This window comes from Ambystoma mexicanum, chromosome 2q, assembly GCF_040938575.1.
Source record: "Ambystoma mexicanum isolate Mex_15411 chromosome 2q, UKY_AmexF1_1, whole genome shotgun sequence".
In the NCBI taxonomy this organism is placed as follows: Eukaryota; Metazoa; Chordata; class Amphibia; order Caudata; family Ambystomatidae; genus Ambystoma; species Ambystoma mexicanum.
The window spans coordinates 612,726,754-612,798,842 of NC_090924.1; positions in this window are offsets into that span (position 1 = coordinate 612,726,754).

The window sequence follows — 72,089 nt, forward strand, 5'->3', positions numbered from 1 at the left end:
TTGTGCGGTTAATTAGAAAGGATTGGATTCAGTCAGTAGCCTCTTGAGAGAAATGGGCTGCTTTTTGAAGGTGATCACATAAGATCTCGTGGTCGACCAGGTCGAAGGCAGCTGAGAGATCAAGAAGTAGCAATAGTGCAGTCATGCCCCGATCTCTCAGCTCATCTATCTGTGCCTTAAGGTCTATGAGTGCAGTTTCGGTACCATGTGGAGGCCTGAAGCCCGATTGTCTGACTCCTAAGAGCTGGAAGTGCTCGAGGTGGTGTTGGATTTGTTGGTATGCTACTTTGTCGATGATTTTAAGAAGGAACGGTACTATGGTGATAGGGCGGTAATTAGTGGGAGTGGAAGGGACTAGATTCGGTTTTTTGAGCAAGGGGAGGACCCATGATTGTTTGAGATTGTTAGGTACGGTGCCTGATGTGAATGACACATCTATTAGTTTGGTAATAAATGGTGCTAGATCACGAGCCGCATCCTTAATCAATTGTGCAGGACATAGGTCCCCATGGCAATTCCATGGTTTGAGAGTGAGAATGACCTTTTCTACCTCTTTGGTAGATACTCTGTGGAAGTTAAATTGGGGATTGTGCACATGGGGGTGCGTCTGAGTAGGGTGAGTCTTTTTAGGGGTGAGACTACTGGGCTTAGTAGAAGAGAGGAGGGAATCTTTTTTGGTGTTTATCTTTGTCTTGAGAGAGGCGATTTTGTTGGCTAAGGCATTTTGTATACCTGTGCACCAGTTTTTGTCCTTGAGGCACGAGTCAGGCGCTTGGACAGGAGATTCAACCTCTTTTAGTATAGTAAAGAGCTCTCTGGTGTTAGATTTGGCTTGTAGGATTCGGGTGCTGTAGGACGTTTGTTTGGCCAGGATAATATCTTTTTTGTATTGGGAGGCTAGTATACTTAGGTTATTCTTATTTTTTTCCGAGGGATGTGATCTACAGATTTTTTCACAGCGTCGCTTTTCCTGTCTGAGGGCTTTAAGATGGGGAGAAATCCAGGAGTTGATGTGTTTTCTAGGTTTGCTCTTTTTCAGTTGCAGTGGGGCTATGACATCAAGAGATGAGAGCATGACTTTGTTGTATATGTCTACCATCATAACGGGATCCGTGTGATCCGGGATGGCGTTCAAGGTCGGTGCGATCAATGGGATCAGATTTTCAGGGCTAATGTTCTTTTTATTTCTAGTCTGGACAGCTGGAGCTATACTGTCAATTTGCGCTGGTGTCACCTCTAGGGTAAACGAGATCAAGTAGTGATCTGTCCAAGGCTGTGGAAGTATAGAGGAGATCAGGACTGGGCAATTGTGCACAGCTAGCCAGTCCAGAGTTCTACCTTTGGTATGAGTAGGCTCCGCGATCTTCTAGGTAAAGCCCAGTTGCTCTAAGGTATTATTAATTGTTATGGCATTAGCATCTGCGGGGTCACTAAAGCCCAGGTTAAAGTCTCCTAATAAAATGCTTTGTGAGGAGTTCTTGAGATTATTGGATAGGATATTATAAGGTCTTCTTCAAATGACCCTAGGGGGCCAGGTGGTCGGTAAATAAGGTTAATGGAGATGGATTGTGTGTTGGATATGGTTAGTTTAGCAGTTAAGGATTCGCAAGATCCTGCATTGGGAGGTGTCTCAATAGTCAGGGGGAATTTAGTTTTAGTTATAATGGCAAGACCTCTGTCTCGAGAGGTGGTACGATCAAGTCTTAGTAGAGTATAGTCATCTGGAATGGCTAGCATAATTGCAGGGCCTGCTGTTGGGTGTAGCCAGGATTCAGTAACAGCTAAGAAGTCCAGGTCTTCATTGTAGAGTAGGTCGGCAATGTCTGTTGCGTGGGCCACCAAGGAGCGGGCATTTATCAGTGCTCCCTTGGTCCCAGGTTGTGCTGGTTTTGACAGTGGTACCGAGGATTTATGCATACTTTTATGGGCGCGAATAGACTCGCAATAGAGTCTACTGTTTAGTTGAAGAGGGTGCTGGGAGGGGCTGTGGGGGCTGGTAGTAGCCTTGCTGTGAGCTACTTTGGTTAGAGGGTCATAAAGCCTTGGGAGCCTTGCACGTAATTTGAGGTTCCTTTGGAGGACAGTGCAGGGTGTGGTGATCATGTCAGTAGGTTTGTGCAAATTAGGTGGGGACTCGTGTACATGTAAGTTAAGTGATGTGGTCGGGTAATGGAAATTCATGGTATAGAGAAGTAATCTTAGTATCACAGTATAGAGCGTATGGAGATACATTGTATGTGTGGGTAGGATAGGATTAATGCAGGGTAATTGTTGGTGGTTGGCATGCAGTCGTATACCACCTAGGTCTGAGGAGGCAGCAGTTCGAATGCAGGGCAGTAGCACACCTAAATACAGTTATATCACTAAAGTCAAATAAACAGCAGTTCAATACATGGGCATTAACACCTCTAGATTTGATTTATCACTAGAGTCTGACAAGCAGCAAATCAGTACATGGGCATTGGCACACCTAGATTCAATGTTACCACTAAAGTCTGACAGGCAGCAATTCAATACATGGGCATTAGCACACCTAGATTCGATTTTACCGCTAAGGTCTGACCGGCAGCAATTCAATACATGGGCATTAGCACACCTAGATTCGATTTTACCGCTAAGGTCTGACCGGCAGCAATTCAATACATGGGCATTAGCACACCTAGATTCGAATTTACCACTAGAGTCTGACAGGCAGCAATTCAATACATGGGCATTAGCACACCTAGATTCAAATTTACCACTAGAGTCTGACAGGCAGCAATTCAATACATGGGCATTAGCACACCTAGATTCGATTTTACCACTAGGGTCTGACAGGCAGCAATTCAATATAAGGGCGTTGGCATATCTAAACTAGGCAAATTTATCACTAAGGTCTAGTAGGCAACAGTTCAGTGCAGAGGTAGTAGCCCATCTAGATTCGGTTTCGCAGTGGGGCTAGAGCAGCAGTAGCTCAAATACCAGGGCAGTAACACATCAGGGTCCAAATTCTAGCATTAAGGGCTAAAACGCAGCAATTCACATGCATAACCTGAAATTCACCCAGGTAAGCTTATCATGCGGTTACAGTTGTATTTATAGTAGCGTGGGTCATCCAGGACAGTGTAACACACAATGCTGACATAGCTGAGTCTGCCGTAGGTGGGTCGCAATTTAGGATTAATTCAGGATGGATGTAGAGGATCAGGCGTAAGAATAGTTCAATGCAGTGAGGCGAATATGGTATTAAATTAAATTGCTGCAGTGTGCAAGATGGTAGGACATCAGAACAGAGTATAAAGAAGAGCTGGAAAGTGTTGCCGGAAGGTTGTTGCCAGGGAAACGTTCGGAGTGGGGTTGCAACAGGCAGATCAAGGGATCATCCTGAGCGCATATGAGCGTTATGGAGTTCTAATCAGGTGGCACGGTGTCATGCTTGGCTGGACGCCATGTAAGCACTTACCCTGGTAGGTTCGAACAGTCAGCTATGGTAGGACAGCGTTTGTTGCTCCTGGCTCCTTTAGCTCCTGACAGGCTCCGGACAGGAAGCCTTGTGGGTGGCCTTAGGGGTGGGCCGGCGTTCGCCTGCCGGCGACGGGGTTGGATAAAAGAAAACGGTGGGCCAATACGATCAGGCCTGCATCAATGGCAGTGAGCTGAGGCACCGCTCGATTTTGCTGTCGGCCATCTTGGACTCCACGGAGTCTCCTCGAGGCTAATGGCGGCGGTCACGATTCGTGAATATATTTAAGCAGCTACTGCACGGATTTGCAGTTAGGATACACGGGGAAGCTTCGTGACAAATGTGGACCACGATGCAGATTTCAAAACTGCTCGTGGCGGCGCGAAGCAAAGTTGGGCGCGGTGGTCAATGAAACAGGGGGGCTCATCCTTTTTCTGTACTGTACTGTTTTTAGTCCTATGTTCAGCGCTTTGGTTTAAGGCGCTATATAGATCTAAATAAAATGCAAAAAATGCAAATGCAAAAACAATCAAAAAGATGCCATGTTACCAATATTGTGAGCATTTTCCAAATAATTTTCAGGATGTAGGTGCGCACAATATATGCCAGCATTTTCACTGTCAGAGAGCATTTGGGTTGACTTTGCCTATTTATGCATGAAACATCTCCACGATGGTTTTGTCATTTTATCCCCCACATACAAACACACTCATATTGGCTTTGCCCATGATGCAGTAATAACACAAATGTGACAAAATATATCCATGCTGGCTGTGCCAGTATATACCAGTATCCCTGTGTCAGAACCTGCTTATATTAGATTTGCCCATAATGCACTAATGCCTGTACAAATAGCACGTTCGAATATGCATTCCATCACTACCAAACTAAAAGAGGCTATACAACAGGCTGAAAATTGCAGGACCTGAAGACCATGATGTAGGAAAGCGGTTCACTCACTGCCTAGTAGTGCTGCTTACATGTTTACCAATAACAATTACAAAAACCTGCTACTCACACACAAGGCACTTTTACTCATAATTACTAGTTAAATGGGTGGTCATGCATAATATTATTTTGTCAGAAACGTTCATGTGCTTACTGAACCTCTGTGGACACCCCAGGGAGGTTACAATGAGAGAAAGATTTTAAAGGCAAAATGTGTACACAATCATACTGATTATGGCATAAACATCAACATGGCAACGTTCAAAACATGTACACTGTAAAAGTTAAAAGAGGAGTACATAGAAAACAACGTTCAGAGTATATCTAGTAAAAGAACATAAAAATGTTCCAGTTCAAAGTGCACCTTTATTGTAGAGTTAAGCTACGCAGGGGATGCAATGAGCAGTGCGTCACATCTATGTAAAGGTGTGAACATTATTTGTTTTGCTATATGTGTACTGACACAAATAGTCATTTATACACATGCAGCCACACATAAGCCTGAACTGTCCTCCTTGGTTGCTCGTTTGCCAGCACTGCTCGAGGTGAAAACACAGTGAGTCTGTCTGAGAGCCCCATCCCACCCAGGCAGGGTGCGGTTCCACGTGTGTCTCTCCAGAATTAAGTAAGCCACTTTCTAGATAGGGACCCCCTGCTTTATGCTTTGCTAACCCTTGCGAAGTTCCATGTTTCCCAAAGGAAGTTACAGTAATTTTCACTTGCAGGTGCCTGATAGCTTGTTCTGATTTTATAGCTCTGCAAATGCACCTCATTCTTGAAATGAATCAATACCGCTTTGCCAGTGTGAATCATCAGCCAATCATCATGGACTGCCATGCAAAATCCGCTATCTAATGTATTCCTAAAAGTATAATGTCCTTGGGAGATTAATAATGAACCCAAACAGCGTGCAAACATTGCCCTGCTTGCATTGGGCTGACACGTTTTCCGCCTCAACCACTAACAATCTCAACCACTAACCATCTTAACTGTGTTAATGGGCTACTAGTTTAGCAACTACTCAAAAGCTGTTGTGATTTCGCCAATGCACCAGAGTGCTTCTATGCTTGAAATCACCTTACAGTGCTTAACTCAGAACATGTCTCCTACTGAACTTCTTAAACTTCTTGTTTTATGTTAGGGAGCCCAAACATATACATTACATTTATTGTATTAAATTTCAGCGACCTCATGCCAAAGCCTAGTTTCTCAGGCTATATGAGAAGGGGATTGACGATGAGCTTTGAAAGAACAAGAGAGTTAATTGCAACGTGTCTAAGCATATGTCCTTGCATCAAACGGGCTGGGTGGATTAGATGCCACACCAGAACTGCAACTCATTTCCTTACTTAATTGTATACTCGGGAAGGAAATGGCTTTCACTTTACAGCCCGAATGAAAGCCACACTACACCAATGAATAACACCTTCCAGGCTCTGCTACAGTGACAACATGGGCTATGCAGTCCTGCCGGCAGGATGCTAAAGAAAGTTAAACCTCAAAGACTCATAAGAGACCCATGCCTCTATAAGATTGTTTGGGACTGAGCAGTTTTTGAAAGATGAGTTAATCAAGGAGGTGATGAACGGCGCTAGTTCCTTAGCTCTTTCCTTGATAATTGAGGCTGGGTAAGAGTCTCTCTGGCATCTCAAGGGTTTAAGACTAACAATGATATCTTCTACTTCTTCAGTGGTTACCGGGAAGAAGTAAAAAGGGTGACACAGTGGGGGCTGAAAGTCAGGGAATTTGCTTAAATTGGTGGTCATAGAAAGGCTTCTCTTTTTTGTCTCTATTTTCAATTGTAGCAAGGCTATTTTGTCTGATAAGTCATTTTGGATATTCGCACACCAAGCAGCATCTTTAATGCAGGCTTCCGTGGTGGTGTTGGTGTCTCCAGCTCCCTCAGTATAGTAAAGAGCTCTTTAGTTCCTGATTTAGCGTTTTGAATTCTGACGTTGTAGGTAGCTCTTTTGATATTGAGAATAGCTGCTTTGTAATTGGTTGCAGCAGTGGTGAACTTCTCATTGTTAAGGGTAGAAGGTGTTTTACTCCAGGTGGCTTAGGTAGTTCTTTTGGATTTCCAGAGGGTTTTTTAATTTGTGGTGAACCATTTGTTTAGGTGGGCGGTTGTACAGGTCTACAAGGCTAGATGGGTCCTTGTCGAAGTTTGTTGATGGGTTAGTAATGGGCTGTAGCAGGGGTATTAGGTTGTCTAGGGTAATGTTGTGATTGTTTCTGGATAAGATCTGGAGGGCGATGGAGGAGTTGTCGTTGAGGCAGGCGCTATCCTGTAATGTAAAGGTAATGCAATGGTGGTTTGACCAGGCACACGGCACATTGTTGAGGATTGTGGTGGTACAATTTAAGTGGCAGCCAATCCAAAGTTCTACCTTTGTTGTGCGTGGGGTCGTGGATTTGATGTTTAAAGCCAAGTTGTGAGATAGAATTCTCAATGGTTGTGGCATTAGTGTCGTTCGGGTCGTGAAGGCCTGAGTTGAGATCTCCCATGAGTAGAATTTGAGAGCCTGGTTTGGTGTTTCGAGTTAGGAGGAGGGTGATGTCTTCCTCGAAAGAGGAGATTGGGCCAGGTGGTCAGAAATTAGATGTAGTAGGAGGGTACAGGCCACTGACAGAGGGAGTTTAACCGACAGGAATCCACCTGAAGGGAAACATTCTTTTGAGAATTCTCTGAGGCTCTGTCTGCTCTGATGATGGTATAGTTAGCTGGAAGAGCTGGGAGGTGTCAGAATATATCATATAGTTTCTGTCAGAAAACCCAGCAACATCAAATAGGTATTAAGAAAACAATTGAATCGCCATCCTTAATAGAGGATATTGATACTATATGGTTGGATAGCCTCACCCAGAGCACAAACCTCTTCTCATTTACTAAAGTATCTGAACAGGAAGTACTGGAGGTCATAGAAAAGCTCAAGCCAATGTCCTGTAAAGGCGATATCTTCCTCACCACTCACTCTAAGGAATTTGCAGGCACACTAACTCCATGGATTGCAGAGCTTGTTAATCGCTCTTTATCAGAGGCACAGGTCCTGGTTGCTATCAAAGAAGCATGGATTACACCACTGTTAAAAAAGGATAACCTAGACCCCTTGATACCAGAAAATGACCCCACAAGTACAAATGTGCAGTTCATATAAAAAATTCTCAAAAAAATTGCCTACTCACAATTTCAAGCATTTGTTGGCGAACAAACAATCTGGCTTTCGAACAAACCATGGGACCGAAACCGCTCTGTTGGATACGGAAATTAATGTAACAGAGATCATCGAAGAAGAACGTTCTGCATTACTACTCTTGCTGGACTTGTCTTCAGCTTTCCACTTGGTCGACCATGACCTGCTGGCAGATAGACTACAAAAAGTAGGTCTATGCTCCCCAGAAGCAGTAGCCTGGTTAAAATACTTTCATGGTCCTAGAACAGCATGTGTTGCTAAGGGAACATCACAGTCTCAGAAAGTACCTGTAACATGTTGCGTCCCCCAGGGGTCATTTCTATCCCTGTTGCTATTTAATATATATATTAAATGCCTGTGTGACCTCCTTAAATCTCTTGGCGTAAAGTTCACCAACTATGCCGACGACACCCAGATAGTTTTAAAACTATCTGGGATCTATGAGGAGGATCTATCTAATATCAATAAGATATTTGGAGCAATGCAGAAAAGGAAACTCCTTAGCTCTCAATAATAAAAAGACAGAGGGGGTAATTCATAGAATTCAGCGCACAAGTGGCACACGCGGCTGGCGCACAGTGTGCGCGTGCGAATCCCTGCGCCATCCGCGTGCGCCAAAATACATTTCCGCGCAAAGCGTATTCATGGATTCCAGCCACCAAAACCAGCCGTGGCGCACAGTGGTGCATCGACCCTGCAGCAGCGCCAGTTACGCCCCCAAAAACGCCCCTTGCGCAGGGAAAAGCCATCAAAATCCCCAATCCAGCGCAAAGGGCTGCGCTAACCCTGTACTAGCACGGCAAACGGGCTACGTGTATCACTGGGGTGTGCTGGAAGTACCTCACGTCATTTCAGCTGGGTACGTGTATTTCAGGGGTGCGCTGGAAGTTCCACACGCGATTCCATCAGGGTACGTGTACATCAGGGGTGCGCGGGAAGTTTCACACGTGAATTCAGCACGGTACGTGTATATCAGGGGTGCGCGGGAAGTTCCACACGCGAATGTCCTGGGTACGTGTATCTTGGGGTGCGCAGGAGGTTTCACACGCGATATCAGCAGGGTACGTGTATTTCAGGGGTGCGCTGGAAGTTCCACACTCGAATGTCCTGGGTACGTGTATCTTGGGGTGCGCGGGAAGTTTCACACGCGATATCAGCAGGGTACATGTATTTCAGGGGTGCGCTGGAAGTTCCACACGCGAATGTCCTGGGTACGTGTATCTTGAGGTGCGCGGGAAGTTTCACATGCAATATCAGCAGGGTACGTGTATTTCAGGGGTGTGCTGGAAGTTCCACACACAAATGTCCTGGGTACGTGTATCTTGGGGTGCGCGGGAAGTTTCACACGCGATATCAGCAGGGTCCGTGTATTTCAGGGGTTCCGTGGAGTACTACACGTGAATTGGCCATGTGGGTCCTCCCAGGTGTTCGCTCCACAACCTCCACGGCCCCTGCAGGCAGCCCACACCACGGGGGACTAGCCTGCACCCCCACTCATGTTCCCCTGCACCCCCACCCCCCAGCACTGTGGTGCACCCTCCACCAGGCTCCCACTCATGTCTCCCATCACCCCCACGCCCCAGCACTGTGGTGCACCCTCCACCAGGCCCCCACTCATGTCTCCATCACCCCCACCCCCCAGCACTGTGGGGCACCCTCCACCAGGCCCCAACTCATGTCCAACTCATGTTCCCCTGCACCCCACCCCCCAGCACTGTGGTGCACCCTCCACCAGGCCCCAATTCATGTCCAACTCATGTTCCCCTGCACCCCCACCGCCCAGCACTGTGGTGCACCCTCCACCAGGCCCCCACTCATGTCTCCCATCACCCCCACCCCCCAGCACTGCGGTGCACCCTCCACCAGGCCCCAACTCATGTTCCCCTGCACTCCCACCCCCCAGCACTGTGGGGCACCTGCCAGCAGGCCCCCACTCATGTCCAACTCATGTTCCCCTGCACCCCCACCCCCCAGCACTGTCGTGCACCCTCCACCAGGCCCCAACTCATGTTCCACTGCACCCCCACCCCCCAGCACTGTGGGGCACCTGCCAGCAGGCCCCCACTCATGTCCAACTCATGTTCCCCTGCACCCCCACCCCCCAGCACTGTGGTGCACCATCCACCAGGCCCCACTCATGTCTCCCATCACCCCCACCCCCCAGCACTGTGGGGCACCTGCCAGCAGGCCCCCACTCATGTCCAACTCATGTTCCCCTGAACCCCCACCCCCCAGCACTGTGGTGCTCCCTCCACCAGGCCCCCACTCATGTCCAACTCATGTTCCCCTGCACCCCCACCCCGCAGCACTGTGGTGCACCCTCCACCAGGCCCCTACTCATGTCTCCCATTACCCCCACCCCCCAGCACTGTGGTGCACCCTCCACCAGGCCCCAACTCATGTTCCCCTGCACCGCCACCCCCCAGCACTGTGGTGCACCCTCCACCAGGCCCCCACTCATGTCTCCCATCACCCCCACCCCCCAGCACTGTGGTGCACCCTCCACCAGGCCCCAACTCATGTTCCCCTGCACCCCCACCCCCCAGCACTGTGGGGCACCTGCCAGCAGTCCCCCACTCATGTCCAACTCATGTTCCCCTGCACCCCCACCCCCCAGCACTGTGGTGCACCCTCCACCAGGCCCCCACTCATGTCCAACTCATGTTCCACAGCACCCCCACCCCCAGCACTGTGTGGCACCTGCCAGCAGGCCCCCACTCATGTCCAACTCATGTTCCCCTGCACCCCCACCCCCAGCACTGTGTGGCACCTGCCAGCAGGCCCCCACTCATGTCCAACTCATGTCCCCCTGCGCCCCCACCCCCCAGCACTGTGGTGCACCCTCCACCAGGCCCCCACTCATGTCTCCCATCACCCCCACCCCCCAGCACTGTGGTGCACCCTCCACCAGGCCCCAACTCATGTTCCCCTGCACCCCCACCCCCCAGCACTGTGGGGCACCTGCCAGCAGGCCCAGACTCGTGTTCCCCTGCACCCCCACCCCCCAGCACTGTGGGGCACCTGCCAGCAGGCCCCCACTCATGTTCCCCTGCACCCCCACCCCCCAGCAATGTGGTGCACCCTCCACCAGGCCCCCACTCATGTCTCCCATCACCCCCATCTGCCAGCACTGTGGGGCACCCTCCACCAGGCCCCCACTCATGTCTACCATCACCCCCACCCCCCAGCACTGTGGTGCACCCTCCACCAGGCCCCCACCATGTCTCCCATCACCCCCACCCTCCAGCACTGTGGGGCACCCTCCACCAGGCCCCAACTCATGTTCCCCTGCACCCCCACCCCCCAGCACTGTGGGGCACCTGCCAGCAGGCCCCCACTCATGTCCAACTCATGTTCCCCTGCACCCCCACACCCCAGCACTGTGGTGCACCCGACACCAGGCACCCACTCATGTCTCCCATCACCCCCACCCCCCAGCACTGTGGTGCACCCTCCACCAGACCCCAACCCATGTTCCCCTGCACCCCCACCCCCCAGCACTGTGGGGCACCTGCCAGCAGGCCCCCACTCATGTTCCCCTGCACACCCACCCCCTAGCACTGTGGTGCACCCTCCACCAGGCCCCCACTCATGTCTCCCATCACCCCCACCCCCCAGCACTGTGGTGCACCCTCCACCAGGCCCCAACTCATGTTCCCCTGCACCCCCACCCCCAGCACTGTGGTGCACCCTCCACCAGGCCCCCACTCATGTCTCCCATCACCCCCACCCCCCAGCACTGTGGGGCACCCTCCACCAGGCCCCAACTCATGTCCAACTCATGTTCCCCTGCACCCCCACCCCCCAACACTGTGGTGCACACTCCACCAGGCCCCCACTCATGTCTCCCATCACCCCCACCCCCCAGCACTGTGGCGCACCCTCCACCAGGCCCCAACTCATGTTCCCCTGCACCCCCACCCCCCAGCACTGTGGTGCACCCTCCACCAGGCCCCCACTCATGTCTCCCATCACCCCCACACCCCAGCACTGTGGGGCACCCTCCACCAGGCCCCAACTCATGTCCAACCCATCTTCCCCTGCACCCCCACCCCCCAGCACTGTGGTGCACCCTCCACCAGGCCCCCACTCATGTCTTCCATCACCCCCACCCCCCAGCACTGTGGTGCACCCTCCACCAGGCCCCAACTCATGTTCCCATGCACCCCCACCCCCCAGCACTGTGGGGCACCTGCCAGCAGGCCCCCACTCATGTCCAACTCATGTTCCCCTGCACCCCCACCCCCCAGCACTGTGTGGCACCTGCCAGCAGGCCCCCACTCATGTCCAACTCATGTTCCCCTGCACCCCCACCCCCCAGCACTGTGTGGCTCCTGCCAGCAGGCCCCCACTCATGTCCAACTCATGTCCCCCTGCACCCCCACCCCCCAGCACTGTGGTGCACCCTCCACCAGGCCCCCACTCATGTCTTCCATCACCCCCACCCCCCAGCACTGTGGTGCACCCTCCACCAGGCCCCAACTCATGTTCCCCAGCCAACATGTCGTCACAATCTAGATCCCTGGTCCCTATGGTCAGCCTCCAAATGCAAAACACCCACCCGAGTATTGCATCCACCCACTTAGAAATGGCAATAACATGATAGAACCCCAATTGCAAGTTTGGAAACGAACACATGTCCCTCACATACACCGAATGGGTGTCAGTGAATCTCAAAACCCATATCATGATATGCATGAAACCAATGAGATGATACTACACATTGAAGTTTGAACAAAAAATATGTATTAAAGGAAACATAAATTGAATCAAAAATAAACAAACAGAAATGGGAATGTAAAAAAATAAAAAGAAGCATGTCCGTGAAAAAATGCGAAACCAAAAATCATAATCCAAAGGAATGGTGTCCAAAGTCACAGTCCACAAAAGAAAATCCAATGGAAAATTATAATTGAAAGCCATTGCTCCATGGGTAAATTGTAAAAAAAAAAGAAAATCCAACAGTCAACTATGTACAGATGAACAAGCCAGGGTCCATGATCCCAACAGAAGAAATGAAACCTATCTAATAACACTACCTAATAAAAAAAAACTATATACAAAAATGTGGCCCATTGTCCAAAAGGTCCAAAAAAAATGCAAAACCAAAGGAAACCTAACACTAACTACAGAACTATGTACAAGGGCAGCGGGCTAGTCCGACGGCTCACTTTTGGATGTCCCGGGCCAGGGCATCATCGAACTCCTGCTCAATGTCCCGGAGGCGGTCCTCCTCCATGGCCCTGAGGGTCCGCAGGGCCGTCGACGTGTCCACCTCCAACCCCCTGCGGATTGCCTCGAGGTACTCGGCCCGCCTCAGGGCCCTCCGCATGGAGTTCTCTGCCCTGACCATCGTGAGCTGTGCCTCTTCCGCCCGCTGCCCCTCCGCATCTATGGCGTGGCCCAACCTCTGCCACACGGAAGACACTTTCTGTCCTGGGTCCTCCTGCCCTCCAGCCGATGCCTGCCCCTCCGATGTCGAAGGCCCCGAGCCTTCATGCCTCCCACCACGTTGCTGCTGCTGCTGTGCCTCTGCCCGTGCACTGCCTCCTGCTGCCTGCACATCCTCCACTGGCTGGGGTGCAGTCGTTGATGTGGCCACCCCTGCTGGACGTCCGACTCCCGACTGTGGCAGGGATGCCTCCTCCACCAGCCTGGCCGCACCGTCAGAGGCAGCTGCACAGGGCACCCAGGTGACTGATGGGTGGGAAGATGGCACGGAGGACGACTGGCGCATAGGGGGTTCAGTTGAGGATGGGGTCGCAGCAAGCCCCATCAAACGGAGGAATCCGGCCTGGGTGACCTGTCACAGTAGGCCGACGCGGTCAACGAGCCATTCGAGATGACGTGCAGTCTCCTCATGAAAAGACTGCAGGTCACCTCGCATGGCCCGTTGACGCAACGCCACACCAGTCAGGACAGGCTCAACCCGGACCCGGATAGCCACGTCCGCAGGCAAAGGAAGGCCAGTTGTCGTGAGCTCATCCCCTGCCTGAAAACAGGTCTGGACGTAGGCATCCCTGCTGGTGCAAGATGATGCAGGGACAGGATCAGGGACAGGATTGCACACAGGCACCTCCGCGGTGGCCTGTGCTGCCTCCTGTCCCTGGTCCTGCACTGCACCACTAGCACCAGTGGAATCCCCACCTCCAGACCCCGTCTCTGTTGCTTGCATGGCCTCCTACTCCACCAAACCCCCCACCAACCTGGATATCTCCGTGCCAACTTCCCCCATTGGGCCCTGTGGGTTCCCAGCTGCCCCTTCTGCTGCCGAGGAGTCCAACTCCAACCTCCGCCTCTTGGACCTCCCCCCGGCAGCTGCGGGCTGGGACGCGGCACCGGACTCCTCACTCCCCGACGAGATCACAACCTGGGATGGGAGCCGGGCCTTGCGTCTCCGGCTGGCGGTGGGATCCCCGCCGCTGTGCTCCACAGCACCTTCTCCGCCCTCTTCATCAGTTGACACTGCAAACAGGGAGAAATAGGCATCAGGGCACTGTACAATGGACACATACACACATGACAGTTGTACATGAGTGGCATTGGCAAACCTCAGACATGCCATCACAATCCCCAACACACATGTCATTTCAACTCGCACACATGAGCCATACCACAGCCATATCGCAACTGCCAGCACCATCCATACACATACAACAGCATGAGCAGGCAAAGCTGAGCCAGACATCATATTCAACACAGGAAGTGCACTACACATGTACACACACCACCACACTTGCATGCATGTGTACACCTCTGCCAAGTGTCGCAGTGTTCAGATGGGCATCCATGTCACATCTGCCAATCAGGCTTCCACATCCCGCTGTCACATGCATCCATGTTGCATCACTGTTGCACCCAAATACACACAAATGCACATGTACACAGTGCTGATACATGCAGCTGAAAACAACATACATGCGTGACATCACGAACATGTCTACTTACATACACATTCATCCAAACATGTGTGCCCACACAACTGCATTTGGCATGCAAGCCTACACACACAAGCACCATCCATGTCTCACACATTACAGCCCTTGCATGTGTAAGCCTCACGGCCCTGTACACCCCCACCCATACTCGACCCCATACAAACAGATGTGCAACCTGCACACTACTGAAACATCACCACACGCACAGCTCACAATCAGGATGCATGTACACTTACCGCTCGACTCCAGACGGGTCTGCCTCTCAAGGACCTGGACGTGGAGCGCTGGGGATATGCGTTCCAGGACCCTCATCTGATCCTCCGACAAGTGGCCCCGGCGCCCCTTAGCATCCGCTGCCTTCAAGAGGCACCAGGCCTTGTTCAGGGTCCTGGACCTGAAGTCCTCCCAGCGCTTCTTGACATGTTGGAAGTCGCGGACTGCCACCCCCTCCGCGTTGATGGCAGTCACGATGTCCGTCCAGATCCGAGTCTGTGTCCTTCCTTGTCGGCGCGGGAACTTCCGAAGAGGGCATCATACTGCCCCAGGACTTGCTCCACCAGGACACCAACTTCCCTGGCACTGAAGCTGGTGCCCCTTTGCCTCTCCGGCCCGGGGTTGTCAGTGGTGCCAGATGTTGCAGTGCCCGACATGACAACCCCAGACTGGGTGGGCAACTGGGTCCTGGGGCTGGGCTGTGGAGCGATGGAATCCCAGTCGGGAGTCTTCGGTTCCAGCAGGGGTGGTCACAGCAACAGCACCGCTGGCTGATGTGCAGGCAGCAAATGGCAGGGCACGTGGGCAGCAGGCAGTCAGGCAGCAGCAGATGGCAGGTGGGAGCGCGCTCGGGGCTCTGGGGGGCAGTAATTCGGCCTTCTGGGCAGGAGCGTGGTCTTCCGTGTGCTTACGCGTGGCCAGCTTGATACGGAGTGATTTGGCACGTGAAAATTCTGCACGTCAGCGTGTAAATCGAGGAAAGGCCCTTAGCGCGTAAGGGCGTCTGCACGCATACGCAATTTCATTGGACAGAAGGCCCCTCAAGCGCAAGCACCCCTGTGACGTGACGTGCATGGGCATTTCAGTGCGTGTGAAAAACTGCACGTCCGCGTGTAATCTGAGGAAAGGGCCCATGCGCGTAAGTGACGTGACGCGCACAGGCGTTTCCCTCAGCACGGGTTAAAGGTGAGCGGGCCCAGCAGTTCGCTGTACGTGCCTTTCTTGGAGACCGACGTGTGTTGCTGCTTCCTGTTGTTTCGCGCGCCATCACAACTTCACAGCTATCAAGGACGTATCTCTTCTTTTGGCGGGGGTATTGGCTACGCGTGTTTTTCTGCATCGCGCTAGTCAGACGGTGAGTCGCACACGCTCTTTTTCCCACTGCGGGTGCCCCTGTGTATCGCACCCATTTTCGATGTCATAGTAGCCTGCGTGTCCCACGCGTACGCGTTATTCGTGTTACTGGGTGCCACCGCGTACTGCGGGAGGTTGAATCCACGCACGTAGGCTGCAGGGTTGCGTGCATGGTTTTACTGCAGTTTTGGGGTGCCTGAGCGTTGTGTGACCCGTCACTACATCACCGGGGTCACATACAGCCTTGCAGGTGCAGGGGGGCTGTTAACATCTTGCTTCCCAACCCCTTCACCCCAATTGCCCAAGTCAATTGTGGTGTACACCTCCCATTGGCACCACTCCATCTGTGCCGGCACTACTACATCTGTGCCATGGTTGGGAGGCCACCAAAGGTGAGGGGCGCCTGAGCTGGGCGTACTCCTCGTGGCGGGCGTGGTCGGGGACATGGCCATGGTGACCAGGGAGTAGGGGGACTCCAGGGTGTCCAGGGCGGCCACAGAGGGGGAAGAGGCAGGGGTGCACCACTTGAGCACAATGTTGTGCCATGTGTCGGTGCAGTCATGCCACCACCCCCTGTGGTTCCGGGGGATGCAGCTTCTGCATCTGGCACTGGCGCCCGTGTGACCCGGCAGTCTGTTCCATCGACTGCCACGGGCCCAAGGGTAGTGGTAACTGCAGGTGCAGCTGTGGACACCGACACCCAGGCTCAGGGTCTGCCAGCGCAGGCTGCGTTGGCACTTGAGGAGCCCTTGGTAGATCTCCAACAGGCCAGGAGGGAAACCATAGGGGCAGGCCGGGCTGCTCAGACCAAGACACGTGTCCCTGGGGCAGTCATGTCATCTGCTGCCCCGAACAGCCGGGTGTTGGCAAGTGCAGGGGCAGATGCACCCAACGACACCCCGGTTGTGAGTCTGCCAACCAGGACTGTTGCGGTCAATGACCCTGCCACAGCTGATGTTGCTGCGCAGGGTCCATTAGAGGGCACCCAGCTGCCACTGACACAAGTCAGGCCTTTGGTCGTCCCTCCACCTGCCACTCCCTTGGCTCAATCCACCGAACCCACTGGCCATACTGGTCAGGGCGGCATTAGCCAGCCAGGGTCTGCGCCACAGTCCAAGAAGAGGAAGGTTGCACCTGCAGCACAGGCTGGGACCCCACACACAGCCACGACCTCCTGCACGTCAAGGAAGAAGCCTTTCTGCAAGCAGGAACTGGACTTCCTCGTGGACTACGTGCGGGGCCACAGCCGTGACATGCTAGTGGGTGCCAATAGTCAGACTACGGCTGCCCAACGTGACACCCACTCGGAGCATGTTGCGGAACAAGTCAGTTCATTCGGCCATGAGGTGCGCACGGCGCAAGAGTGCAAAAAGCGTTGGAATGACATCAAACGCAGCACTAAGGCTAAGCGTGCCTCTAATTACAACTTGACTCTGGTGACTGGCGGTGGGCCTGCACCAGAGGAGGAAGTGCTCACTCCGCATGAGGCACTCATTGCGGAGTTCATACCACCTGAATTGGTCGAAGGAGTGGGAGAGATGCTGGACTTTGATGCCCAGTCCAGTGAGTGTTGATGCGTGTTTGTTGAGGACGTGTGTGTTTCACTTGTGGGATGTGTTGTGCATGATTGCCACTACATGTGACGTGTACATGGTTCTGATGTGTAAGTAATGCAATGCTTCCGTGATGCATGTCTCCTCTGCCTGCATGCGGGGACTCCATGTAGGCATGCTCCCTTGCCCCTCCTCCGCCACTCTGCACCCCAGTTCCACCTTTGCACTGGTCTGCTTCAATCTTGCCAATGTGTACTTTCTTGTTCATGCGTCCTGTGTAGATGCTAACTTCCAGCATAGAATCTGCCAGACATATGCCGTGTGGTACAGCCTTAGTACTTGATGCAGGGTATCTCACTTGTACTGTGCATAGGTCAGATGTCCCGAAGGGACATGAGTGCCCATTCATGCTCCATGTGCATTGCACGCATGCCCCTATGTGTCCTTGACTGGATGATCACTGTAATACAAGTCCTTGGTTACATACATTGCCTGGCATCTCATCAGCCTTCCCATGTCAACTGTGGCTCAGTCCTGCGTTGCACACATGTTTAGGGTCTGACAATCTGTGTGGCTCACAGGCCTCAGCCTGTTCAATGGCCAATGACTCTGTCCAACTGTTGTTGTGTCTTCTTCACACATGGCCGGCATCCAGAGTTTTCATCATGTGTCCTGCTTACTGTCCCAGCATCATTTGCAGTGTTGTCACTTGAATCACATTAAGCTGTTGATGCCAGTCAACACTGCCTGTCAATACACAGGTGTATGGTCAGCCTTTTGATACCATGCTAGGCATTCCTGCTTTGGTACTGGGGTGAAGGGGTGCTTGGCTTCTAGATATGGTACACATTGAATGCACAATGCACGTGATGTCTGAATTTGACATTGCACTGCCTTCACATTTCCTGGCACACACCATGGAGTCCTTGTACATGTAGGTAGTGAGTGGCGTACACATTTTCTGCACTGCATAGACCCACTTCCATGGAAACTGCCACCTTTCAACAGGTCTGATCACAGAAGCAATTCAAAGTTGACCCAGCATGCATGCCAGGTTATATGTTGTGTGTCACATGTCTGCCTGATGCGTTTGCTGTCGGTGTGTGTGTGTGTTGTGTGCTTCTGACATGTGTAGTGACCTTTTTTCTCTCTATTTTTCAGGTGATGACGCAATGGAGGCAGAGGATGGTGTTGTCATGCCAGACACAGGGTTGTTACCACTACATCAACCCGGCACTAGTGGGGGTCGTGGGGTGGTAGGCCACGAAAACCCCCAAGTGCTACAGTCCATCTTGCCTCTGGCTGCCTATGAGTCCAGCCTTGATGACGACTCTGACATCCATGTTGAGTTGGATGAGCATCAAATCCATGTGTCAGGGGTGAGTGATTCTGATGTGGACACTCCTCTGTCCGCGACACCTGCACTGAGGGATCAGACAGTCTTGGTTCCTCCGCCCGTGGTGGATCGGGACGCAGGGTCACCCTCCACACCAGTCACTGATGTGCCTGGGACATCATGTCGACGGGGGCATGTAGTCGTGCAGCCGCGGGCGGTGCCAACACAGCGAGGACCCCTGGTCCTTGGGTCCCATAGGTGTCAAGCCCGGCAACGCGGTCGCCGCGCGCAACTGCAGTATACTGAGTGGGAGCAAGACATGACTGCCAATTCCGAACAGCAGGGGGCAGCAATGGAGAACATCGCTGAGAGCATGGAGCGTGTGGCCCGATCTGTGCTCCCCCCCTGCTAGGCAGGTGCTTCTCCAGCAGCAGGCGGCACGGTCCACGGCCCACTCGCTCAGGCTGGGCATGGCGGCCTCAGACAGGGCACGCCAGGCTGAAATGTCGTCTCTGCGTCAAGCAATTGCTGCTCACGCAGAGGCGCACATGGATGCCCTGAGGGAGGAGTATGCTTCCCTCAAATCCACTCTGGGTGTCCTTATGATGTCCCAGAGGCAGCGGGCAGAGGAGAGGTTTGCACAGCTTGAGCGTACCATCTCGGCTGAGCTACAGGCTTGCCGGGAGGTGCAGCGGTTGTCCAGCCAGGCCTTGCAGGAGGAACTCCGTGTTACACGTGCTACCTTGCAAGAGGAAGCACGTGTATCACGTGAGGTTCTGCATGCAGACCTACGTCACATCGCCACACAGAACCAGGCTCACCCGTCCGGCAGACTTGCTGCCGACGAGGGGAAAGCTGCGGCTATGCGTGGCCAGGCTACTGTGCCGTGTCCTCCTTTACAGGATGAGCCAGACTCGGACGACCATCTATCTCCCACATAGGTCGGGCTGTGCAGGCGTTGAGCCTATGGAGGTTTTTTTTTTTGGCTCAGCATCATCGCATGTGGATGTTGAGCAGCACCCTGTACCTCCCCCCTCCTGGGTGCCTCCCCTCCCCCCCGGGTCGTATGTGGCGATTTTTGATTTTTCTTTTAGTTTAGTTAGTTAAGTTTCTGTTTGATAGTTAGTTTAATTAGGTAATGTAGGTTTTCCATAGTTAGTGTAATTAGTTAATATAGTTTAAAATTGCTTGTCTATTGTGCTTTCATGTGACGGTGCAGTGCTTTGTGGCTTTTGAAGGCATCCACTGTCTGTTCCAGCTGGGCCCTTCAGGCTTGTCTTGTGTATGTGTTTGCTGCTTGGGGTCCTTGACTCACATATGCCACTCCTGCCTCCCTTATCCATGGGCTCACAAGGATGGTTCGGTGTCACAACCTTTTACACAAGGGCTTTGGACTGTCATATCTGTGGCATGCCTGGTGCTGTGTGACTTGTGTTTACACCACTAGTGGGGATGATTTTGGTGTTATTGTCCACTGTTCAGCTTTTGCTAGATGGGGTGTTTCATGATTAATGTGTACATTCATTGCTATGCATTGTGTAGTATGTTTCTTATCTTTACTGTACACATGCTTGTTGCAATTCATGCCGTAGATAGTGTTCCACACTTTAGATGTGAAAGACGGACTGATGGTGTGATTTCTGATGTGACTCTCTGACATGGTCAAGTAATGAGATGCCTGAAGAGACACACAGATGACTTTGAAGCATTAATCATGTGTTTCATGCCCTTTCTGCAGGGGGATGAGCCTCCAGAGCACCTTTGCCAGCAGACATGGCCCATTGGACGTCGGAATTCTGGACACGTTTGTTGGTTCCCACATGCACATGTGTGCACAAGCAGAGGCACAGGGATTGCAGACCTACATCCTAGAACTGCTGGCGTGTTCCAAGGAACGCCAGGCAAGGTGAGCAGCACAGGGGGGCCACAACACAGCAAAGCTTGCACCAGGCGAGTTGCACATGCAGGCTTAGTCACAGCACTGAGGGTGAGCTTGGACGAATATTGGTGTTGAAGCACACAATGCAGCTCAGATGTGTTGGTGGACTGATGGCTGTTGATTGTAAGGTTGTCTGGGACACCTGCAGGGGTAGTGGCACATACCCTCCGGTACACCAAGGTCCATTGAGGCACTTGCATCAACCATGTAGCCTTCCGAGACATGGAAAGGGGCAGCTCACAGGGACATACAGCAAGGGACATACTCGGGTGCAGTGCATTTCATTTCCATGTACATTTTGATAAATGCACTGCCAACTTTGTTTCGGTCATGGTGGTACACAACTTGCTCTGAAGTCATGGCTTGCTATATGGGTATGTCTGCTTACCCAGGGAACATTGCATGTTGTGTGAATTGTGACACATTGGTGTTCCATTTGCCACGCACCCACCGGCGGCTGACTTACTGTATTGACTGTGTATGACCCATCACAGGGGTAATGTTATATATGGGTACGAAGCATCTACACCAGATTGTCTGTTTGTAGAGTAGTTTGTTGCTATGGGGCATGTTTGGCATGTACAGGTTGTTGGTTGTGGCTCTCTTTGCAGCATTGCAGTGCTCCTGTAACCGGACCTGAGAGTGCGCAGGCAGGAGGCCAGCACTCAAAACCAGAGCTAAGTGTCTTGTTGTTTTTCTTTCAAACTGCTCTGCATAGGCTTGCTGGGGGTGCACTAATGCATGGATGAATGTGTAATTCAATTTGGTATGTTTTTTTCCCCCTAATCACCCGGAATCCTATGCAATTTTGAACCCTGTACCCTCTACCCGGTGTTCCTGCTTCCCGTACCTATCCAAGCAACGTTCCCTAACCCTCTTTCCCCGCTGGGGTTGCAGATGCCTGTGTAAGCCCCAAACTTGCAGACGCCAAAACCCTAGAGGGGGTGGTTGGTTCGTGCCACTCCTAAGCCTGGACTTCAGAAGGCCATGACAATGATGTCCAAGTTTGTTTGGATTGTGTATGTGTTCATGCAGGTAGTACATTTTCGTGCATTCCCTACTTTCATGTGTCATTCCTCCTCCCCTCTCCTGCCACTCATTCCAGTTATCCAGTGTGCCAACACCTGTCCCGACTGCATATCCCTGAACCTCCTTCCCCACCAGGGTCTCAGGGGCCTGTGTGAGTTTGACCTTGCAGGCACCCAGGACACGGTGGGGGTGGTTGTTTCCTGACACTCCCGTGCCTGTACACGGGACCTGTGACAGTACACATCCGTTCATGGTGCATCATTCTATGTTATGTACCACACATGGTTCACATCCTGTTGTGACATTGTTTTACTGTGCTACCTTGGTTGTTGCATCATTGTGGTAGTACTTGGCCTTTGTGAGATACTGCTATGTCGAGTCATCAACTGGAGGGTGTTCTGGTTCGTTTTTCTGGCTTGGATTTTGTGATTTTGGAAATGAGTGTGGATTCTGAGGGTGCAGGCACCTTTTTACACACAAGGTGGGAGATGGTGACGAAGGGGAAAGGTGATCCTGTGACCAGGTGGAATTGAGGGTTGAAGGCTCCATGACCCAGGTGCAGTTGTTCAGTGGGTCATGGTCATTTGTGAGGGAGGGGGCGGTTGTTGTTGATAGTTGCCTTGCCCTGCAGTGTGATGGGAACCCTGACATTGTAATGGTGGTATCCTATGTACATGTTGTGTTCTGCTGATCAATGCCTGTTCATGTGTTGTGTTTACCTTTCAGGTGGGAGGGGATAGTTGTGGTTTGAAATGCTGGGGTGTACACATGGTGAATGTTCACATGTGATGTGTAGAGAACACTGATGGTCACTTGATTGCACATGCATATGTTGAGTGCATGTCCTTGCTGACCCACACACTTGCACTCTGATGCACTACATGTACAACCACCCTTGCATATCCACGTGTACACTGTTTGCCTTCTGGTGCCCACTGTGTCCCTGCAGCACATGTTCTGTGACCAATCATGGATCCTGTACATGCCTAATTTGCTTTTTGATGTGGTCTGTCGCTTAGATGTGATGCTCAGGGTGTGCATCACACACAATGGCTGTTCACTGTGCTGTGCGCTGAGCAGTGTGTTGCAGGAGTAGGACACAGCACACTGAAGCTGCAGTGTTGATTTTGCAATGCACAATGTGCATGTAGACAGGCATTCATTGTTATGTTACGTCTACAACTCTTGTAATGCATTTGGAAATGACTTATTTTGGGTGGGAGGTTGTTGGTCAGTCATTTCATCTGATTCCAGGTCAGGCATCATTGTCTGATGCCACTGTACATTTTGGACATGGCAATGTGTACCTTATTGTTACTGTGTTGGTGTATGGGTATTGCTTGCCATGTCATGTTGTGGTTTGGGAGGGTTTGAGTGACATAAGAGTGATGGCCATGGCCTGTTTTGCAGGTGTGTGTGATTCACACCTTGCATGTCAGGGTCATCCGCTTCTCAAAGCAACTAGCTGGGGGTAGATCTCTCTCCGCGACAGGGCCCTCCCTCTGGAACAGCCTTCCTGCCTCACTGGAACTTGAGGAGAACCATCTCCGGTTCGGGAAGCACCTCAAGACCTTCCTCTTTGCTTCTGCTTTCTCTCTGTCTGCCTCTCCCTTGCTACATTCTTCACTGGAACTGCACTGGATCTGCAACTGGGCCACTCTCACCGACCTCGGTCCCTGGCCCAGCCACTCTCCACTTGCACTGCCTCCCTGGCAACCCCTGCACTGCAGGACTGTCTCTCTATCCCTACAGCCCCCCCTTCCCAGCACTTGTCTGCACTTACCTTTGCAGTTGCCACCAGCTGGCCTATGTATTTGTTTTTTGGTCTACTTACCCTGTACTGCACTCCCTCCCTCCCCTTCCCCTTGCACTTTTCCCTTCCCCCTACCCCTGCACTTGCACAATCTAAATGATACCTGGCCTAGTAGTACCGTTGTCTGTCTTCCCTTGTTCCCCCCTCCCTGCCTCATCGCACGTTGAAATACTTGTGTATAGGCCATATCATGTCATGTCATATGTGTGCCTTTTGGTAACACAGGGGCCCTCATTACGACCCTGGCGGAAAGCGACTGACCGGAGCGCCACAGCGTAAATAGCGTTTCCGCCATTGCACGAAGGAGCAAAGTGCGGCCCATTCCGACCCATCGGGCACGAGCACCACGCCACGGCGGAAGTGCAAAGTCCGCGATGGCGGAAATGACCCCAAAACGGCCCACACCGCCGCCGTACGGCGCCCTAGGTGCAATACCGCCACCCCTCTTAGCGGTCACCGCAGTGTGCGCCTACCGGAAAGTACGGTGCCCGGAAATATACGGAAACGGAAGTTAAAACATGGGCCCGGAACGGGAAACATCCCGGCGTACACCTATAAAAACACTAAAACCACACAACCACTAAAATCACTACCCTGAAACACACCCCAACCCGTCAACCACCCTAGCGAAACCAAGAAAAATGGGAAAAGTAGCGAAGAAAGCGTGCGACCGCAAGCGGCAGGTCCACTTCTCCCGTGAGGAACTCACCGTGCTAACAGAGACCCTCCAGGAGAATGCTGCCGTCGTCTTCTCCACGCAAATGACCAGGACGGCACTTGCAAACAAGAAGGCCATATGGGCTCTGGTGGCACAGCGGGTAAGTGCGGTGGGGACCGCACCCCGCACCCCACAGCAATGCCGCAAGCGATGGGACGACCTGCGGATACGCGTCCGCAGCATACTCTCTGCCAACCGCAACATTGCCACAGCCACCGGGGGAGGTCCTGAATCACCCATCAAGTTGACCCCCTGGGAAGAAATCTGTGCCTCCACCATCGGAATGGAGAGCATAGAGGGAGTCGGAGGGATGGAGAAAGGAGTGCAGACATCCGAAGATTCAGGTAGGTGGGCCAGATAAAACAATGCCAAATCCACACAGTCCATCCATGTGAAGTACCATGCGTCCACATAGTGCAACAGAAACACATGTCCAGGAGAACGTCCACACACATCGGCCTGAAAGCGCACGTCAAAACCCACAATAAATACATAAATAATTAAAAACCCCTAATACACGCACTACACGTGCAGCAGGCACACCCTAACTGCAGGCTGCCAAACAACTGCACCCTCACTCCACACACAAATCAAAGCACCTCCAAGGCCCCGACCCAAATCACCCTCAGGTACCACCCCAAAGCATGTGATACAATGCCATTCCAATTCCCACAGACCCATCAATAACCCTCGCCCTCCTTTACTCCACCACAGGGTCCGATCCAAACGACGAGCTACAGGACACCCCTACCAGCACACCTGCAAAGAGGGCCAAGACCAACGGCCAGAGACCCTCCACCTCAGCTGCACGCATCAAGACACGGCAGCAGCACAAATCAGGTGGCAGCACAGAGGAGGGAACATCAACAGGCACCCCAGCAGCCAGCATGCCCACAACACCACCACCACAGGTCCCCCCAATGGATGCCACAGAAGGCACTTCCTCTGGTGGCAGCAGCACCATAGGTGACACCCCATTGATGGCAGCATGCTCGGACACAGAAAACGGGGATGCCGAAGTCAGATCCATCCATGACCTGTCCCAATCCCCCTGTCTGTCCCATCCCGTACAACATGAGGATACCACGCAGGGGCACCCACAAGACGACGACTGGCCATCCCCCACAAGCCCTGTGGCAAGGCAACATGAGGACAACAGCCCCTCTGTGACACCCCCGCAAATGGCCATGGCCCAGCAGAGGCAACAGTCCCTCGACCAGTTGATCGAACAACAGCAGCAACTGGCCACACTCCTCAAGGACCATGCCGATGAATGTGGGGGCACTAAGGCAGACATAGAAACATCAACTGAGACACTTAGGGCAGAAATGGAGAGAGGTACAGAGACGCTAAGGGCACAAATTGAGAGAAGCACCGAGAGCCTGAGGGGGGAACTGCATGCGACGTCCAAAGACGTATGTGCCGAACTTGCCGCAGTGCGCCGTGTGCTCACTGAGCTCTCGCAAACCCTTAGGGACATGCATGGACGTGAGCAGGCAGACACATCATCCGTTGCAAGTTCCGTCCAGGGCAGCCCCCAACGTAGATCTGGAAGGAACCTGCGCTCCACAGGCAGGGGTGCCCCTGATACCCGCAGAGGGGGCATGCAATAGCGACAGCCCACTGACAATGAGCATCTTTGGACACTGGTGTTCGGGGGGGAGGTAGGAGGGTGGAGGGGGTGTGTTGGGCTCACTTGGGTGGCGGGTCGATAGGGTGTTCAACATGATATCACATATGCCATAAAAAGTGCACGATCAACCAATGAGAAGTGTGGACATTGATCTTTGTATACTAGGCCATCATAGGCGTACAGTCCATATTGTGCATGTCCCAGACACACGCAGTGCCACGAGTCCCGTGTCCATGTATCAGCCACCAGGCGTGAGTGCTAGAAGCATACATCAATGAGATGCTGACGAATGTCACGGGCCTCCGCAGCCTCGCAGACTCCATGAGGTGCTGCCACATCCCCACCCTCATCATGACCATCATCAGGTGCTTGCAGTTCTGCGTCAGGGGGCATGGGCACATTTCTACGTACGCACATGTTGTGGAGCATGACACATGCCATCACCATCTTTGCAACCTTCTCATGGCGGTACAGGAGTGCCCCGCCAGACCTGCTGAGGCAGCGGAAACGAGTCTTCAGTAGGCCGAATGCCTGTTCAATGACTACACGGGTACGTGAGTGGGCATGGTTGTAGTCCTCCTCATGCTGGTCCCGTGGGTTCCGGACTGGTGTGAGGAGCCATCTCTTCAGTGGATATCCAGCATCACCTGTATGTGGACGAGAAACGTATGATGTGGAATGCCATTGATACGTACGCACACCCCTCCCCCCCTTCCTGGCAGGTCATTGCCAATTCACATACCCCACATCATCATGCATGTAATGAGACTCACCGAGTAGCCAGGATCTGTTCCCTGCGTGTCGCTCCATGTAGCGTGGTATTGTAGAGTTCCTCAAGACCATAGAATCATGGGTTGATCCAGGGAATCGGGCACAACAATGTGTAATGATCCTGTTGGAGTCACACACCATCTGTACATTCAGGGAATGAAATTGTTTTCGGTTGCGGTACTGGGCCTCCATGGCATGTGGGACGACCAATTCAACATGGGTGCAGTCGATGGCACCAATGCAACCCGGTATGCCGGCAAGTGCATGGAATCCCACTTTTGTGTTGGTTATTTCCTGCTCCGAGCGTGGTAGAGAGATGTAGTCGTCTGCGTGCTTCAGGAGGGCATCGAGCACTTGCAATAGTGTCCGTGAGAACAGTGGCTGAGAAATGCCATGCAACTGTCCGACTGTGTGCTGGTAGGTGCCTGTGGCCAGGAAGTGTAGTACAGACACCACCTTCAGTAGGGGTGGGATGGCGGTTGGGCTATCTATCATGCTGACAAGGTCAGCCTGTGTCATGTCCACAATGGCGGCTATGGTGTCCCGGTCCAGACGGTAGAGGGTGTGGATCTGCTCATCAGTGAGGTTGAACGGATGTGCTCGGAGGCGTGGGATTGCGGCCTGCCTGCGTGGTGGTAGTGGCTGTGCTGGTGGGCCTTGCTGGCCCTGCCTTGGCCTCCTCCTCCTCCTGCGTCTCCTCCGTGCGGCTGGTTGTAGTTGGTGTTCGTCTTCTTCTTGGAGTCGGAGCACTTGCAGTGCTATCAGGTCCCCCAGGGCCAACATCGCGAGTCCTGCCGGTAGCATTTCGGTGTGGTTGTGGGAGGAGACTGGCTGTGCAATTTATGTGTTTTCAGGCTGTATGGCCTCCACCTGTGGTGATTGATTCCACCTGTGCAAACTGCTCTCCCCTTTGGCCGAGCACGTCCCGCGCACAACGCTGCAATTCGGGGAATTGTATCTTGCTATTGCAATCATGTATTTGTACCCGATGGCCGTGTAAGATTGGTTGATATGTTCATTCTGCTGTGGTCCCATTGTTTCACATACTATCTGTGCAGTCGCGAACAGACTTGTGAGGGGTCAGTGGAATGTAGTACTCGAGTAACGGTGGGCCCTCATGCATCACTGTACCGAGTTGCAACGACGGGCGGGGCGTCCCATTCGTGGGTGAAGGCAGTTGCCATTTTCACACACAGCCGCACTCGATGGAATAATTAGTGATTTCAAACGGCCACAGATGCCTTTTCGACGTGATGTTGCAAATGAGGAATTCGAAGGGCGGCGCTTTCGGTTTCCAGCTAGCGGCGAGGAGATGCCCACAGGTCTGACTGCAAATGTAACGTTCTATTGTTCTATGTCCTTGAGACAGGGCCCATGGCGAGGGAGCAATGATTGATATGAATAGTTTGGGATGCGCAATAGCTACGTGGGCGATGAGGCCGTCCGTTCCCAAATACATGTTACTTCACAACACTGGAATTACGGGCTGGGGCACTGTGGATTTAGCAGGCTGCATAACGCACAGACTCAATGGATGTTTCTAATGTTATGTGAGTAATTATTCAGGCATTTTGATCCCGGGATGAGGGAATGATGGATGGATGCATGGGCAGGTGATTTGATACAGAGTTTGCCATGTACAGGGCTTCTTGGGATCTATCCGCCTCCCCTACGCTATGTGATGCAGGGCTGCCATAGTGGGACCATCGTCCATCTGGCCTTGTTGAGCCCTCCCTGTCTCGAGGCGCCCTCAGACACTTGTGTCCATGCACGTTAACATTCCCATCTGATGGAATCTGTTTTGACAGACGCATGCACAGGTACACTCGTTTGTGATGGTGTTTGCACCTCGATATAGATGGTTATGAGTCGCAAGTGGTTTTGGGGTGGTGATGATCCTTTGGAGTGGGCTAGCATGCATATGGCTGTGGATTTCGTGTGATCATTGAAGTGAGTTGTTGGAATGTAGTTCTGATGGCCATTCTGTTCTTTTTCTTTTCTTTTGGTTGACAGGTATCTCCTCCCCTTTTGCCACTGCCATCTGTATGCCACTCCTGCAGATGGATTTTACTCCCGACACCTGCTGCTTCGTGTTAATCAGTGGAGCAGCATTACGATCTTATGGGACGATCGCCAATGGGCCACATGCCCTTACGCAGTACTGGTGGCTCGGAGCAACATTTCGGCCTTTCAGCTGGACTAGTGCCTCCCCATTGGGACGGCCCTGCGGTTCTGTGCGCTTCCATGTTGCCTTTTCGTACGTGAATGTGGCTCTGTGTACCATGGGGGAACAGGGCGACACACAGGTAGTGGCTGGTCATTTCTTGCGGAAGCAGCCCACAATGGTGATTAGTGTTTTGGAGTTCATGGCCTGATGGCTGTATGGGCTTGGTGATTTTGATGTGCATAAAATTTCTATTCTGATTTGGCCCGTGTAGCGTTTTTCTTTGCAAGTGATGTGGCATATGCCTATTTGGGGGGCGATGTATTGTGAGGAGATCTGCATTGGGTTCCAGCTTCGGGGTTTAGTTGCGTGGTACTGTGCTGTGCGCGTTTGCCTACGAAGCCCAGTGAAGTCAGGGATGGGGGCTGCCAATATGACAGTTTGAATGTTGTCATGCTCAGGGGCGGGGGATTGGGTTTTGTGTAACAGATGCCGGTCAGCCAGGTGGACTGGTGGAATGATGTGATTTTCGGAATATTGCTGGTCACAGGTGCCTGTGTTTGCGTGCGTTTCTTGGTGGGGGACTGTGGTCATGTCCATTGGGATGGCTTCTGTATTCGTGCCATCTGTGCCCTGCAGCTCCCATTGGCCCCTCTTGTGTTTCTTTTGTTCGTTGGCATGCATGGGTGACTTGTACATTTCAATGGTTGCATTGTGGCTTCATTGCACCTACGGGGAGTTGTACTTTGTGGGCAGGGAGCGGTGTACAGGCACTCAGTGGGGCCGTTTACGGTTGATTCGCGATGCCGTACTTCTCGCCATGGCGGAATGGTACATTACGCCATGCCTGATGGCGTTAGGTACATGTCCGCTAGGGTCGGAATTGGCGTACCGTTGCACCATGGTGGTGTTTGCGGTTTGGCATGGCGCGCGCGCGCGTGCTTGGTGCAGTTAGCGTTGGCGTTCACTACGGTGTCGCTAATGGCTTCGTACTTTGCGGTGACGGGTCATAGTCGCACCGAGCGCTATTCGATGGCGGTATTGCATTTCCGCCATCGTTTTTCGATTTCCGCCAGGGTCGTAATGAGGGCCAGGATAGCTTGTGTTTAAGTAGCTAGGGATGCAGACAATGTGGCCCTTCCATGGCAACTATCTCAGGGTGGTAGGGTTGTGACAGTTGACTGTCTCTTTGTCATCATCGATTGTCACCTGGTATGTGCCAGGCCTGTGTGCACTCCGCAGGGGTGGGAGTTTAGGTGAAAAATGTGGCCACAAGCTGGGTCCGGGCTTCCTCGCCACGTGCCCTGTCCCCTCCCATGGGCAGCGCCTGTGCCTGTGGTTGGGGATGTGGGGGCATCACCATGTCCACCGGGACGCCCTGCCGTGTTGCAACATTGTGCAGGACACATGCTGCCACAATGATCCTGCACACTACTGGTGGTGAATAGAGTAGCTGCCCGCCAGAGCGGTCAAGGGAGCGGAAACGTGACTTGAGCACTCCGAATGTGCGCTCCACTATGGCCCTGGTTGCAATATGGGCGGCGTTGTATCTTACCTGGGGTGGTGTGGTGGGGTTCCGGATTGGCGTCATCATGTGATTGCTCAGAGGGTAGGCACTGTCCCCTGGGGAGGTGTAAATGGTTGTGATTATTGGGGTTTGTTTATTTGTGTGTGTGTGACATGCATGCATGTGCAAGGGCATTTGTACTCACCTAGGAGCCAGGTGTCGCCATGCTGCCTTCTTCCAGGGCCCGGCTCAGGACGGACATTCTGTATATGAAACTGTCATGGGTGGAGCCAGGGTAGTTTGCATAGACAGAGGTGATGATTCCCTTTGCATCGCATACCACCTGTACATTGATGGAATTCCAGTGCTTGCGGTTTCGGTAGATGTGCTCAGTGGCCCTAGGTGGACGTACGGCCACATGGGTGCAATCTATGGCACCGAGCACTTTGGGGAAGTGTGCCACCCTGAAAAAATCCAGGACAACGGCCTGCCTTTCTGCGGGTGTTCTGGGCATGTATATGTGCCTGCGGACTGAGGGGCGCGCTGTCATGATTGCCAGTACCTGGTGTAGGCAGCGTGATTGCGTGGCCTGTGAGACCCCCCCCACTATGGCAGTAGTCCGCTGAAATGACCCAGTGGCCAAAAAATGCAGGACATTGAGCAGCTTCTCCAAGGGGCTCAATGCTTGGGAGCAAAGGGTGGGGGATGTAAGGTCATCTTCCCACTCCCGGAACAGATCTAGGATGATGTGGGGTGGAAACCTATACCTGCCATAGACCTGGTCGTCAGGCATCCCAAAAAGGCTTGACCGTGGTGCGTAAATGCGTGCCCTGGCTATTCTGCTCCTCCTGCGTTGTCCCACGATCAGTGCTTCGACAAATGGGGCATTCATCGTAGCTGTATATACGTGTTTGTTGTTTGCGCGCACTTTTATACTGTGCGCGGGGACGCTTCCGCCTGCCTTCGTGTGGCAGACGCGTTGAAGCCTGTGTGTGTCTTTTGCCGTGCGCGAGTTTCCCGTATTCGAATCCATGAATACGGGTTGTTGGCGTGCGTGTGGGCGTTCCGTGTAGTTCCCTGCAGTACTTCCCCAGTTACGCCTTCTTTTTCACGCATTATTCCCCATTCCGCGTGTTACGCCCACTGTTCCGCCCACTTTGGTTGTGTGCGCCGCGCTATGTGCGCTTTTGCTGTGCGCGTAGTGCACGCCGTGTGTGCCTGCATGCACCATGGCAGGATTGGGCGCACGGACAGCGGGAAACACGTGCAGCGTCTTCCTTGAATCGCACATGTGCGCGTGCACTGCGTTTCTCGCGCTTGCGCTACCTTGCGCCTGCTTGCTTATTGTTAGTAATCACAGACTGAAGAACCTAGATGTACGATATAAGGCTTTTGTCATAAATGGAAATCTTATTCCTGTATCTGAATCTGTTAAGAAGCTAGGAGTGTTTTTTGATGCTCATCTTTCATTCCAAAAGCATGTATCCTATCTCAAATCATCATGTGCATGTTTTAGACATCTCTTTTGGCAAATTCGCCCCACCTGTCAGAACACAATAGAGCTTTGATTGTGACATCTATAGCCAACACCAAGTTAGACTACTGCAACAGTCTCCTAGGGTGGTGCGAGCTTCAATACATGGGCCCCATACTTATGGAACTTAATTCCCTTGCAAATAAAACAATGTGCCACACTACAGTAGTTCAGGAAATGTCTCAAAACACTTCTCTTTGATGCATAACTGAACAGTAAACATAACTATTGACACTGTAGAATGACTTACTCAGTATATACAGTTTTTTTTACTTCTCTTCTTAATTCATTCTTTCCCTTCTGTGTTTTTTTTTTGTTTTGTCCTCGTTGTGTGAGTGCCCTGAGACCCTTGGGTTAGAGTTGTGCTATACAAGAATTTATATAGTTAGATAGTTAGTTAGAGAAAAAGCATTAGGAGGTTTATTAATTTGTTGAAAGAGGAAATCCAGCAAATAATAAGTAAGATATATTGTTTTGGAAAAATCCTTCATGTATCCATTAAAAAGATAAATGATGTCCTTGATGTAAAATGGTAAAACTAGGAACTTTTCAACAGTTTACCAAGTAGGTACATTCGGTTTTGTAAATAGTATAGACTCACAGGTGTGAACATCATTTTGACGGCCTCTGACCTTCCTGACTATGATAAGTATAAAGGGACCATACTGTTACTGATTCACTTAATTTAAATTGCTAATTTTGTACATTTATCTTAATCTTTATCTTAATCATTTGAGCAAGTGAAGAGGCAATTGAAATGCCCAGATATTTAATATACATTGAACTCCAACCTAGACCAAATGAGTAAAAGCTTCCTTTATACAATAAGCATTAAATGAAAGCATTTCAGATTTATCTTTATTTAACTTATATGCCGAGAAATGAGAGAACAAGACAATCATAGCTAATAAATGAGGAAGTGTTGTGCTCAGAATTACCACAGCTAATACCTACAATATGTTTATTAATTTATATTAAGTCAAATAGAGGTTCAAGGGCCAAGACAAATAAAATAGGGGACAGGGCACATCTTTTGCTTGTACCTTTATGATGGGAGAATCAGGGAGAAAATTGATCATTGATTAACATTGATGATTTTGTATCAGAATATAGAAATATAACCAATTGAATATAGCCATCTCTGAGACGATGCTACTTTAAGGCTTGAAACATGAAATCCCACTCAACACGGTCAAATGCTTTGTCGGCATCAAGTGCTACTGCCATGTAGGGGTTTGTTGGATGATTCTTTCTATTTATACAATGAAGAAGGTTCATAAAAGGTCTAGTGTAAGCTGAAATAATCCTTCCTTTAACAAATCCTACCTAATCGGGTTTAATTAATTTTTATATAACAGATTCTATTCTATTGGCTAAAATCTTTGCAAAAATCTTCCATTTAGAGTTGATTAACGAAATTGTCCTATAGTTCTTAGGTAATTTGTTGTCTTTGTTATGTTTGGGAAAGGGGATCAAAAGAGATTCACAAAGGAACCTGATGATTTACTGATCTTCGAAGGGAACTTGAATAAAGATTATAGTTTTGGTGCGAGGGTAAGAGAAAAAGGCTCAAAAAAGTCCATAGAAAATCCATCTGGCCCATGAGTCCTGCCTTTCTTAAGGTCTTTATCAGCTTTGACGATTTAATTAACATGAATAGGGCTCTTAAGGCTACTTAAATCAATGTTCACTGGACGATTATGTTTTAAACGGGCAAAAATATTATTGAAGTCGATATTAGAGTGTATGTAGTCGGAGGAATATAACATTTTTAACAGCAGATATTCTAGATCTTTCTTTTTGATTTTGAGATATGAGGCTAGAGTTTTGCCTGCTTTGTTAGATGGTTGATATATTTTGGATTTAAACTTTAGCACAACAGCACAAGCTTGTTCCATCAGTTTTTTATTAATTGAGAAGCGAAGAGCAAGAATCTGTCTAAGCAGAGCACCATTGACTTTAGTATTGTATTTTTTCTCTAAAATCCGCAATTGACCATGAAGAGCATCTAAATAATTTTTTGCCTCCCTCTTTCTCTTGGCTACATATGACATAATATGCCCCTGAAGGGCAGCTTAAATGCATCCCAATTATTCGCGATGGAGGTGTCATCATCTTTATTTATTCTAAAGAAAAAATTGTGAAAGCCAAGAAAAGATCAAAATTAATGTCTTGAAGTAATAAGTTGTTAAATCTCTTCTTGCTTATGCCATTTCTAACACATCCCAATTCTATTATAGTTGTTACAGGAGAATGATGTGATATAACTAAACATTCAATAGTGGAGTCAATGATTGCATGTACTAAGGATTTGACAACACAAATGTAATCAATACAAGAAAGTGATTTATGTGGGAGGGGGTGAAAGGTGAAGTCCAAATCTGTAGGGTGCGAAAACCTCAATTTCTGCTGAACATTTTGTAAATTCAGTATGTGATTTGCGTTTTTTAAATTGAGAGGAGGATCTTATTAAGAATCGAAGAAATGTGAGAGTCAATTCTTGTGGCGGCTGTTCACTTTGTTTTCAATAAGGGGCGTACATATACTCCACTAATTAGCTTGAACAGAGGAGTGTAGTGAAGTATCACAAAACCATCAAGCTTTCTTCGGGGGGTAGGGGTTCCCTCATAAAAAAAGTTTAAAAGATGGATTAAAGTAGTGCACTTTCAGTAGATTTTCTATGAAAAATTGGGTAAAAGGTTGCACAGTTTACAATCTGTTTTGAAGGGTAACACACTAGGCATCACTCTGACGATGAATTCCTCAGTGTTCCTGTTGCCAGGGCAGCTTGACGTTGTGGGCTCCGCCCCGCGCATTGGCCAATCCAACTACTGGACTCATTACATCACTTCCTGCCTGGGCAAAGCCCAGATGAAGTCAGGCAAACTCCCTGCTGTCTGCTGCAGCGTGGAATCACGGCTTCTTGTGACTTGAGAGCTTCGAGAGACCTTTACTATCTACACCCAGTTGTGAGGGCTCTGCACATGTACTACAGCTGACTGCAATGTTGTACAGTTTATAATCTTCCAGCCCACTCCTCCAGTGAATTCCTCAGTGTTCCTGTTGCCAGGGCAGTGGGATGTTGTGGGCCCTGCCCCCTGCATTGGAAAAACTAACTGCTGGACTTGTTGCATCCCTTCCAGAGTGGTCAAAGCCCAGGCGAAGTTAGCAAAGTCTCTGCTGTCTGCGGCAGCGCAGAATCATAGCTTCTGGTGACTTGAGAGCTTCAAAGGACCTTTACTAGCTACACCCGGTTGTGAGGGCTGTGCACGTGTACTACAGCTGACTGCACTGTTGTGCAGTTTATAATCTGCCAGCCCACTTTTCCAGTGAATTCCTCAGCGTTCCTGTTACCAGGGCAGGGTGACATTTTGGGCCCCGCATTGGCGAATCCAACTGCTGGACTCGTTACATCACTTCCTGCATGGGCGAAGCCCAGGCGAAGTCAGGCAAAGTCCCTGCTGTCTGCGACTTTCCGTGGTGGGCAGCGCCACTGTCTTCATGTGGCTTTCCTCTTTAGACCACGATACCATGCAGCCTATGACATCGCAAGTACTTTCTACTTTGCCTGATTTTGTGTTACCGGCATGCCCTTTTTAGCCATTAAAGGGCCACATTGGCATTTCATCTGTGACCGTGGTTTCAAACACCATTTTGTTAATATTGTTGGTTGCCTCATCTTTTGCGTTATTTATGCCGCCTTTTAGTGCAGATGTTAGGCATCCTTTTACGATGCGCAACATTGCTAACCTGACTTATCCTGCTTATACTCCTAAATCTACGGCTCTGCACTTTGGGTTATGGAATGCCAGATCTATATGTAATAAATCAACCACAGTATTTGATATGTTTCTACGCTTGAACCTACATTTCTTATGTATTACTGAAACTTTATGAAATCATTCTTCTGTTACATCTTTTTGCCACACCCCTCGTATTTCTTCCCAGGGAGGTGGTACTGGAATTTGATATCATTCATCCTTTTCTCTTTTTCCTCATAATCTTATCCTCCCTTCTTTTTCTACATTTGAATTTTGATACTTTATTTTTTCTGCTGCTTCTTTTGTATCCTCAATTTCACTTTTGGTTTATCGTCCCCTGGGTCCTGAAACCTCATTTTGTGAAGACATTGATGTATTGTAGTCTTTTTTGCTTCTCACCACTTTTCCTCTTATAGTTCTTGGTGATTTTAATCTTCATCTTTTGACTACTCATTCTACTCTTCCATTTCGTTTTATTCTTGACTCTCACAATCTTAAACCTATCTGCACTCCTCCTCATATCTCTGGTACTATCTTAGATCTTATATTTACTTCTATTTCTACAGATTCTGTGTCCTCGCTTCCGGTCTACTTATCTGACCATCATTTTCTTCTATTTTCAATTCTTCCTGCTCCACCATTTATTATTCTTAGTTCTGCAACCTCTCTTTCGTACACACGTCCTGATTTACGTAAGTTTAATACCACACTTTTTATCTCTACTAGCACCTCTAAATTGGTGTCTCAAGCATCATTCTCCAATTTTACAGCTGACAATGCTGCTCCTAGTCTTTCTTCTTTCCTTTCTGCATCTCTTGATTCACTTTATCCTTCTTCTTCGTTTTACCCATCTCGTAAACCTCTTCAGATGTGGCTTTCCGCCAATCTTCGCTCAATGTGACGCGTCCTTCGGCACCTAGAAAGGAGCTGGATAAAATTCAAAACATCTGGGAATTACTGTTCTTATGTATCTTATCATACTCTTTATAGTAAATGTCTTCTTTCAGCTAAACCGTCTTATTTCTCTGATTTACTTCAATCACACTCCTCTCATCCAAACTTTGTCTTGATTACTTTCATCCCCTTTTCCTGATACTTCAACTAATTCTTCTCTAACTGCTGCATATCCTGTTCTCTATTTTACTGCTAAAGTTTCTTTTTTTCGCTCAGCTATTGAATCCTTTCGTAGTCAGACCTGTTCTTTGTCTCCTGTTTCATCTTCGGTACCTCCCAAAGAAATATTCTCTGGATGTACTCCTATTTCTAATGAAAACACTCTTTTTCTTCTTGCTCGTACTCATCCTACATCTTCACCTTCTGATTCGCTACCATCTGTGCTTGTATCTAAAATATATCCTTTGCTCGTTTCTTATCTTACTATTTTATTTAGTTCTTCTCTTTCCTCCTCTGTTTTTCCGTTATCATTTAAGCATGCTATTTTTATTCCATTTTTGAAAAAGCCTTCTGTTAATGTATCTTCTGCTTCTAACTTTTGTCCTATATCTCTTTTGCCTTATCTTTCAAAAATTCTCTAATGCATAGTTTACACTCAGGTTTCTCCTTTCATTTCTCGCAATTCTATTCTTCCTCGCTTCCAATATGGGTTTCGTCCAGAATACTCTACTGAGACAGCTCTTCTATCTGTCCTGGATTCTTTGCACTCTGCATGTCACCCTAAACAGTCTTTTCTTCTTATACTTTTGGATCTTTCTGCTTCGTTCAATACTGTTGATCACCCTCTTCTATTTTCTGATCTTTCTTCTTTTGGGTTCTCCCTTCTACCTTAGCTTTGTTTGAATCTTCTCTATCCCAGAGACCCTTCTCAGTTTCCTGGGTGGGGGTTTCTTCTGAAATACAATAACTCACTTGTGGTGTTCCCCAAGGAGCAGTTCTTGGCCCTTTCATTTTTCTCTCTATACTTTGTCACCAGCAGGGGTTATTTCTTCTTTTGGGTTTTCCGCACATTTTTTACGCTGATGATGCTCAGCTCTTTCTTTAATTTCCTCTCTTTACAGATGATATTCACCTTAAACTTAGTGCTTGTCTGTTGGCTATTCAATAATGGATATCTAATCACTTTTTAGTTATTATTGCTGCAAAGACTGAGATCATCTTTTTTCCTGCATCTAATATTTCTTCTTCTATCTCACCATCTTTTATATCCTTTCTTCCAGCTCAGTTACCCATCTGATCAGTGGCTCGTAACTTAGGTCTTTTCCTTGATTCTGATCTTTCCTTTGTGCACCATATCTCATTATTTGCCTATTCTTGTCGATTTCATCTTCATAACATTTGCAAATCTTGTTCCTTTATGACATTCAATCCCACAAAGCTATTGGTGTCTACTCTAATTTTTTCACAACTTTTTTATTGTTCTTCTGGACTATTTTACACTTCCTATTTCTCGTTTGGCCCTTCGGAAATCAGTTTTCAATTCTTCTATTCTCACTCTCTGTCTGCTCGCTCCTCGTTATTCCATTTAAATTTCTCTCGCTAAACTTGGGTGGCTTTCCTTTCATCACTGTCTAAAAAATGTTTAAACCATGTTTATTTTTGGTTCAAAGGCATATAAGCAATTACAACATAGCATTTGACAACATTAAACTCTTATGCTCTACATTTTCCTCATGTTCATGTCTTACAGATCGTTATAATTCGCATTACTTCCAAACATTTCCCAATTCTCTCCCTCATTCTTCCCCCCTCCCCTATTCACCCACTTCTTTTTATTAACCCCTCAACCTCTAAAAGATCCTCTCCCCACCAACTGTAAGAATTATTTTACATTTCAGATTCTAGACATTTAAAGTTTTCTTCCCAGCCTTAACCTCAGCGTCTCATTATCTTTGTTTTTGAGGGAGTTCAAGTTACATGTGTGTTTCGGAGCAAGAAGGGTTTGAAGAAATGGCTTCTCTGTCCCGTACATGTTCATGAATGGATTCCATGTAGTTAGGAATCATAGGTATTTACCAGTGCTGATGGTGCATATCTTCTCCATAGCCATCAACCCCCAGATCTTAACCCACCAGCATGCTGAGATTGGGCCTTCTTTGTTTTTCCAATTTTGTGCAAGAGTCATTCTGGCTGCTGATAGTAGATGGGTGATAAGTTTGGCTTTCGCTCCTGACATTGCGTATTTCCCTTCTATAGGGACTGCTAAGAGAATTGTCTTCGGGGATCTCGGCAGATCCACCCCTGAGATGGTTTTTATGTGGCTTAGTATTTCCTTCCAGTAGGCAACTACTTTAGGACACGTCCACCACATGTGGAACAGGTCTCCCTTCTCACTGCAGAACCACCAACAGTTTGGTGAGTATGACTTTGCAATTTTGTGAATGCGGTTCGGGGACATATACCATCTGAGGCACAATTTGTACGCCAAATCCTTTATTGTAGTGCATCTGGAGTGCTGTGTGCACGTGCCCATATTTGGTACCATTCCTCCTCCGTTAGTGACTCTTGCATATCTCTTTCCCACTTCATTTTGTATGCGAGATGGTCGGTTGGCTGGTCATTAGAGAGGTGTTTGTAGAGTCTAGAGACCCCCTTCGCCGTGTTGCCTTCTTGAAGCGACAGTTCTAGGCCTGATGGCATTCTCATGCCCGCCTTCTTCACCGTTGGGTGGGTAATCCAGTGCCTGATTTGCGCATATCTTTAGCGTTCATTTTCCCTATATTGAATTTCAACTGGCAGTCTGTGAAGAGCAATGGAGCGCCATCTTTGTACATGTCTTTCAGGAGCGTCGTTTCTGCCCCTGACCAACCCACCCAATATCCTCACTGGAGACCCGGTGTGAAATCTGGGTTGCCCATCAGTGGCGTATATGGACCCATTCCACCAGGACTGCGTTTCTTTTTCCGGGCTTTGTCCCAACTTAGTAGAGATGATTTTGTCATTTCTAGTAAGGCTTCTCTGTTTCGGTTTTCTTTGCTCAGGCTCAGAAGGGCCATTAGGGGGACGGATGAGGCTGTTCGTTCAATTCTGCACCATCCTTTATGATCCTCTGGTTTCACCCATCTCAGCATTGGTGCTAATTGTGCCGCCAAAATGTATCTGTCCATTTCTGGAACTCCCAGACCGCCCAAAAGAGTGGTGTGCTTTAGGATTGTTTCTGGATTCTAGGTTTCTTATTATGCCATATGAATTTGAACATCGCGTCTTGCAGCTCTCGGATCTTCGCTGGTGGTATTGGCACTGGCAGTGAACTTACTACATAGAGGAGGCGGGGGAGAATGGTCATTTTAACCGCTGTGATGCAGGCGAACCATGACAGTTCCTGGGAGTCCCATCTGCGCATGTCTTCCTGTAATTGTTTCCACAGCGGCGTTATGTTTGTCTGATATAGTTTGTGTGGATCGCTGGCAAGGTGAATTCCTAGATATTCCAGTTTTCTTTCAACCAGCACATCGGGAATGATCTCGCCAATGTCTCGATATCTTCTCTCCTTGTCGTTATGGTCATTGCTTTCGATATGGTTTTCCTATGTTTAGTTTTTAAAGCTCTTCATGGTCTTGCTCCTCCCTATCTTTCTTCGCTTGTTTCTTTTTATCTTCCCCCTCCCCGTTCACTTCGTTTCTTCGCTTGTTTCTCATTATCTTCACATGGTCCCATCTCCTTCTGGTGCTCAATTTCGTTTCATTTCTTTTTCTCTCTTAGCACCTCAAAATTGGAACTTGCTGTCATGATGCCCGCTCCCGGGGAGCCGGTTCAAGCCCTGCGTCCCCGAAAGAGGACATCCAGTCCCCAAGGAAGGACCCAGCAACCCCATATAGGGGCCCTTTGGACAGTGTCCTGGCGCCTATGGCGCCAGGCTCATAAAAGACATCAGTCCTGCCGCCATAGGCGCCAGGCTCATTATGGAAGTGCTTGGGTGCACTTACCTGATGCAGACCATGCTGCAGGATCCCGGCCTCCTTGAGGCCTGAAAGGAACTACTTTACCTGTGGGACTAATTTACCATCCGGGCGTGGTCGGGGAAGGATACATACCTGATTGGAGGAAGGATACATACCTGGAACTTCTTCCAAGGCTATTTAAACCCCACCCGAACAGCCACACGTGCTTCGCGTTGTTCTGCATCTAGCAGCTGGACGCTCACCGTGTCTGCTCCTGCATCCTGACTTCTGCCACGCCTGCCAGCATCCTGGATCACCAAAGGAAGAGAAGAAGAGAACAGAAGAAGGAAAAGTCCTTACCTGCTAAATCCGCATCCCGGAGACATCTCGCCGACAATCCTGAAAAGGAAGACTTTTATTTAAAAGCTCATCGCGTCAATCGCTGCAGCGCCGCATTCCACTCACCTTTACAGGGCGCCTCCATGTTCAGCAGCGATCATCCAGAGTCGCAGTCACGCCCCAGCGCCTAGGGAGAAAAAGACCAGAACAAAAGGTGAGAGAGAGAAGGGAATAAGGAAAGCTGAATCTCCATGTTAAGACTTACCTGTTGATTCATTCCCTCTTCATTTCGGGTCCGCGCTGCATCCTGGCATTTCCGGACCCCGGCCCCTAAGGGGAAAAAGAGACATCAGCGTTAATGAGCGAATGAAAAGACATTACCAAAAAACGCTCATTAAAGACTTACCTGATTTCTACAAGGATTTCACCTCTCATCTCGGGTCGGTGCCTGTTCCCCGGCATTCCGTACCCCGGCCCCTATGGGGAAAAAGACACTAGCATTAGTAAATTCATGCATGGACACAAGGGGAACCTCTTATCAAAAAACTTACCTGGAAGCCAAGCAAGTTTGGTTCTCACCAATCCGAAAATCCAGTGAAGTAACTGGATACCAACGCGCCCCTGCATCAGAAGCAGGATGGAGAGCTCGTCCTTCCAGACCCTAAGGTGAGACGCTACGAGGAATCACAGAAGGGTTTCGAGGAGGGTAAGAGGGGAAAGTGGGAGGCTGATTGCATTACCCCGCAGACAGTTAATCCCCTATTTTCGCCTACAGAAGGATACTTCTGCGAGCCAGGCAAGCCAGATTTGGGGGCCCGGTCCAGTCCGTATTCCGAACCCTGCGCATCACCTTAGAAGAGGTCACAGCAGCGCGAACCAGCCCAGCGCCTCCGTGGGAGTCAGGTGAGCGTTACAGAACGCGAAGCCTTACTACAAATTCCCACCCAGGCGCTATGGAAAGTTCTGAGACTGATCAGTTGGCCCAATTACTGGGGGAATTACAGGCCGAAGTACATGCCGCTCGTCAAGAGACTAATGCCCTCAGGAGGGAATTAATAATATCAAAGGAAAGAACTGATGACCTGGCCAGACAGCTTTTGCAAGGTCAAGCTGGGCAAACTCTACCCGGTTCCGGAGGGAACCCCGCTCCTGTGGTTTTCAGTAACCCTGTGCAGATTAATCTACCTGGAAACATGCCGCTGGCCCCACCCGAACGCTTTGCTGGGGACCCCAAACAATTTGCCCTATTCATGAATCAGTGTCGTTTGCACTTCCTATGCAGACCTGGGGCCTTCCCTAATGATCAGACCAAGGTAGCCTTTGTATTCTCAAGATGACCCGATTCTCTGTGATTTTCAAAGGTTTCAAGCAAGCATGGAAAGGTTATTTGCTCGACAATCTCAGGGGCAGGCTCTGGATGACGAACTTCTATCCCTGCGACCGAGCAATCAGGATCTCCTATCCTATAATGCAACCTTTAATAGACTAATTGTGGAAACGGGATGGCCAGAGGATAAAAGAGTCACATTGTTTTATGGAGGCCTACGCGGAGAACTTAAAGATGTCTTGGCCCAAGTTGTAAATCCACCCCAAGAATGCACAGAGTATATAGACTTAGTGGTCCAATTGGATCACAGACTTCAAAACAGAAAAGCAGATCGGTCCAGGTTGGAGACCCGGGTGTTGGTCAAGACCCATGCTAATCCCAAGGGAGTTGATGTCTCTGAGCCTATGCAAATTGGAGGGGTTAAAGGACCCTTAACTCAAAAGGAACGTGAAAGGAGGCGGCAGTTAAAATTATGTCTTTATTGTGGGAATTCTGGACACTTTCTACGAGATTGCCTGGCAAAACCGCCCCGAAAGGCGGTAGGAGCCGCTGATAAAAACCATGAAGACTCTGTTTCGGGAAACGACTCTGCCCGACAAGTGTAGGGGTCCGCTTGCCGAGCTTGAAAACTAACTCTCAGACCTCGCATTTCATTGTGCCAATGGTTCTCGTAGATCCAGAACAGCCTAAGCGGTTGATTGCAATAAAGGCATACATCGATAGTGGGGCGATTGGAAACTATGTGGATCGTGAATTGGTCTCTAGGATTAACCTCCCTCTCCGTCCTAAAACCAGCAAAGATGTCATCACCACAGTCGATGGAACTGAAATTGCCTCTGGGCCGGTAACACATTCCACTACTGAGGTGACTCTTATTGGTCCCGACGGCCATCGGGAGGGTATTGTGTTTGATGTAATCAAGGCTCCACAGTTTCAGGTTATTCTTGGAATCCCTTGGTTAGAGACACATAATCCTCGAATTGATTGGCGAGCTAAGAGAATAACCTTCCCGATTGTACACAAACCTGCTACCCAGAAAACCTGAAGATTAATCTAGCATCTGTAACCTCTGCCTCCATGCAACCACCTCCGGAATACCAAGACTTTCAGGACGTCTTCCAAAAGGAACAGGCCAACACGTTACCTCCTCACAGATCGTACGATTGCCAAATCGATCTGGTGCCCGGTGCAAAACCCCCTTGTAGCAGGATTTATGCCCTTACCGAACCTGAGAATCTGCATTTGAGACAATATTTGGATCAATACCTAGCTAATGGTTTTATTCGCCCGTCAAAGTCACCGGCATCCTCGGCTTTGTTCTTCGTGCCCAAAAAATAAGGTGACCTTAGAACTTGTATCGATTACCGCGCATTGAACCAGATAACGGTTAAAAAACGTTATCCTCTGCCTCTGATCCCTGAAATCCTTGACCAGGTGAAGGACGCTTGCATATACACCAAGTTAGATCTCCGGGGGGCTTATCATCTGGTACGAGTTAAAGAAGGCGACGAATGGAAAACTGCCTTCCGTACTAAATACGGATTATTCGAGTACCAGGTGATGCCTTTCGGATTGTGTAATGCGCCGGCTGCCTTCCAATACTTCATGAATGATGTCCTTCGGGAACTCATCGATGTTTGTGTTGTTGTATATATCGATGACATTCTGGTGTACTCCTCTTCGGAATCTGATCACAGAAAACACGTCAGGGCAGTACTTGAAAAACTGCGCCAACACAAACTATTTGCTAAATTGGAGAAATGTGTTTTCCATACCACAGAAGTCGAGTTTCTAGGTTTCATCCTGACACCCAAAGGAGTCTGAATGGACTCAAGAAAAGTGGATGCCATCCTCAAATGGCCATCACCTAGCTCTGTAAAAGGGGTTCAAAGCATGCTCGGCTTTGCCAATTTCTATCGCATGTTTATCCCGGAATTTTCACGCGTGGTACAACCCATTGCTGCACTCTTGAGGAAAAATAAACGTTTTGAATGGTCTGAAGAAGCCGAGCAGGCCTTTCAGGATTTAAAAGCTAAGTTTACCTCCGCACCTATATTGAAACACCCGCGTCCAGATCTCCCTTATGTCGTCGAGACTGACGCATCCAGCCTAGCCATGGGAGCTGTCCTGTCCCAAAGAGATCCCGAAACCAACCAACTGCATCCCCTAGCATTTTGGTCCAGAAAATTCTCGGCACCCGAGGTTAATTATGCAATCACGGACAAAGAACTGTTAGCCATTAAGTCTGCTTTTAAAGCCTGGTGGCATTATCTGCTTGGCGCTCGACATACCATCACAGTGATCACTGATCACCGGAATTTACAGTATTTGAAAACCGCCAAGGCTCAGTCATCACGGCAGCTCCGATGGGCTTTGTTTTTCGCTGAATTTAATTTCGTGATTACCTATCGACCTGGCTGCAAGAATGGCAAAGCAGACGCCTTATCCCGAATTGGAATGGGAGAATCTGATACAAACTCAGAACCAGTACCAATAATTCCCGAACAGAGGATTCTAGGCATGACTTCATTACAGACGCTTGAAGACATTCAAGCCAGAGAGAAACAACTCCTGGACCCTACAACCTTACAGGATTGGATACAAAAGGGATCAGACTTTACCATAGATAATGGTTTACCTTATTTCCAAGGACGCTTATTCCTGCCACATAAGGAATTACACAAACTAGTTATTTCCGGTTATCATGATGCATTAATAGAGGGACACCCCGGTATTGCCAAGACAGAAGAAAAGGTGAAACGACAATTTTGGTGGCCCTCTTGGCGAAAAGATGTTAAATCTTTTGTGATGTCCTGTGGTGTTTGCGCCCAAAATAAAAGTCAAAAGAAAAGACCAGCCGGTCTCCTTCAACCTCTAGACATACCGCCAGCACCCTGGCACACCCTATCAATGGATTTTATTACGGACCTGCCTCCTTGTTCGGGGTACAATACTATTCTGGTAATTGTGGATTTGTTTTCTAAAATGGCCCACTTTATTCCTTTGAAAGGTTTACCTTCAGCTTCTGTCCTAGCCAAAGAATTCCTCGAAAATATTGTTCGGCTACATGGATTCCCATCTATACTAATCTCTGACCGGGGAAGCCAATTAATTTCCCACTTCTGGCGCAAATGTTGTCAAATGGCGCAGATCGACGTAAGATTATCGACCAGTCACCACCCTCAGACCGATGGTCAGACCGAGAGGACAAATCAGACCCTTGAGCAATACTTATGGTGTATGTTACAGCAATCTGAAAGCAACTGGAAAGACATTCTTTGGATAGCCGAATACGCATATAATAATTCGGTACACTCTGGAACTGGCCACAGTCCTTTTTATACTTTGTTTGGGCATCACCCTCGAACCTCAAACCTTGACTCACATCAGAACCTCGGAATGCCTGCAGTAGAACATCTGCATTCTACAATTACCCAAGCCTTCAAAGAGGCAACTATGCATTTACAACAAGCCAAGAGAAAATACATGGAGAATGCTGATCTACATCGGAGTGAAGCACCTCCGTATCAGATTGGGGATCAAGTGTGGTTAGCTACCAGACATTTACCACTCAAAGGGCCTCGAACTTTTAACCCAAAATATCTGGGACCTTATTCTATTACGGCAATAATTAATACAGTGGCTGTTAAACTTGATTTACCAGCTAGTATGCGAATTCACCCTGTTTTTCATGTGTCACTTCTGAAACCAATGGTACCCGGAACCCGACTACTCAAACCTCCAGAACCTATTCTAATAGATGGGGAGCCCGAATTCGAAGTGAAGAACATTTTAGACTCAAAAATGTTTAGGTCAAAACTGTTCTACCTAATTGATTGGAAGGGGTACGGACCTCAGGAGAGGTCGTGGGAACCCAGCGACCATGTGCATGCACCTCGATTAGTCAGGAAATTCCACCGACTCTTCCCAGACAAACCAAAACCCCTGGAGGGAACAACCTTGGGAGGGGCCTTGGGGGGGGAGTGCTGTCATGATGCCCGCTCCCGGGGAGCCGGTTCAAGCCCTGTGTCCCCGAAAGCGGACATCCAGTCCCCAAGGAAGGACCCAGCAACCCCCTATAGGGGCCCTTTGGACAGTGTCCTGGCGCCTATGGCGCCAGGCTCATAAAAGACATCAGTCCTGCCGCCATAGGCGCCAGGCTCATTATGGAAGTGCTTGGGTGCACTTACCTGATGCAGACCATGCTGCAGGATCCCGGCCTCCTTGAGGCCTGAAAGGAACTACTTTACCTGTGGGACTAATTTACCATCCGGGCGTGGTCGGGGAAGGATACATACCTGATTGGAGGAAGGATACATACCTGGAACTTCTTCCAAGGCTATTTAAACTCCACCCGAACAGCCACACGTGCTTCGCGTTGTTCTGCATCTAGCAGCTGGACGCTCACCGTGTCTGCTCCTGCATCCTGACTTCTGCCACGCCTGCCAGCATCCTGGATCACCAAAGGAAGAGAAGAAGAGAACAGAAGAAGGAAAAGTCCTTACCTGCTAAATCCGCATCCCGGAGACATCTCGCCGACAATCCTGAAAAGGAAGACTTTTATTTAAAAGCTCATCGCGTCGTTCGCTGCAGCGCCGCATTCCACTCACCTTTACAGGACGCCTCCATGTTCAGCAGCGATCATCCAGAGTCGCAGTCACGCCCCAGCGCCTAGGGAGAAAAAGACCAGAACAAAAGGTGAGAGAGAGAAGGGAATAAGGAAAGCTGAATCTCCATGTTAAGACTTACCTGTTGATTCATTCCCTCTTCATTTCGGGTCCGCGCCGCATCCTGGCATTTCCAGACCCCGGCCCCTAAGGGGAAAAAGAGACATCAGCGTTAATAAGCGAATGAAAAGACATTACCAAAAAACGCTCATTAAAGACTTACCTGATTTCTACAAGGATTTCACCACTCATCTCGGGTCGGTGCCTGTTCCCCGGCATTCCGTACCCCGGCCTCTATGGGGGAAAAAGACACTAGCATTAGTAAATTCATGCATGGACACAAGGGGAACCTCTTATCAAAAAACTTACCTGGAAGCCAAGCAAGTTTGGTTCTCACCAATCCGAAAGAAAGTTAAACCTCAAAGACTCATAAGAGACACAAACAGGGACTGAGAATAATGAAATACCTTGTCCCCCGGTCATCTGGCAATGGATCACCTGTTACATCAGTGCCCCTTCTGGTGGCTGGGACCTGGCAGCCTCTACGGTTGAGTCCTCTCCTGGGCCTAGAAGTTCCTTTTCCTTTAAGGCAGCCCTCATGTGCCTTATAGAAGCCGCAGCCACCCCAACAACACACATTCAATTTCCATTGGTTCAAAAAGCAGCCAATACATATCGAATGTCTGGATAACTGACAGCAGACAATGGTTTCAGATTGGCCCGGGTCTGCTGTTGGTCACACACAGCAAGACCACAATGTTGCAACTTGCAATGTTTGAGCATAGCTTTTAGAGGCAGGTGGACCTGATCACTGACACCCCACTAGTCTCTAAATGGAAAGCCCTAAAACATATGTGCAGATCCCTTTGGGCTCTGTGCAGAACCTATAAAGAAAGCATTTGTAACATGGGAAGCGTCCCACAGGATGGTTCTTACAGTAGTCATACTCACAGTGACTCAAGCCTTGATTCCTGGCATGAGTTGTGCGTGAGTAAATTGATATTAACTTCCTGTGCTGCTGCCTTGCTAGGTGGAAGATTTGGATTTTAATCAAAACGTACATCTTTCACTTAACGCCAAAAAGGAAGGAGGGCGGTGCCCCTCTGCCAACACATACCAGCCGCCATTGATAGCAACATCTCACAACAGGGTGTTACAAAGCACAAACTTGTAACGTCATGATGTTCAAGACATTCGCACCCAATATGTTTGAGAAAGTGAGATTGAACAAAAATAAAAGCTCAAAGTAAGAATTGCAACGTGTTAGGGAGAATTCTAATTTCTGTGCTAATTCCCTTCAACCTTAGACACCCCCGGCTCTTTTGCTGGACTTTAGGACTTTTTCTCACCCTCTCATGTGTTTTAACCTGATTTGGGTTATTAGTTTCCTTTGTTTTTGGAGCCTGACAAACTCCATAGGCATCTACTTTTTGTATGGTGACACACAGCACCTACAGTGCAGTGTCAGAGAAATACCTTTTGTTTTGTGAACTACTGTTCCCAAGAATAGTAAAGTGAAATTGACTTTACTTAACCTGTTCTCTTTGTGGGTCCAGCACAGGCCATCCTATGTGGAGTGTTGGGTGGTTACTTAGTAGCCCCTTATCCTCCCTACTCCTGTAACATTTTTTATGTTACCCTCACTACTTTAAATATCTGGTGGCAGTGGTTTACTTTTCCTAGCATTGTGTTTTTCTACCGCAGGCTGAATCCTCAGCTGCAGTATAGCACGCATGGGTGACCATTTTTGTCAAAATGGCCCTGGCCTTCTTTTTTTCACCATTTTCTATTTGTGAGGCCTTTCTTGTGTTTTACTCTGCGTGCCAATCCAGTTCTAAGCCCTTTGTTCATTTTTCCTTTGGCAGGCTTCAGTACTGAAACCTGCCTTTGGCTCCAGTGTGTTTGGAAGGGCAGGAAGTGAGTGAGGTTCCAGAAACTCCCCTGTCCTTTGTCTTTAGGAATGCCTGAATGCACCCAGTCCTGATTGGCTTGCAGCCACCCTGCTGTTTGAGTGACAGCTAGGCTGTGTATGAATGGGAGAAACCTGCTTAAAAAGCCAGGGTTTTGGGAATGAAAGCAAAATCGTACACTGGGAAGAACACCCCAATGAAGGAACCGTGAACAAAGCTTCCTGTATCCTCCTGGACCTTTGAATTGCCCAGTGATGCCCTGCAGCTGTGCTGAAACTCCTTTTTCTAATTGACAAGCGAAGCTCTGGAAGGGATGACTTCTTCCCTTGGGTTAGTGGGACCAACTAACCCTGAGACGAACTTCACTGCACGACCTTCCCTGATTGGCTTTACTTCTTTGCTGCTGCAGGAACCGAGTGCTAAGGGTCGAGAAATCCATAGTCAAGTGCAACGTCTGTAAGCTGGCCAGAAGCTACAGGAGTCTCCCCAGGACCCTCCAGAAGTAACACGACTAGGGCTCGAGTCCCCTCTCCAGAGTGTAGGACTCAAGAAGTGAAGGAAGCCCAACCGGTGTCCAGGATCCACAGTGGTGCGTTTTACCGAACGCTGAAACCACAAAGTGCTGCTGACCTGAAAAGAGCCCGTAGCTGCCGCCGACCTCTTAATTGCTGCCTCAGGAGTTCTCCAGACCTCCTCCCTCTTGTCCCCACGACTGAGGCCCAGGAACCCAGAATCTGCATCAGTGCAACCAGATAGAAGCTAGCTGGACCACTCTTCTTCTAACCAAATGTACTGTTCTGACTTGGGGTACTTACCTCAGTGTCTGTAGTTTTGCTCTTCTCAGTTGAGTCTTGCAGTGGCTGCTTTGCTAGTATTGATTTCAGCTCTACCATTCACAAGTGTTACAGCTTTGGACCCTACAGTGATTTTTCTTCAACAAAACTTTCTAACTTTGTGCAAGGCTCTGTTATCTAAAAAGTGCCTCAGCTGCATATTCTATGTTCCAATTGACGTTGGTTGTTCTGGCTGCCTGCAGACTGTTCTTGTCCATTTGACTTTCATACTTACTCTCCCTCTTGGGTGATAACTTGATTTTTTAACTATTATTGGTGGGAAAGGTTTTTTATGTAGACTTCATTGGAAGATTTAAGTGCTCACATGCTGTGAGAACCTGTTTAACTTTTTTCCTTCCCTTAACTTTTCCTTTCTATCAATCTCAGACTTTACAAATTGTACTCTTGATATGTAAATGCCATTATTGTCGTAGGTAGTGAAGTCACCTCAGGGTGTAGGAAGTATGTAAGAAGCATCTCTAAACAGTATCTACTAGCTTTGTGTTGATTCTGGAAAAATATTTAAAAGTATATTTGATTGTTACATAAATTGCCCTTTTTAAAGAAGCTAAGTAAACAGAGACAGGCTTGTAATCCACTGTGCTATCCAACCTATTGTTCTATTTAAGCACTCAATTCAATGGGGTGGCACTGATAGGCTGCAAAACAATTGGGAAGGAGAAAGCTTTGGGCCCTATGAAGCAACAAAAATGATACTTAAGTAACCTTGTCTTTATTATATGCTTGTCCTAGCCTAGGATCTAGCCTATGCAATCTTATGACAAGCATATAATAAAGACAATTAGTAATTGTTTAAGTGTTTTCCTAAATTGTGTAACTAGAGAATTGTCAACTTCCATTAGGCACTGGCGCAACTGGGAAAACTTACTAAGTATCTTTTTTAAATAATGCTTATTTAAAAACTACTGTTAAATAATTATTTTAACTAAAACCTTGATTGTAAGTATTACTTGGCTACTTGTATTGGTGGATTTCATTGCTACAGCTCTACAGCTCACATTTACCCCTCTTGAGAAAAGCCTGGCTGCTCACTCACACTACCAACTGTAGTACAGGCCTATACGAAGTGGTGCGTTACCTAATACCAAGAGTACAAGTGTTGTCTAGTCTCCCACAGAGTTACTACATCAATTCTTGCCTAACACAATGTCAAGTGCCAAAAGGGAGTGTAGGCGCATCCCATAAAGGATGAAAAAACAAGCAAAACAAGAAAGCTTGCCCACTCTAAGTAGTTATTAAATTTGACAGTTCCAGAGGAGTAATTATTTCAGAGAAATTTCTTATTGAAATGGATCATGGGATGGACACCAAAAGAGAGGAGGTTGATTATATGTGACTGCTGGTACCGGTATCTATTGCCTCCATCTTTTATAGTCTTAATAGTGACTTTAAAAGTGCATTGGTGGATCAGGCCATATCTAGCATTCATTTGCCTCAGGGCAGGACGTTAGGAAAGTAGCTTTTTCTCCGCTGGCCTGTAGTCTTGGACACATTCTTTGAGTTAAAAATCCTGTGACCATTCAAAACCAGATGCTAAATTCGTTTAGCCTTCTGCAAGATCAGCTGACGTTGTGTATATTCAAGAAGCAAAAAGGTTATTAGCCTAGGCACATTTTTCTTGTGTGACTCTTCTTTTTTAAACCCTACTCTGTGTGCCCTTGGTATGTTAAGAACAATGGGCGATTGTAGATTCAGAAAGTTAGGTAGGGTTTTCTTGAAAAAGAAAGCAAAATCATCCACTTCCACTCCCTCTGGAAAACCAAAAATGCAGATGTTATTTCTAAGCTTTCTATTTTCCAAAGCTCCATTTTCTTTCTGAAGAGTATGTATGGATTTTTCCATATGAGCAAATTGAGTGGCAATGTCTTCAGCCACACTCATTCTTCTCTCATCCTCTTCAATTCTGTTTTAAAAATGTGCCAAGCGCTCATCCTTTTGTTGGAGTTTAATGTTCGTAGTTTTCATGAAAGGTTTGAGTGCTCTAATTTCCAATAAAATAGTCTCCATACTAGATTGTAATATTTTTTTGAGCAGGAAGGGGGAGTCACTTTTTGGCCTTTTTAAGGTGGCCGCCACTGGCACAGATGTTTCTTTATTAGCAGAGCTTCTAGCTTGGCCTTTTAGTGAAGCCATAGTGAGAGGCAAATCAGAGCAACTAGCGTAGGGGATATTTATGTTACACTGAGAGCCCCCCACAACTTTCTACTATTGTTGTGGCTCAATGCTTGAAGGAACAGCGTATGACCAATAAGAGTACCTTTATCCCATGTTTCAATTGAAATAAACAAATTTCAATGTGACTGCCACTCCAAACGTCTGGAACAACCCAATATCACTGACAGGAAATGCTGTGTCAGTCACTACTCAAATCTGCTGCATCGGGCCTCCTCACCTCTGCAGCAGAGGTCACTAAGTGGACCTGGAAAAACACTCCATTGCTCGTCGCAGGGTCCAGATGCAGGTAAGGCAGAAATCATGTAAATAAATGTGATAGGACCCCTCTGGAATTAATATAAAAACAAAAGGAGTAGGCGCTCCGTTTTAGCCTGCCATATCATGTAGCACACAGCCACACCCCCTCCCATGGCTTTTTATACTGTTATGTGAAATCCCTAGGAGACACCCTGAAATCCTTCACCTCCCTTTTCCAGCTTGAACAGGATAACAAACAAATCACTTTCAGGTTTCCTAACGAAGATAGAGAAATCTCAGACCATGTGGCTTTGCAAGATTTGATGATTAATAACCTCCTGCTTCTAATAATCTTTGTAAGATCAAACTGCCCCTCTCTTCTACCCTTCCACCATGGTCACCCCCTAGCCCCACAGCACCTGTTAATTGTCTGAGGGGGCATGGTGCAATTAAAACAAAGCCCTTTATCAAACTGTTTGAGTTCGAACCTTATCAGGGCTTTCTCAGCAGAAGTAGGAGATATGGAAAAAGATGGGTGATCCTTGTCCGCCACCATTTTAATTTGGTATCGGATCATCTCAGGGAAAAACCATCATACATGTAGATTTACTTAAGATGACCCTTCAACAGCTGCACAATCCAGCACCTACGTCGAAAAAAGCATTACCGCAGATCTCCAGGCAGAGTGGTTTATCCCAAGCTTACTTGAGCACGTGCAGAGTTAATTTCCGACTGTGTGACATTGCAGTGTTTTACAGCAGAGCACACACTGAAAACGATTAAAGAAATGTTACCTCACCCTAAGTGCCTTTCTGCCATTTGTATATTGATTACATTCATTTGCAAAATATGTGTGCCAACTATCGCTATGTCATAGTTGTGGCTTGTCCATTCTCCGGTTGGCTTGAGACAGGACTGTGGGTCCACTATGATGGAAAGTTTTCCCCTGTTGGAGTGTGTGTGAATCATTAAGATCTGACAATGGCCCGCACTTCTCTAATGAGCTCATTAAGGAAATTACCTGTCTATTAGGCATCTCTAATGCACACATTTCAGCTGACAATCTGGGGGAGGAGTTTAGTGGATACCTTAGGGTGCTTACTCAATCACTCAGATTTATTTTCTTAAAGACTGGGCCCAACGACAGCAGCCGGCACTACCATTACCTCAGGCGTCACCAGAGAAAGAGGAACAGGACTTACCACCCCCACCACAACTGAACACCGGGGATAGAGTGTTGATTCAGAACTTCACCAGGAAAAAGTGGAGTGAGGCCCGCTTTCTGGGGCCTTACACTGTCACTAACGTGACTCCGATGGCGATCAAGGTTGAGGGACGTCGTCAATGGATCCATCCAATAGATGTCCAACGGGACAAAAGCTGTGCCCCACCTGCTGGAGAATAAGGGGAAAAAGTGTCAGCCAACAAAACGGAGTGGCTGCCATTTAAGTATTTCCTTTTGGTCTTACTTTTGCAGCTTCAGGAGGTCGTCTATCTTCCTTGGTGGTTTCAACAGAAAGGGGTGAAAATGTTGAAACGTGATCTATTGCTTTGTTTTCATCTCCCTTTTTTAACTTCTCTTTCTTTCTTCAATTCTCCTTATTTTAATTGACTGGGCTGGGGTTTTGTACATGGCAGGAGGGAGGGATGTTATGCACCCTCAGCCACTGTCCATAACGTGGCAAGAATTAAGAGGGACGTTTCACACTCTGATCGGTTTCTAGGCCAAGCAGGGGGCTGACCTCATACCGACTCTGGTAACGTGGTACAATCACATGGAATCACTGGGGAGAGAGAGGGTTAATGGAACATGTTATGTGTGCTCCCTGATTATGCATGCAACGGGAGCACCCAGAACATTTATTCCAAGGGAGGTGCAGCTGCAAAAGGTGCAGTGTTTATTTCATGTTTTGTGTGAAGTTACAGGTCTTTTCCAGAAACGGACAGTAACTATGCAATGGGTGGAGGAAGGCACCTATATAAAGATTAAAAAGATGTCAGAGGATTCCAACACAAGGTACACAGTGCTACATTATGAGAGGGGGGGCACAGCAGAGGAGGTTACGTTCACAACGCACCAGATACGTACATGCCTGAACGAAACAGGACACTCCATACCTTCGGGTAGGACGAGGCTACAAATGCATGTGGAGTGAGTGGTTTTCTTAAGGATAATGATGTGTTATTTATATAGCGCCTTAATCCAAAGCACTTTACAGAGCACATATTTACATTCAATATCACTCAACCAAAATTGGTACTCATTTATCGACCTCGGAAGGATGAAAGGCTGAGTTGGCCTTGCCAGGATTCAAACCTGCGACCTACAGATCACGCTCAGATCGCAGCAGCGAGCGCTCAACCCGCTGAGCTATCTTACCAGCTAGAGGTAAGATGAATGGGTGGAAGGGCTGATGAGCAGCAGGGCAAAGAGTTTGGCGGGGTTTGGGTATGAACTAGTGACCTACATTAACGCATCCTATTCAAAGACATCGGAGAGATATGTGCATGCCCTCACTTGGATAACTGACAACAAAAAACCTAAGGTGATACAACCACTCACACACCCATCCCTGTGTTTCAGGTTACTAGACACCATTAACATAGGGGAGGATGTGGACTACACCAAGACGATGGAGCAACCCAGTATGCGAGATGGATCCTCTACCATCATGGACTTCTAGTCGGCCTGTGGGCCCAGTGCCTACCTACAGATGCTACCATGTTGGGGCGGCTCATGTTCCCTCATCGGACTGCACACACCAGCCTTGGTTGTGCCCCAAAGAGAAGTTGCCCCGCTTAATGCCCACACTGTTGCCAAATTGTGCACGTTATTTTTCTGAACATTCAAGAAAAGCTCGCCCACACTGCCATGAGAATATCGGACATTCGCAACCTAGGAGTACCATTCAAGGACTATTGAATGTTAGGGACATCCACATCCTAGGCAACTTGTCAGTAACCTTTGGAATTATAGCTCTGCTGGTGTAAGAATGGGGAAGAAGATTATGTTTTCCGCAATGTGAGTAAAAGAAGGAGAAGGAGAGTTAATAACTATACATCTCATAAATCATCAGAATTATTGCATGAGATTCCAACTGAGTTTAGATAGTTTTCTTCATCAGCAAAATGTTTCGCGTCTCTTTTAGCACCATGATTTCAGGCAGTTGCGAATGCTAAATGGCTCCAGATAACCCACTGGGAGCTATTGCAGCTAGCCAATGCAATAGAGAGGTGTTTAAATTCGATAGGAGAGGAGATTAGGGTAGTGAGATTGATGACCCTGCAAACCACATACATACTAGACCTATTTGACAGCTATTGAAGGGGGGTTTGTGCGACGATTAGCGAAAGCTGCTGCATCCTGAAACCAGCTGACAATGAACAAAACGGTAGTTTGATCACAGTCATAAATGATTTACACACGTATAACACTAAGATGGACGAAGAATCTAGCAGGGTTATCGAAAAAGGTTAGCATGGTGTAATTTTTTCATGGCTGCCCACGTGGTTGACTCAGATCCTAAAGGTATTGGTCTCTGTCCCTGTCCTCATTGTGGTGCTCATTGTTTTTTGTGCCACCCAAGTATCATTGGGTTTTTGTGCGCAGACAGGGGTGAAATATGAGAACAAAGTAGGGAGGAGATCAGGGAAAAAGAAGGAAAGGATATTTTCTCTCCAGATAAAGTGACCGGGACATGGGGTGGTGAAGGAAGATGGAAATGGGGGTCGAGAGAAAGGAAGAATAGTAGGGGTGGGAAAAGTTGCTGTTTTCCCAGAGGTACAATTTTCAAACCTCTGGATCCTGAGATATATGATATGTTCTGGGTGAGTTGGTTTGGGGTAGAAGATTGTATTATCCTTTCGAGGACCCCAGAGGAATGTGCAGAGGAAGGATACAGGATGTTCATAGGATGTGGCTGAACAAAAAGGAGGGGAAATGTGGGAAAGGGGAGGAGATGTTTGTTACTGATGTAACAAAAGGGGGGAGTATTCAGATGCAGGTGCACCACACACAACTTCAGCACAGTGTGACGAATTCTTAGATGTTGTCCTTTCTCCCATAGTGAGGGACCCTTCCCATGGGGACAGTCCAATAGTCCCCCTGCAGGTGGTGCATTGTGGGGGGATGACATCGGTAGGGAAACCCCTTATGAGACAGAGGAAGACATCTTAGGGAGTATGCTGTATCAATCCACCTCTTTATCACCTCCCTCACCCTCTTACCCTGTAGTGGGTAGCACAGTCCCACATACCATCATCCATCTCTTCAAGATAGACCATTCCACCCCATTGCCCTATACTGAGATGAGGAAGAGTAGGGACTACCCATGTGAATTCCATTTAAAAACTGGGACGAGGAAGAACATCGAGCAGCGAATGATCATAGTTGTACTGAGATGAGATGAGGAAGAGGCACGGAGTACTGAGGAGCACACTTCAGAAACAAAGTTACCCTGATCAGATGATCTGGGACAGCTGAATATTAAATAAGAAGGGAAGAAGGACTGGAGGAACTGGAAGAACAAGTTCTTGCACACAAGAGAAAGAGACAAGGGACTGTGGGTTGGTGGGCGAAGCCTTGAGGCAATCCTGAAGCTTGGGCAGTGTGACTGCTACCAGGAGAAAGATTGGTGCTGTGGACCTGCCGCAGAGCAAGTGAAGCTCATGGGAGCTCCCCGAGTCCCGCAGCTGACTGCAGATGCTGGGAAGGAGCCAGACCACAAAGGTACGTGAGTGGGCCGAAAGGCGCCACGGAACAGATGAGGTGGTGGCAAGCAGAAAGGTGCGGGAGCAGCGCTGAGTAGAGGTTCTGGTTCTCGAAAAGTAATTGTGAAGAGACTTTTATGCTCATTGAGATTCATGGTAGTACTTGGCAGGGGACTGAACCAGGTCTACCAGGAAGGAGCACTTCCTAAGAAAGAAATGCAACTGTGAAGAGACTTTCACGCCCATTGAGATATATGGTAGTACCTGGCAGGAGAGTGAACCAAGTCTCCCAGGAACGAGAGCTACATGAGAAAGGCAAGTCTGGCACTCGCACCCAGAAGAAGAAAAGATAGTTTGCCAATCCTTGTAGTCACAGTACCTGGGAGAGAAGTGGGTCAGGTTGGCTGTGAACCCAAGAGATAGCCTGGGGAAGGAAAGCATTAGCCCTACTACAGTGTTGTGGACATTGATCTTCATAGTCACAGTACCTGGCCAAGTGGTGAGCCAGGGTGAAGTGAAACCAAGCTAAGAAGAACCATGGTAAGGGATTCATCCCCCCTGGTGTTTGGGTACACTGTGATAGGCCAAGAGAAGAGAGTCATTCTCTTGGCATTGCGAGAAGCCTGAGAAGAACCAGGAAGGGTGAAGGAAGCGATCCCCCTTTGTTTGTGGGCACTTTGAAAAGCTAAGAGAAGTGAGTCATTCTCTTGGCATTGTAAGAAGCCTAAAGAAGGCCAAGGGAAAGGAGGCATTCCCCCTGGTATTTGTGAACATTACAAAGAACCTGAGGAAGACCAAGTGAAAGGTGTCATTCTCTTGATATTATGGTTTTAAAGTTGGAACTCTGGGGTAAAGTGCAACACTGAACTTTGTTTTACACAACTTGGTTTTCCCTAACAGGAGGATTGTGATTTGAGGAAGGGAGACATTCCCCCTATTTTGTGGAATTGTATATACAAGCCTGAGAAAGGCCAGGGGAAAGGAGACATTCCCGCTACTTGTAAACTGTGTTTGTACAGAAGGGAGTGATCCAGTTTAGTTCATTTATAAGCGTAAGGGATAGAAGTAGGATTTGGACACTGGATGGTGGATTTTTTACTCTTAATTCTGCACCCTTAATTACGGTGTCAGAGTGGAATATGACCTAATTGATACAAACTTGGGGACCCTTGAATTCACCAAGTTAAGCGAGAGAGCTTTGAGCCCATTGGTGGCTACTACAGAATCAATAGGGTTCGATTGCTCCAGTAGCCGTGACAACATTATGGAACCCGGGTAGAGACAGCTTGTACCTACTGATCTAATATTAATTGCCCCCAAAGATACATACAGCACAAGTCTGAAGTAGCATGTAAATATGGGATAGATGGCATGGCTGGCGTGATCGATCCAGACTTCTGAGGCAATGTTAAGATCCTACTACAGAACAACTACAGAACAATGGTCAATTCTCATAGTCCGTAAAAGCAGCAGAAATAATTGCCCAGGGAATTCTTGAAAATGCTTTATTCCCAAAGTTCCAAAAAGTGGCAGATACAGAAAGCATAGAGAGAGGAAATAAAGGCTATCGAGAATCTGACATAGAGCCCAAAGCCATAGCTGAGGTACCCATGCCTGGTAAGGGAGGGGAGACTTCAGAACTGATACCAGGCTTAGAGCCTCATTAGAGGTGTGCCGGTCCGGTAACAACGGTGCCGGTATGGCTACCAGATCTGACCTGGCGGGAGGGGCGGCACCCGCTCGCAGACTTTCATTGAAGCACTAGCACCATTATTAACGGTGCCAGTGCTTCCATCATCTACTGGTGAGGTGTGTGTGTGGGCTAGTCCTGCTATTGGCTAGTGAGGGCAGCAGCTCTTACCTGGCTTATAGGATAAGCAGAGGACCCTTGCACTCTTTCTTCAGAGATGCTGGAGAAACCTGAAGGATCCAAGTATCCTGTCCAGCTGTGAGACCCGCGAAGAAAGCTGAGACCTGACCGAAGAAGGCCTGGAAACCAACTTCTGCTGCTGTCATGGAGGAGCCATGTCTTGCTCGTGATCTTTAGCAGTCCTGCGAAGGAGCTGCGACCCTTGGAGTGGATGAACCATCCATTTCTGACCTCTGATTGGTGCCCTGCCAAAGGAAGTCTTTGGAAGTGCCCTGGAACCGACCTGTGGCTGACCAGCTCCGATTTTGGCCGACCATGCTGGCAGTGTCACCATTCCGAGTTTTGGCCTGAAACCTGAGGGATCCTCAGCGGGCCCTACGAGGCTAACCTCTACAAACGTTTGGCATCCTAGCATTAAGGGGACACAAGATAGGAGGGACAGTCTGACCACAGCTGCTGAGCATTTTTGCATTGCCATGTTGCGGTGACCACTGTCCAAAATCGCTTACCTGACCTGAGTCCAGTCCTGAGAGGGGTCCTGCATTGAGTTTTGCTGCATTCTTCAATCGAAAGTCCTTGCAACAGTGAAAGACACTAACCAGAGATCAGCTCGAACGTGCCACCCCTGGGAATCAAGGACTTCGACTTTTGTCGGAAAAATTAACCTTGTATCCTCTTCCTTTGTCCTGCCAAGTCTGGGGAAGAAATGGAGTACGGGGATAAGTTACAGAGCTTCTAACCTACCCCTATACTCCCATTACAAGTCAATGGGCTTATAATGAATCCTTAATGCTAACAATATTGGCTTTGCCATTGTTTGCTTGCAAAAGACATCTGAACGTTGGGGCTACCTTTGGGCATTAGTCTAACTTGAACCCTAACCCTAAGAACCCTTCACTGGACCCCAGAGACCATGCCTGCATTTTCTCCTGCTTCCTAATTTCGGTGGAACTTTTACCTGAACAATTGGGCAAAAGGCCCCAGAAAACGTAGGGCTGGAAATTTTAGTTAGGGATAATCTCTGTGGACCTTGAGTGCCTATTCTAACCTTTCATTTGCAGGAGTTTCTCATATGTAGTATGCCCTATAACAAAGTGAATGTATATATGTATTAAGTTTAATAGTCTTGTGTGATAACTCTTCTTTCTAGTAGTCATTTTTCATAGTGTATTTATGGCCATAAATAAGTCACTGTATTTTTATATATCCTGTCTAAGTGTAATTTGTGATTCCCATTGTGCGATCTCATTGTGGACTCCTTACAAGCTCACCACCGCTAAAGAACTTAGCCTAGACTGCCTGTCACTGCTACCTGAACAGGTTTGGCTACAGCTCCCCAGAGTTGTCCCTGTCACAAAATAGGTTGGCCTTCTATACATCTTTCCACCAGGGCAGGGTATAGAAAATCAGTCCTAACACTCTGGTTGCACTGTAGCTTTGCTTTTTGTCAGCATTGGGCACATAACATTGTATTGCTTGCATGCACTGCACCTCACAAAGAGGATGCAGCACATTATTCTTTATTCTGCCCATTGCCCCACTTCTGAGCACAACACGCAGCACACTGCAGGGCACCACACTTACTACACTTGGCCTGCACAATAAGATGGTAGGAAAAATATGGTGCATGGCAGCACATTCCCGCATGATTCACACTCCATTGAAAACACACAGCACATTGTGTAGCATACCTGCCCACAATTAAGCTCATCGGACTACTTTTTAGAGTTACATATTTGAGGTACATGGCAGCTGGACAGAAGATGCATAGCACATACAATAACACTTTCACCATCTGGCGCAGCACACACACACACACCTTGCCACGTTATTTTTTTCGCATGACAAGCATGTGCGCCTTTTGTTTTTGATAGTTTTTAGAACACCTAGTGTGGAGCACACAGCACTGCATTATTGTGTCTAGTGCCTGTAAGGGTGCTAGGTGCTATGAGCAATTCTGAGGAGGCCTTGGTTAGAGGTATTAGGCTGTTATTATAGTGTAATAAGCCATGGCTGTTAGTTGAGAACACTTGACTGAATTTCGTCTTTTCTTGCAAACAGACGGAAAGATCAAGGGCAGATGGTAAGGGATGTGAGCTAGTTGCCAGCTTCTTATTGCAAGGGAAGGGTTTTTTAAGGGATAAATGCTCGGTCTCAGACAGCAAATGCTGCCTCATCAGATAAGGAAAGAATACAGAATGTCTGTGAAGGCTGCAGTGCAGGGTAGGACCAGTACTCAGGCAGCCACAATGTGAAATGTGCTGAATAATATTGTGAAATTAGCAGAAATTATGGTCCAGGAGCAGTTTTCAGCTGTGGACCGGTCACGTTTATTCTAGAAGGCCATTCATTGCAGGGAGGTTACTAGAAGATGGTGTACCAGGACTGGCAACATTTAACGAGACATTAGTGAGCAAGTGCAGACAGTGGGAAGCAGACATTAATAGAGGAAGTGTGTGCCATGTTGATTCGTTGCTTATTGGTCCATCTCGGTGGGACGTGGTGGCCCCAATTGTCTGAGGTGACATGGTCCACTTAAAATGAAGCCCTTTATCAAACCGTTTTCCCGAGATGGGACTGGTGCATTTTTTGTTGACCAAGGGGGTTGAGATCATGTTGTGTGGATGGTGTTCTTTTTGTGACGAGATGGTAACTGCCAATAGTTTTTGAACAATATATAGGATTGTTTTGGGGACTAATGACGACCAGCCAATGATAATGTTAGAATTTTTGTAACATTTCTTCTGTAATATGCTAAGGTTTTGTTTATGGCTTTGATTTGTTCATCCTGCAACGGGAGTGTTGAAGTTGGCTATGTTCAGTTCATCTTCCCGGACGTGATGTACAAATACATTTTTTGTTTCGTCCTGCAAGTAGTGCACTCCATTTTGAGTTTTTGTGGATTGCTTTTTTCCTGCTTTTGGACCGGTGTTGAGAGTGCCCCTGGCTCAAAAACTGGACGACAAATTAAAAAGAACAATCCTTTAATATTGAGGCAATGCCCAGTCAGAGGCATTGAGCCTGCCAATGATAGGTACACTGGTTTGGTGCAGTACAGAAACACAAATGTCTTCAAGATCAGGATACAGACACATATTTCTTTTCATGTAAATGACTAATATAGATTCCATAGAGTAATTGTACTTGGTTGGTGCCCTGGGGACAATTAAAAAGTATACAGTAGAACTGAATTAACATTTTCTATTTGATTGTGATTTGCATTCATGAAAATGATATTTTTCAGGCTGAAATTAACTACTTTTGTGGAAAGATAGTAGGAAATGAGTAAAAACATCACCAACACATTATTGAATACCGCATCTTTGGATGGTAGCTCAGAAATATGCACTGCATCTGTATAGAGAAACTGCTTGTAGGTGCATTACTACACATCTCAGTGATGAATGGGAACAGCCTCCCACTGGGATGAAGAATTCCCTATCTGGGGCGCCGGGGAAGTTGGGTTGCAACATTTGCTACATACCATTAACCCTGATGTGCCCGTGGCTTGGCATAGGGACATAACTCAGGAGAGTTCTGATAACACTTCTTACAGCACTTCGAATGAAACATTACGGTATCAGAGGAGCACCTTTCTTATTATACAGATTGAAATACAGATTAAAGAATACAGCAGGTAAACAAAAAGTCCCTAATTTATTTATGAGGCCATGAATCCCCATTCTGTTAGTGTGGTTGTCACGGTAGTCTTTCCACCAAGTCATTGAAAGTATGTGTGCTGAGCTGTTGGCATGTCTGCGAAATCCACCCCTGGAACCACTTGGATGTTTTCCGTCATAGTACCCACCTAACAGAGGTTGGAATATGACAAGATATCAAAAGACATTATTCCCTTCTCACCACCCCATCTTGGTTTCTATTGTCAGTGCACAGCATGGAGTCACAGTCTTATCTCTGTAGATTGCATGACAATTCTACATGCATCACGGCAGTATTTTTGGACGGTTACCAGACATTTCATTGAAAAAAAATGGTCGACAGGACATTTGGTCGAAACCGTTTGGTCGAAAACCAAATGGTTGAATTTTTAAATTTTTCTTATTTTCACCTTTTTTTGGGGGATACCCCCCCCCCCAACTCTTTTTTTTTCTAAAAAAAACTTTTTTTCCCTAAACTAAAACCTAAAAAATAAATATATAAATAAAAAAAAATTTGACCATTTGGTTTTCGACCAAATTCCATCGACCAAATGTCTTTCGACCAAATGTCCGGACACCTTTTTGGACCATAAGTAAACTAATGATAATGATAAAGAGCAAATTGGAAAATGGCGCTATTTTTTCTTTAAAGTCATCCCACTATTTAATTTCAATAGTATTTACTGCACAGAAATTGACTGCAACTACAAGTGCACCGCATTTTCAGTTACTTCTTTATGGCTGTGTGACTGCTGACTTAACTGTAAACATGCAAAGTAATTGAATGCACATTAGTAGATCCCTAAAAACTCTTTATCTTTCCTATTTAAAAGCTGAGTATAGACTGGTCACCGCTGGCCATCTCATACAGTGAGTTGGGATAATTTCTCCATGAACCTTTGTAACCTTCACCCCTCCAGGAAAAGTTGTCATAACTTACAAAGCAATAAGTAGGAATAGTGTCATATCAAAGCAACTATCCTATGTGTTACCTAACTGTCATAACATATAAACAAACCCACCAGCATCATTGAAAGGGTATTTGTATTGTATTGTATCAGCAGAAATGTTACTGCCAATGTGACGTCAGGAAAAGCAATAAGCAGAATCCATTTTCTTAGAGTACTCTAGCCAATTACCTTTGCTGTAACTTAGTCTAGTTAAGAAATCAGTGAGCTTCCTCTGTCACATCATGTCTGAAACCTAATCACTAACCGGCCAACACAAATATATAATTATTGACCTAATTAGGATTTATATTACAAAAATAGCAATGAACAGAAAAGAAAGTCAGTGTAAAAGCCCATTTCATTCCAGTGTAAACACAGAAATATTATATTGCACTATGAAAATATACAACAAATAAAAATGGTGTGAAACATTTTCTTAAATGGTGCCAGGCCATATATTTGCAGTGCCAACATATATCCCACAATATATTCTTCCAATATAGCACAAGCGTAGTGAGAGCTAATGTAGAGGATTTCAAATCTGTTCATTTTTATAATCCCAACCAAAAACTTCTTTGATTGTATGCAAAGTACCAATTAACTGACATTGGTCCAAATTGTTGTCCTCTTCTTTCACACAGGTCCACTCATGAGTAATTTCAGGTCTGGCTTAAGATGCATTGAGGCTCCTGGTGGACACTGTAAGGAACTCATGGTGGCAACAGTAAAGACAGACACAAGTGATCACAGTTCAAGGGTGTTTATTAAACTGTATAAATTGGTTGGAAAAACTCCCAGTCTGAACCTAAATCTAAGATGGGAGCAAGCTACAACCCTCAAATAATAATAAGGTAGTCCTAGTGGCATCTTGTCAAATAAAAGGGGCCTACGCTAAAAAAAAACATTGTCAATAATTACAGCTAATTTCAAAAAGTGAGTGTGGGATAATGTTCACAAGAAAAGAAAGAAGTGTTCACAAATGATAAGTATTATAGCCGGTGGTCTCCCAAACCCACGTTTTTAGCATGGGACAACACAAGACCTCTGAGCACATTCCTGGGCCTCGCCAATACAAGATTACATTTTCTTTCAACAACGTCAGGACCTTCTGGGGCCAAATCTCTTTCCAGCATAGTCTCCTGCCTTAGAATGCCTGCTGAACCATACACAATAAACAAAACAAATGTTCCTTTGGTAATCTTTCACGTTGGGCGATTGCTCTTTGCCGCTTTGCTCCCCCTCAGCCATGCTCCGATCCTAATTGCAATGTTAGCTTCCTTCAATCAGATTCACTACGGCCTTTCACTCAGAAACTTATCATTCAACAGTCTCAATGTCTTTTTAACCAACCATCCATTGTGGACATCCCTCAGCCGGGTTCACACTTGTCGTAACAATGTTCACGGGTATATCACTATTTTAAACTCAACTCACAGGCATCCCTGTGTCGGGTTCACATGTGCTAGTTTCCCAGATCAGTTTTCTTCAATGTGTCAAAGACTTTCAAGTGTACGAGGGGTTTTGCTTGACCTTCGTAGGGCCACTTTGACACTTCACACTAGCCTCTTGGTTTTCGTAGTCTCAACAAGACAACACAACCTAAATAAGGCTTTAGTCAGAGTCCTTCGAATGAGCGTCCCCGGAACACCTGACCATTCTACTTACTAGGGTTCCTTTAAAATTCAATTACACAAGATCTTTGTTCAACAAGGTTTCCACCAGCAACCTTGGGCCCAGCACAGTTCAGTTTTACTATCTGTCTTGTACGATTCACCGGCTGTGCTGAACTGTTGGAGTTTATTGTCTTGGGAGTCAAGGACGGCAACACGGTACCAAGCGCTTTGCCCCATTTTGACTACCAGTGTGGGATGGCCCTTTGTGCCGCTGACACCTGTCACACCACACACCACCTGGACTTCCCGGTCTTATGCTTTCCTTTTCAGAGGTTTCGCAGATCTGAGTTGTAAAGGGCAAGGGCAATTCCCTGTTCGTCGTCCCTCCAAGTTTCTCTGCCATCTCCTCCACTTGGACTGCCGGTTAGGAATAGTTGCTTCCGCGTGCGTTCAGCCTTGCCCAAAGTGTGCTTTCGTGCTCTGTGTAAAGACTGGAGGGGGGTTTCTGTACTCCTGTCCTCTATGTTAGGGAGAATTCTCCAGAATGGCTAATTTTCATTATTTATTGAGTCCCTCGGCAGCTTTGCTGGATTTCTAGGATTTACATTTTTCACCTGGTAAGAGTGTGAGCTGTGTGTTGTACATTTTTTTGCTTTTTGCTCATGGACTATGGAGTGTCACCTACTCCATATGCATCATCTTTTTACTGTGTGGCACACAGCACCTTTAGTGCAGTGACACAGGGTTGTCTTTTCAGACTTCCCACTTTAAACTCCATTTTCTGGGACTGACTACTGTCTCCCAGAACATGTAAAATTGCCATTGACTTTACTAGTCTTTTTAAATTTACAGACCCAGTACAAACTATCTTCCCATACAGTACTGGAGGGGTTAATAGTTATCCCTTTTTGTCTGATTCTCATGGAACATTATTTTGTTCCCCTTTCTCTAAGATTTGGCTGGTGGCAGTGGTATCTACTATTTTTATTCTACCGTGAGCTATGAAAATAGCCTCGGTAACGTTAGATGCTATGGTGGTAGCCTCAAACTCTAACCCGCTGGACCCCTTTCATTTTTATTTGGTTCCGGTTGGGTTTATTCGTAATTTCTTATTGTAAATGTCTTTCTCGTGTTTTACTCTGCGTGGCAAACCAGGTTTGGTTCCTTTGTTCGACGTCCTTTGGCGGGCATCTGCACAGAAGCCCTCCTTAGGCACCTGAGTGTCTGCGTGGACAGGATGTGAGGGAGGGGTTTGAGGCCTGCTGTACAGGGTCTCCTTGGAGACCCAAGTCACACTGTAGTTTGATTGGCTGCTGTGTGATTGACAGCCAGGCTATGTTAATGGGGTAAAACTGCTTAAAAGCCCGTCTCTGGGACTTGGAAGGCAGAGTTGCCACTGGAACGAGAGAACCAATGAGGAGCTGAAGGAAGACGACTGCTGCAACTACTGGACATCCCAGTGAAACTCTGCTGCAGGTCCGAATCGCCTGAAACTTTGACGACAGAGGAGATCTGAAAGGAATCTTCTTCCCTTGAGCTTGGTGAGACCAACCAGCTCGCCAAATACCAAACACCGGCCTCCCTCCCCTGGTCAAATTTGCTGTGCATTGCTGCAGTGAACGGATAGCCAGGAGGAACGGAACCTGTTTGGGATTTAAGGAGTACACCTTTTATTCGACACTTTGCACTGCTGCTGGCTTCTTCCCTGGGCAGTGCAGGACCCTCCAGTCTTCCTCCTTCTTATCACCACGACAGTCGCTTCAGGAACCGTGAGCCTGCAGGAACTTCCAGGAACAACCGCCTCTGCTACAGCATTCTTCTTCATGTAAGTTACTGTGCAAATCCCGTCGTTCGTTCCGTCCGACCGCAGTGAAAGTGCTTGAAATCTTTTGCCTCTCTGAAGGCTTGTCCTTCTCTTCTCCCTTGAATAACTTTTCCTCTGACCAACTTCGTTTTGAACTCTTGGCAAAGACTTAACTACGAACTACTCTGAACTGTATGATCCTCTGCAAAAACTCTGAACCATTAAAATTGGCCCAGGCTTATTGATTTGAATCCTAGTTGTAGTAAGCCTTTTCTAGATTGCCCTGTCAATCACTTGTTGGTGTTGTTGATTTTGGATAACCTTGTCTTTTCCTCCCTTTTAAATTGCTGGAGTGCCATTTTGCTCACACTTCATTTTGAGCTTAACTTGTCCAGAATTGATTGGGGGTTATTGTAGTGTATTAAGATTGTGATTTTCTGCTGCTTTATAATAGTGAACTGTTTTATAACTGATTGTGTAAATAAATGTATATTATTTTACTCAGAAACCTTGACTCAGTGTTTGTTTGAACCATAATAATTGCTGTCCTTTGTGTAACTTCGGCTACTGCTCACTTCGGCTCAGCCATCGCCAACACTTTACTGTGTAGTACAGGCTTGTACCAAAGGTGAATTTGTACTTGCACTTGTAGTCTTAATTGTGTGTAGTGTTCCCAAAGGGTACTGCATATGATTCTGCCTACCACTGGTGTACAGTGGTGGGATAATAGTGATTACACTTAGAGTGCTGCTGTTACCTTGGCTCAACTAACCACAAGGCTAAACACCACTAAAACTAAAAGCAATTTTAATCATGTCTGATATGGAAATCTACAGTCAGGAGACCCTCCTTACTTACACTGTTCATCATTAGAAAAATCTGTGGACAGATAGTAACCTCTCTTTTAAAGACAAAAAGTCAGAATTAATTGAAAAGTTGTTGGAGAACCAAAGTCTGACGAGTGGGTCTGAAACACCTGCCCCTCCAGCTAAATGTAGAACATGATGAGGATGATAATGTGTCAAATATTATGGATGAGTTGGATGAAGCAGATCTGTCTCACACTGTAGGTCCTGTTGTTCCTCTATTTGCTCAGCAACCTCAACCTTTGTCCACTGGGACCCCTACAGGTCCTAGACTCAGTCCTGAATTAATTGTTCTAGAAAAGATGAGGCTTGAATTGGAATTCAAACGTATTAATGCTCAAACTGAATAAAAGCATCAAGAACTTAAGCTCAGAGAAATGGAGTTGAACGATGCATTAGAAATGAAAACGTTGTCTATTGAAGATGCTTCTCACCCAGAGTCTTAAGAGACCCTGTATGCCTAAAGAAATTGTTGGTATGTATGATGCTAAGCTTGATATTTTGGATTGGTTGGCAATGTTTGAGTAGAACCATGGGGTTCAAGACATTGCAGGGAATCAGTTGCTTCCTTGGCTCTTCTCTAGTCTACCCACTGTTGCATCTGATGCTGTGATGGAGTTGGAGGAGATGGATAGGATGTATTATGAGTGTGTGAAGCTAGCTTTAATTGCTAGATTTTGGAAGACCCCTTCCCCATACCTAAAGAGGTTTAGGACACTCAAAAAGCATGATGGTACCCCTTGGGCTACCTGGGTATGTGAATGTTTGAAAAACTTAGATGGTTGGGTTAAGGGTTACAGAGTTAACACTTATGAAGGTATGAGAAATCTTGTTATATTGGAGTCAATATATGATGCCTGCTTTCCTGAGCTTAGACAGCACTTGGCTGATTCTAAGGAGATAGATCTAAAGAAGTTAGCTAAGGCTACTGACTTTTGGGTTGCCAACAGGGCAACTCACGCAGATTCTCGGGCAACTCAGAAGAAGCATGAGGGAAAACAGCCAAAGAAAGATAACAATGAGAATTCTAATACCTCCAATCCAAAAGAGGGCCCCAAACCACAACATAAGGGTAAGCCACAAGGGAAACCAAATCAGGCTAGTTTACCTTCTGGACCCAAACCAGAAGGAGGTCAGAACAAGCCCCCATTCATCAAAAGATTTGGGAAATGTTATGTCTGTGGGTTAACTGACCATGTGAAAGGGGATCCCAGATGCAAGGGTCAAACTTCAGGGGTCCACACTGTCTCCTTAGCCTTCTTCGCAGAGGAAGAAGTACCTATGACAAGTGGAAACCTTCACCTACTGGCTGATGAACCCATGAGAGTCTCAGCTAGTGTTTCTGTAGTGTCCCTGGCTTTATGGGAACAACAGAATTTAGATGTCTATAATTCCATCCCAGATAATATTAAAGAGTATTATAAAGATAGTGTTCTTGTGAATGGCCAAGAGACTCCTGCCATCAGAGACACTGGAGCCAGCATAACTGTGGTTGATGAATCATTTTACAAGCTAGAGGATGTTGCTAAGGCACCCAAATACCTAACCAAGTTAGCTGGAGGCCCTGTGCAAATGCTTCCCCAGTTACCAGCTCTCATTCAATGCAATGACATGATTGGCAAGATACCTGTTTGTGTGCGGAGTGAAGTGCCTGGGAGAGTCCTGTTGGGTAATGACCTGAAAACTCTTGGAGTTGTGTCTAGTACCCCCAGGCCTCCCAGTAAAAGGAGACAGGAGCTCACTAGGCCTGCAAAGGAGAGGACCTGGAGAGGCTCTCCAGGGGACTTGATAGAGGAAACTATCACCCCAAGTCCACAGGACTTACTAACTGCTATTTTGAAAAAGAAAGAGGCATAGGGGAAACCTAAGACCTCCCATAAGAAAGCAGATAGCACCCCTCTGCTACCAACAAGGACACCCCCAAGATTGTCCAAAGTCACACGTGTGACTCCTCCACCAGCTGGGGCTGAGTGTGAGGTACCAACCTGTGTGGTTGATCCAGCTTCTGAAGATTCAGATCTGGAAGAGGACCTTACTCTAGTTGGAGATCTGGATCCTGCTGACCATCCTGAGCTGCAGTCTTTGCTGGCAGAAGGTGGACCCAACAGGGCAGACTTCAGCAGAGGACAAAGAGTGTGTCCTACTCTTGAAGGTCTTTGCCTACAGGCAGCTTCTCAGCTTGATGGGAAGCATAGGTTGCACTGGGTAGATGGCCTCTTCTACAGTGAACCGACTGAGTCTATCCCTGGGGACTGCAAAAGACTTGTAGTGCCCCTAGAAAACAGACTCCAGTTCCTATAGTTGGCCCATGAGATACCTTTGGCTGGTCATTTGAGTTTCAAAAAGACCAAGGAAAGGCTCTCTTTATACTTCTACTGGCCTAAGATGTGTGCAGAAGTTGACAAATTCTGTAGAAACTGTCACACTTGCCAAACCTATGGCAAGAGTGGAGCCAAGAATGTGGCACCATTGGTGCCTCTCCCAATGGTGGGAGTCCCTTTTGAGAGGGTGGGCATCGACATTGTTGGTCCCCTTGACCCTCGGCCATCTTCAGGAACAGGTTTATCCTGGTTGTAGTAGACCATGCTACTAGATATCGTGAGGCGATACCTATGAAAATTGTTACAGCTCAGGCTGTGGCTAAGGCTCTACTTGGTATTTTTACCAGAGTAGGGTTTCCTAAGGAAGTGATATCCGACAGGTGATCCAATTTTATGTCCCACTACATGCAAGCCATGTGGAAAAACTGTGGTGTCACTTACAAGTTCTCTACAGCCTACCATCCACAGACAAATGGATTGGTAGAGAGGTTTAATCGTACTATGAAGAGCATGATAGGTGCTTAAGAGGAACCCCTTAAAAGAAAGTGGGACCTTCTACTGCCATGTCTTCTCTTTGCTTATAGAGAAGTCCCTCAGGAGGGAGTTGAATGCAGACCCTTTGAACTTCTCTATGGCCATACAGTCAGAGGTCCTTTGACCCTGATTAAGGAGGGGTTGGAGAGTGCTCCTTCCCCCAAGCCAGCCAGAGTGACTGACTATGTGATAGGTCTCGGAAGGAGAATGTCACACATGATGACAGAAGCTAGTGATAACTTGAAAGCAGGTCAGGGTCTGGTCAAACATTGGCATTACCAGAAGACCAACATGGTTGAGTTCGCTCAAGACTAGCTTGTGCTAGTTATGGTGCCAACAAGGCAGAGGGCCTTGCAGGACAAATGGATAGGACACTTAAAGGTTGTGGGAAAACCTGGAGAGGTAAACTATCTGGTGGATTTAGGCAGACCTAAGGAGGCTCCCACAGTCTTTCACACCAACCGTTTAAAGGCCTATGTCTCGAGACCAGAAGTGGGAGCTTTGCTTCTAGCTTCAGCTCAAGAGGAGGAGGAAAGTGAACCACTTACCTGACCTACTCAGAGGACAACCTTTCAACGAGAACATAGAAGGAGTTAATCGCTCTTCTAATCTGATTTCTGAACAACAGGAGGAGTGCAAGTTTCTGTTAAATCAGTTTGCCTCCCTGTTTTCACTTTCACCAGGCTTAACCCCTTGAGGCCAGCATGAAATTCTAACTGGTGACTGTTTACCTGTCAGAAGCAGAGGTTACAGAATGTCAGACCATGTAAGAACTCACATGAAGGAAGAGGTCAACAAGATGCTTGATCTCGGGGTTATAGAGCCATCTACAAGTCCATGGTGTAGTCCAGTTGTTCTAGTACCAAAGGCAGGATCCAAGGAGTTGAGATTCTGTGTGGACTATAGAGCTTTAAATGCAGTCACTAGGACTGATGCCCATCCTTTGCCAAGGACAGATGAACTGGTGGATAGACTTGGTTCAGCCAAGTACCTCAGTACATTTGACAAGATGTCAGGCTATTGGCAAATAGCCCTGACAGACCATGCCAAATAGAAAACTGCATTTTGGACCCCAGCAGGCCTCTACCAGTTTAAGGTTATGCCTTTTGGATTAAAGAATGCACCTGCTACATTCCAAAGGATGGTCAATCAAGTTCTGAATGGGATGAGGATTTCTACATGGCATATTTGGATGACATTGCAGTGTTCAGCCCTACTTGGAAAGAACATGTTGATCACTTAGGATGTGTATTGCAGGCTCTTGAGCAGGTCTATCTGACCATAAAGGCAAGTAAATGTGAAATTGGACAGCGCAAAGTGGTCTACCTTGGTCATGAGGTAGGAGGAGGTGAAATAAGGCCATTGCCTAGCGAGTTACAAGCTGTACAAAACTGGGCCAACCCTACTAGTCAAGCCCATGTGAGAGCCTTCCTAGGTCTCACTGGGTACTACAGGAATTTCATAGTGAACTATGGGACCATAGCTTGTCCCTTGAATGTGATATCCTCTCCAAAATTCCCTAAGAAGGTCAGATGGAATGCGGAGTGCACTCAAGCCTTTGAAAACCTGAAGAAAGCCCTTTGTCAAGCTCCAGTACTAAGAGCTCCTGATCATCACCAACCCTTCATTGTGCAGACAGATGCCTCCAATACAGGTATGTCCTTAGTCAACTGGATGAGAAAGGTAGGGAGCACCCCATTTGCTTCATCAGCAGGAAGCTGAAGGAACCAGAAACAAGGTGGGCAACCATAGAGAGTGAATGCTTTGCTATTGTGTGGTCTCTGAAGAAGT